The 72,089-nt window shown below is 37.6% G+C and overlaps 2 protein-coding genes across 2 annotated transcripts; both read right to left on the bottom strand.

Annotated features, from left to right (window-relative positions):
- Positions 1–2,557: 2,557 nt before the first annotated feature.
- On the bottom strand, positions 2,558–12,497 carry LOC121298007 (dual specificity protein phosphatase 7-like). Its single transcript, XM_041224691.1, has 3 exons — positions 11,687–12,497; positions 9,650–10,078; positions 2,558–5,087 (listed from the first exon to the last, which is right to left on the bottom strand). The coding sequence occupies exons 1-3, from the start codon at positions 12,087–12,089 to the stop codon at positions 4,780–4,782; spliced, it is 1,140 nt and encodes a 379-aa protein (XP_041080625.1). The 5' UTR covers positions 12,090–12,497; the 3' UTR covers positions 2,558–4,779.
- Positions 12,498–28,988: 16,491 nt separating this feature from the next.
- On the bottom strand, positions 28,989–70,208 carry LOC121297770 (POC1 centriolar protein homolog A-like). The gene is made up of 11 exons (XM_041224264.1): positions 69,807–70,208; positions 69,089–69,173; positions 68,611–68,782; positions 65,870–66,049; positions 64,722–64,829; positions 64,158–64,273; positions 63,476–63,609; positions 56,777–56,845; positions 54,434–54,586; positions 40,098–40,304; positions 28,989–29,603 (listed from the first exon to the last, which is right to left on the bottom strand). Exons 1-11 carry the CDS (start codon positions 69,819–69,821, stop codon positions 29,499–29,501), a joined length of 1,344 nt encoding a protein of 447 aa, XP_041080198.1. The 5' UTR covers positions 69,822–70,208; the 3' UTR covers positions 28,989–29,498.
- Between the last annotated feature and the right edge of the window lie 1,881 nt (positions 70,209–72,089).

Here is a 72,089-nt window from a genome sequence, read left to right as displayed (position 1 = left end):
GACACACGTCAAAACCACGTCTGCCGTCTACACCCAAATCCCAATGGTTCATCAGGCCTTTAGTGTCGCTACTATTTTTAATGTTAATGATATTAGCATTATAAGCAGTGCTTCTGTAGTTTGTTATGGGTGATGAATTTATACTTCGGTAACTGGATTGGGATGGAGTTTGAAAGTTGGCCCGTTTCCTTTGTGAATAACCTTTTTTCTCCTTCACACGTTATTGCCATAGCACATCAGCAGTCCAGTCTGTAGGCAATCACATCCAGATCAAACTCTATTTAAACTACTGTGTTGAAAGGAATTCTAGAATGACTTTAATGGACTTTGTGACTGCATTCAACAGCATTGGAGTTCCAGGCACGGGCCGCTGTTACTAGGATACCAAACAGCATTAGCAGAAACGTTACTCCGATCACCAGGAAGAGTGAATTACTTCCTATCCGGTCCGATAGTTATGGCTTGTGAACACTCACAACAATCCAGGCCATTCAATTGGCTGATACAGGATCGATCAGCGTGGAGCTTTACTGAGGAGTAACTAATAAAAGATAAACATAGCTATAAGGAATAAGAACCAAGGTGGATGTATGCTAGTTTAGAAATATACCATGCATATTATCTTACCAAGGTCACACTGTTGTTTGCTGGAAACATCACATAACCTTTGCTCCACTGAATTCTCTTAACCCACCCTGAGAAAGCCATTGTTTATCACCCACTGAGCTGCAGGTTACAGTGTTCGATATACCTGTCTCTAGATACAGCCACCATTGGACATTCAACACATATCTCAGAGGAAAGGAGCAAGTGGGTGTCAAAGTAAAAGCAACAGCTGAGCTCACAATAATAAGAGAAGTTCAAGAAAGGCTGGAGGACAAGTCGTGACAGAATTAGAGAAACGGGCTCAGATAGATCACATTTTATTCAAGACACAGCCGTCCATGCTTTGTACAGCTAATCAGCACATTCAACAAAAAGCTGTGTGTCATTTCTTGTCTCTTAAATAGTTCTGATCATAAAAGATCAGTTTAATATATTATTGCCAACAATCCTACAGCCCCCTGCCTCATTTGCTACCCTACTTCCTGTTACATTCAAGTAACTGGATTTAATAAGGGGATATAAGTTAGCTGCCCTGAAAACAAACATGTATTACATATCTGATTGAGTAAAGTATAGGCTGGTCTTTGTGTTGTTTTTAGAAATCCCGCTTACTGCCTTTTGGGTTTCCTGTAATAAGACAACAGATGTCTATGACCAGGTCACTCTTTTGGGTTGGTGTAACATTGAAACTAGTCAGTCAAAATGAAAACAACAATACTGTACAATGCTCTGTAAATGGTGAAGATAGCTTTAAAAAAAAAATGAAATCATTGAATTATACAAGATCATTTTAAAAGTGTCCTCCTATAGCCTGTATAGTTTTCAGAAGAATCTCCCAAGGAAAAGCTACTAAAGCATTGTATTGTGAAATTCAAGCTGTGAAAGGGAGGAAGCCTCTAAACCACCAGGTTTTTTTTTCTGAGTGTGGTACGCTGCTGCTAGCTAACAGGAAGCAGTTGTTCAGGGAAGGCAGGCAAGCCCAGGCAGGAATAGAGAAAAAAGACCAAACCGCTCACGGTATGACAAGACAAAATGGTTCCAACACAGAAATCTAAAACACAGTTGTCTCTATCAATCCTCTTTCATTGGCTCATAAACAGCCAGTAGGAACTGTTACTCAGAAGACCAGTTTCTTGAGACAGATTTATGAAGCTAATGGTAAGAATACAATTTTTTGTTCTGAACGAATACAAAAAAAAAAAAAACCTTTAAAAGCTACATTTAAAAAAGGATAGCAATATATTATATTCTTTTTTTTTTTTTTAAATATATCATCTCTCTTTTTTCTTCATATGTTTCACAAGGACATGGACCATTTCCAAGTCTGGTCTGTGTGTTTGGATTGTTTGGGATTATCAACTGCTGCCAGCTTCCATCTCCAACTGGGTGGGGGTGGGGGGCTGTCACAGGCTGTTATTACTAAAACTCTCACCTTCATTCTTAAATGTAATTGCATCTTACAAAATATTTCCATACATCTTACCCATTCTGCACTTCCATTTACCTAGGTCTGAAATGTGCGGTTTTTAAAGCAGCACATATAGCCGAGATGGATTTGTATTTTAAAAACAGACACCTGGAACTACACTATGTTAAGAAAGTACAGTTTGTCTGCCTTACTTTCCAGGATGTCTGTTACTGCTTTACTCCCTCTGTCATTTCCTCTGGGTAATGCTATAAGTTGAATGCATGTCAGTCAAAAAGTGGAAGCAACTGAAGCCAGTAAAGGGGTTGGGATAGCTGTACCCTCCAGGTGAAATAACACAGGAAGTGCAGTTTTCTGTAACCTAGTGTACTACCAGATATCATTTTTAAAAATTATTTATTTATTTATTTTACTTTTGAGACCTATATAATTAATGTTTATGACAGAAAATGTGTGGTACTGTTGTTAGCTTCAAATTACTTTAACAGGATTAGTTTGGACTAAGAATCACACATCGCAAAATTATAAAGAAAAAATAATTCAATATTTATTTGCAGTATAAACAAGTCTTGTGTTGGGTTCCGTATACTATACAATATATAGCGTCATTCTGTATATCCTTCATTAAATCAGAAAGTAGAACTACCCTACTACCAAGCCCATATTTACACACATATGTAGACTGCATCTTAAAAAAACGTGTACAGCACAAACAGTTATTTAACATTTTACACTGTAACACGATGCAGATCCAAAAAATCCCTGAAAATGTCCTGAGTGAGGTAAGAAATACTTTTTACACTCATTTCTGTCTCTATACTATTTTCTGTCTCACTCACTCTTGCTCTCCAAGCTACAATAAATTCCACAAAAACTTGCGTTCCTGTGCGCTGGCACTAAACAGAGAAACATGTTTAAGTTTCTCTTAACATTAATACAAAGACACAAACATTCCTCCACAAGAAAAGCGGCTGAAAAAAAAAAATGTACAAAAAGTGGTCTCCTCAAAGTAAATTTCAATTGTGGGGTCTACCATTTTCAGGATGGTTTGCCAACTGTACTCTTAGCCACCTTAGAGAGACAGGACCAGGCTTGTGTCCAACATGAGAAAAGGTGTGCTAGTCAGTTCAATCTTCTGTCAAAGAGCCATATTCATAAAAACTAACATTGGTTTAGCAATATGCAACATTTCTTTTTTTTTTTTTTGTTTTTAATTCAGGCCACTTTAATAACTTTCTTAGCAAGCTAACACATAATACAGCAAGTTTATGAATACAGCCTTCAAGATCGGAAGATGTAAATCCGCATTTGTCACCACAGGCTTGAAAACAACCTCAGCTTTGAAGACATTAAGCTGTATTTCTTGAAAATCTTCTATAAAAGTGGCTGAATTGAAAAAAAGAAAAAAAAAAAAAAGAGGCCTCTTGTTAATTAAAATTCAGCAAAACATGTGTTTTTCAGAGATTAAGAAAAACAGTTTCAGTCCCATTACAAACAAATTTGTGGGCACCGTTGACGTTAGTTATAAAACGTTCAAGCACAATGTTTATTATTATTATTATTATTAGTAGTAGTAGTATTTTTTTTTTAAGTGAAATACAAATATTATGTTGAATAGTCAGCAGAAGAACATTCTAAAATAGATAATAATAAGGCCAGCCTAAAGCAACAGTCCCTTCTTTGCAGAGAACCCTTTGATTGAACAGGCCCTGGTGTCTCCCAGTTCCTGGAAGAATCCCCTCTCTTTCTTTCTGTTGGCAGCTCGATTAAGGTCTTCCACTTCCTCACTGCAAAGTCTGGGTCTTGAAGTAGCAGGCAGCAACAGTGGCAAGCTGCATCATTCACCCACACCCTGCCCTTCATCCTTCTCTCAACCTCAAGTTTTGGACGCGAGCACAGGCGACTGAATGATATCCAATCAGAGCTCCATCATCTGTGTCCATGATGAGGCAACCCAGAACCATGCTTTCTTTAAGGAAGCAGGGGTTTGGAGCGGTCCATCTTTCCTAAGCAGTGAAGGAACAATGAGCTTTGAAGTAAGTGCATCCGCCTCTCCCAGTCCAGCCTGTCCTTGGACACTAGCTGCAAGGGGCGATCGCAGCCTTGGACTGGCAGGCAGGAGAATAAGCGAGTGTCTCTTTATCTTTGTGGAGTACCAGCTTAACTGTGCAAACTGCATTAGGTCAATACAAACATAGAAAATAAAAAAAGTTATTTATTTTTCTTTTCTTTAGTTACAATCTAAGATTTTGTTTTTCTTTTAAACAAACAGTCTACATTTGTGTTCGATCAAGTCCAGACTCTACATTGAGTAGAGTGCGATTACCTCAATAAGCAGTATGCTCCGACCGGACACTAATACGTTGGCACCATCCATTTCGTGAGGTCAAGTGCATAAGTCTCTCTAATAAGTTCACTTGCGCTGTGGCTCTCTCCACCTCTCCCTTTGAAACAGTCCACTGCTCTCAGGTAAGCAGTCTTTGAAGAAGCTTTGGATAGCATACTTCAGTTTAATATATGTATATATTTTTTTTTAACAATAACCCAGTCAAAAGGCAAGAGAAGCCATTTCTTAATCATCTCAAGTAGGGTCAGGGCATCTAGAGATGCAGGTAAAGCCCTCCTAGCAGCATGCAGAGGCATCTAGCTGCTCCAACCTGTAGTATATACCAAGATCACCTGGTAAGAGGTTTGAAATACTTAAGGAGACGAGAAAAACCTTCAGGCACCTAGCCAGCCCCCCACCTTCATGTGGACTCCAGAGTGTCCAGCTGGAATACGTTGTGATTGGTCGGTGTAGTGAAGTACAGCTGGTCACTGGGCGTCCGGTTGTCGCAGGGACTATTCAGCCCCAGAGTCCGCTCAAAGTCCAAGAGTTGGCCCATGAAATTGAAGTTGGGCGAGATGTTGGACTTTTTCCGCTTCACAAAGTCGTAGGCGTCGTTCAGGGAAAGGTTGAGCTTCTGCATCAAGTAGGCCACGGTGACAGTCACCGAGCGGCTGATCCCTGCAAGGCAGTGTACCAGGATCCCACACTTCTGTGTACGAGCCTCATCTGCAAATGGAAAAAATAAGCGTGGTTACAGTTTATCTATAACAAACCAATTTCCCTGTACTTTATGCAGCAGCCCTACTTTTAAAAGACTCTTCTGCAATAGAAAAAATAAATAAAAAGTTACTATCTGTGCTGGTCATATGGATCCTGCTCAAAAACAGTGCTCCATTTTCAACAGGAATGCTGAAGTTGACTACTTTTCATCCCTCCCACCCTATCCAGTGTGTTCTAGATGTACCAGGCAAGACCAGAGATATAACAATGTAGGAGTTAGTTATTTATTTTTTAGAAAGGGCTGTGGAACCTGATTCACTTCTGAGCTATCTGAGTCCATTTCATTACAGACATGCCTACCACAGCCAAAAACTTCTTGCTTTCCAAGTCATTTATAATGAGGGTGGATTGGACTGACCTACTTTCCATGCACAGAATGGCCAGTTTATGTGTGGTTTGTGTTTGCAATAGATCTCTTTTTAACAGGGACCAAATCTGGTCTCAGACTTCATTTATCAGAAGGACTTCAAGTATGAAGCAGGGTTTCCTCAAAGTCACATGCTCTGTGCAAGAGCTGGCTGCAAAAATACTTTACTCTCAACAGCTGAATTTTACATTCTACGACTACACAATAACATTCATCAATGCATAGCGTACATAGCAAATCCAGTGTCGGATCTGTAAACGTTTCTGTGCCCACTGTAAGGAAATCAAGTTCCGTTTCTGAGATCAATGGAGTGTTAAATAAACACCAAGCTGTGTAAAGACACTGGACAAAAACGCTGCCCATTGCTGCATCCAGCATACCTCTTCAATTTAAAAAAGACAGATAACCACTTGAAAAGTGCTTTGCAGGAGGATGGCTGGGATTTTAATGGAGAAGAGAGAAAAAAAGAGATATTCGTACTCGATTTAACCCTGAAATAGCACAGCAGGGACTCAATGTACCGACAGTAAAACAAAAACAAATAAACACACTATTCAGGTTAAAACAGGATGCTATCAGGCCACACTGCGTTTCCGTCACCCTGTTTCAGAATTCATTTTAAAAACACTTGTCTTTTGAAGCACCGTTCACGTTTTCCAAAAAATTGTTTTTACAGTATGTGGGCAAAGTAATTCTCCATTTCCTGTCATTTCAGCCAACTACATGAACGCACCCCCCCCAGTGAAGCAGAAAGCAGAAGAGGGAACGAAAGACAAGAATAAACAGGAAATTATATGAACAAACAATAAACAGAAAAAATGCACAGATTAGGATGACCGCTCGCCACTCAGACTAGACAGTTAAAATGCCAAGCTAAACTTTTGGTTAACCCTACAGGAGTCAAGAGTTCCTACAAGCTATCAAGATGCCAATAAGTGTCCCTTTTTTTGCCGGTGGACAACTTAACCGATCAATACCAGGGTTCAGCAGCAGTAGCATGTTTGAGCTGCTTTAGTTTAAATGGACTTCTGTTGTTAGTTGTGTCAGTTGAATACCCTGCAGAAAAACCCTGGGACTGCGTAGCTACTACTAATGCTACCGAAGCGGCTTTTTATGGACTTCATAGCTCTTCTTTACTATCAAGCCAGGTTTATGATCAACTATACCCGCTGCAGTCACCAAGCCAGCCCAGGGGACTAATTATGACTGGCCTGTCTTCCATTGCAGTGGGACTGAAGTCACACATCCCTAACCCACAGATGTCTATGTGGACAGTAGCAACCTGTTTCTCTGTACTACAACAATTACAAGCCATTCTTAAAGAGGATCTTGGCGTTCATTTTAAGTTTAACTAGCCATATAGTGCAGTACATGTTTCGCCTCAGTAGAAGAGCTTGTTTCTAAACCACTTATTCAATATGAAGTTAGTCTGAAATAGTCTAATGCTAGTAACGGTTTCCCCCTACTGACTTGACCTTTCAGCTTTCTTCAAAGTGGGTCATTTTCTGAAACAGTGGCTCTTTGTATAAATAAACATTGCTCTGAACAGCCTGAAAAGCTAGACAAACATTCATAATCTCTATGTACTTGTTTAAAAGGGTTGTTTGCCAATATGAACCACACTCACTGCTGAAAAAAAAAAAAAAAAGAATTTTAAAACCATATTCTATAACATCAATAAAAATAAAGGCACTGGAAAATGTTGACAGAAAAGATTAACTGTAATCTAATCTACTGCTGAACTCACTAACAGGAAGTACATTTCTACCCTGGGTAAAGATCACCATAGCTGTACATGCAGGGCTGCACTAGAGACATATAAAAAGAACCCATGTGCTTTCTGGATGACAGTACAGGTCACACAGAACATGCTACACATTGAAAGCACGAATGCCTACTGCAACAGGAAGCTTTCAAATCTGGGCTGAACACCCTGTTAAACTTTGTAGGGACATACAGTAAGCTGGGACAGCAGAAGATGTACAGTAACAAGAAAGATCTTTTTCATGTTTTTTTTTTTTTTTTTTTTTTTTTCAGGCAGTTAGAAATTCCCAGACAGTTGAGTTGTACAGCTCAGTGGCTATTAATCCACGCAAGCCATGGAAAACAGAAGGAACGTTTCCCTAAATGAAGTCAAGCAATACATCGCAACTGCTACTGTAACCGAATCTTCGAAAACAAAACACAATAAGATACATGTGTGCGAGAGCTTTACATATACTACCGGTCAGAACGTTATTTTTTCTTTTATAGTTTGGAGGTGTCTAGTGGACTTATAAAGGCAGCCCAAGCATAATTCAGAAAGATGGGCTCACTGCCCTGTGAAGGGCAGTCACAACAGGAGATAGCTTCAGCATTTGACACGGGCACCGAAAGGTTAAAGGAAACAAACACAAAAGAAAAAAAAAAAAAGGATGAAAGCAGCATCATCTCTGCTGACACATACTGCACAGGGATTCCCCCTTGGATGAAAAACAAAGGGGTGAGCCTTATTCTTCCATGGCCAGACCCATGGTGGAGATTTACCATACCGAGAGATACAATTCTAATTAGTTGCCTGGCCTAGAATTATATTTTTGTTTGTAATCACTTACAGTGGATTCTTGCAGTAATTCTTACAACCCCCATAACTCTGAACTTTCGGTCTGGAAAGCCATATATATATATATATATATATATATATATATATATATATATATATATATATATATATATATATATATATATATATATATATATATATATATATATATATATATCAGGTCAGTGTCAGTGTGTGTAGTTACAGTTAGCCGAGCTGTGTATCACTCAGATCTGTTGACATACACTCCAAAGTCGCTGCAATTAAGGCTTGATCACAAGATAGCCTACCCTCTAAATATCTTTTCTAAAAAAATATATTTAGTACAAGGCTTTTACACATTAACAAAACTGTAGTGTGTGTGTGTGTGTGCGAGTGACACTGTGGATGAAAGCAGTCTTTTTAAAGGTTTTTTGTGAACCTGTAAATTCTGCAGTTTGTGTAGACTGTGCAAACTTCCAATACAATTCAAAATAACATTAATGTGCCACAGAGGTGTATACTGTACTCTTTTTGAGTTGCGTTTTAATGCAAATCTGTAATAAAAATATGAATTAACCATGGAGCTGACACGTAACATGACTATTTAAATACCTCAAACTACCAACTTGTTACACAGTGCAAGGTGAACTTGACTTACTGAATGGCTTTGCTGAACAGTGCTTGAGGAGACAGCTGCCTGCCCTCCAAACAAAATCAAACTACATGGTATGCATGTATTATTCAATGCACAAGTATCTGCAGTCATTTGCAGGTTTTCATATGGAAATTGCCCATTCGTGTTCATGTGGAGTGTATAGACATGTATGTATATTCTGAACCCCGCCCCAGCATCTTAATGTCATTCAGATCATACAAGCGTTTGCTGGATCCTCATTTTAAACTTCCCCACACGTCACCTATGACAATCTCATCGTCATTCTTCAAGAAAACAGTCTGTTTGCCAGAGGTAAATCTCATCAGACTGCTGTGTAAGTGAAAAAGCAACAGTCAGACATATGCACCCCTGCTGCCTTAACCTGCAGTTTACAACTCGCATTACACTCTAAACGAGTCTGCAATCAGATAACACAACAGACAGCAGACACTAACATTCACCTCCTTGATACAAAAGTGATGAGTAATTTGAGTAAGTCGTCAACAGCGGAGGACAGATTGAACAAGATTTCGTTATGTAATTATTCATCTGTGTATTATTTAATCAGAGAAGTTAAGCATAACTTCTGTGTTTCTGCTAGCTCTCCTTAGCTCAGTAGTTCAGCATTTCAGAACCCTTGTAGTATTTTTAAGGCCTAGTTCAATCAATCAAATTTATTTTGTATAGCGCCATTCATGCCAAGGTATCCCAAAGCGCAGTTGCCAACCCAGGCAGAATAATTTAAATTGTTTTTTAAGACTGGATAGGGTTTTGTGCAGTACAACTGTGAGAAGCTTTCTGAAAACAAGCACAGATGTGAGGAAGGAAGTGAAAGAAAGAAGACAACCCAAAGTGTAAACACATCAAGACGGAAAAGAACTCACGATAAATGTATCGCTCAAGGAGTATGACTTGTCACTTACCAATGAAAGAGATGGCCTCTGGGAAGAACTGAGAAAGGTTTTGACTCCAGTGATCAGAGATGGGGATCTGTTTGTACTTGAATTCACCGTCGTGTTCAAACACGTTAGGCAGGTTGGGCGTCACATTCAGGATGTACTTTATGTCGTACTTGCCCAGCACGTCAAGGTTGGTGGAGTCTTTGGCACAGCCCAGGTAAAGGTACGGGAGGATCTGGACTGGGAAGGCCGGCTGGTTGCTGGGCAACGGGCTTCCCTCCGACTCAGTGGCACTGCTGGGCTCCCGATCTGACTCCCCATCGGAGCAATCGGAACTTATCCGCAGTCCTCCCAGACCCAGCACAGGCATGGGGGGAGAGCTGCTGGGACAAGAGGTGTCCAGACTGGTCTCACAGTGCTCAGAGTACTCTGTCTGAAACTTATTGAATCCACCTAAGAGAAATAAAACAACAAAATATTTCAAATTGTGTGTGTGTGTGAAGTTGTACACACACACACAAACACATTGAAAATGACTTGCAGCTTTATTTTTTCACATGTACTGTACAAAGACATACTAATTTAGGTTGACATTCAAATGTATCAATTTTATTATTTACTTTTTAAATAATAGCTGTCAACACACAAAGTTATATTCTGGGATTACTCAACTGAATTGCCCAGCATTTTAATAAACATCTACTGTACTTGAATGCCAGCAAATTAAACATAATAATAACCTTTTCCACAGTATAAAACAACAGATACAACACTGTACTGTACATGCTAAGATCGGTTGGGCTGTTTTGTTACGAAACCAGACAACATAGTTTATTCTTTTAAGAATATTATTTAGCCATTATGTGACATAAGTTAATAAGAGGGATTTAAAAGTCCAGAGGTATATTTCATTTAGTGTATCTTCACTCCGAGTACATTCTCCAGGTTGTATTAAAAAAAAAAAAAAACACTGTAGTAAAGCGTATTTCAATAAAGAACATTAAAAAAACAGCAATTTTGTGTATTAAAACATTCAGAATATATCAATAGTAACGTACACATTACAAAAAAAAAAGCATATAGGAAAGACTGTTTCGACTGTTTTAGAATTCTTCTGAATGAATCTTTTTGTGAATGACAAGGAAGTCTCAAAGAAAAAAAACGAAAATAAAACAAAACAAAAACCCAAAGGCTACAACAGCTTAAAAAAAACAAACCCACAAGGCGAACTTGTTATTAACGTGGTTTGCACTTTAAAAACCAGCAAGATTTCTGTTAAGGAGTGTATATGAGATCCCCGCTCCACCGCCCCCTCGGATTTCTAGCTGGCCATTCATGAAAAGCAGGGCTTTTTCCTCAAGGAAGACAACATGGCGAAGCCATTTTGGAATTTTAATTGAAAACATCTTTGTCTCTGGCACACTCTTTCACAAAGTTCCCTCTACAGATTCTTAACCTTTGCGTGTTTAAATGTTACGCAGTTATTACATTTGAAATGTCGATTAGCAACCACAAGTTAATACTTACTGGTTTTACTTTTGTGACTATGTTTGTGATATTTAATATTATATAGAATAGACTACAGACTGCATTGATTGACAATGTGTACATTTAAGAAACAAAATACTTTAGTAGTGATTCTAATGTCATTTGAAAGTATCGCCCCTAAAATTTCCAATGCATTTAATATTATTACAATGTCCTTTGAAAGTAACTTTTTTGTAATACTAAACTTCTGTTTTCTTCTTCTTTTTCTTCTTCTTCTTCTTCTTCTTGTGTTTGTATCTCTTTAAACTATATAAGTTTATTTTAAAATCTTTCAACACGTTTAAATTTAAACACCGGTTTTTTTTTTTTTTAACTTTTTGGAGGTAGAGGGTGTATGTGATTTATCCTAAAAAGCAACCCCCAAAAATGCATTACGTTTTAATTTTCACAAATCAAAAAAGCCTTGCATTGGTGCATGGCAAGTCCATTCACTAGTTCATTAAGGGTCACTGCAACGAACCGCTGAAACGCGGACTGCTTGATGCAATACACATTACATGCAGCTCTTCTTACCGTCCAGGTAATAAGCCTCGCACCCGTCATCGCGGAGTTTCTGCAGGAGAAGCCCCAGCACCGAGCTAGCCGCTCCATTCTCCTGCCAGTCAGAGGTGGCCTCGTCATACAGCACCACTGTATCAGTCTTGCACCGTTTCACAAACTTCTCCTTATCCTCGTTGTTGGGAATGATGGACCGGATAGGCAAGTTCCCCTTCTTCAGCCTCCTGAGCATGAGTCCCGGGATGGCCAGGTTGATGGCTGTCTCTATATGAGACGACTCAAAAAACTCGTGGCTCCGGCAATCCAGCAGGAGCAGCGAGCTCCCCCCGGACTCCAGTTCCTCCTGCAGCCATTCCACGCTTTTGCTCGGCATCATCATGGTCATGTCCCGGGAGCTGCTCCAAAGATTATTTTTCATGAGGAAAATATACGCAGGGTGTTTTTTTGTAATAAAGAAAAATATATTCAAGGGGATCCGACCACTAAAAAGGCACCCCTTCCAAAAAGCCAGATACGGTACCAAGTCCACCGATCTAGCTGCGTAACACACTATGTGGACTTTGCAATTAGGACGTTAAAAACATGAATACTATTTATTTTTATTCCTCTATCAATCGGGCGGATGCAATCCTTTTCGTCCTTTTTTTACGATTTGAAATGTTGAGGTCCTTGTGATGTGGACCGTGCAACCCTTCTCGTTGCTAGTTTAAGCACAACTGTACAGCTGCACGCGTTAATGCCGGTGTCAGTATTTTGGATTTACAGTGCAGATGATTATTTCAGCATGTTATAACCATTCAGCTCTGCTCCCTCCAGTTTGTCATTTCCTGCAACCACTCTCTGACAGTCCCAATTAAAGGGGTTTGCTGACAGCTGTTGCGTCATCGAGAAGGCGGAGTTTCACAGTGCAGGATTTAAAGACGCAGAACGTTTGTGTTTGTTTTCTTAAAAGTTATATTCACACCGGCATGTCAGTTATTGACAAACAATCTTTTAAGTTTCATCTACACCTTTCTTAGATTAAATGTTATCTCCTCTAACATCCTTTTTATACATTATCGGGAATAATCCAACTAAATGTGTAACTAAATGCAGTTATGATTACTTTCCCCCCCCCCCAATAGCTCTTCCTATAACGCCCACCACTTTTAGAAATATTGTTATTTTTATTATTTATTTGTATATCTCAACAAATGACAGTCGCACTGAGAATAGATTTGGGTTTAACAAGCGGTAGTAATCGGCTTATGTTGGGGGGGGGTTGTGGTATAGAACTTTGAACATTCATTAAATTTTGAATTGACAGTAACGGGTCATGTGACTCAGTTCGTCCACACAGGATGTATAAAAGGGATCAGTTTCTGTAGCTGTGATTTGTGCTAATGTGTATTACTGCGTAGGCTGTATAGGACACTGATGTACAAGAAGCAAGAAAAAAGAACCCGCTTTAGGACATTTCTAAACAGGGTACATTTCGAAGGATATTTTTACATTACATAAATCTTCCTTACAGAGAGTAAGGTGTAGGCTTCAGAGTGGGGGTTGGGAAAAAAGAACAGAGGATGTCCCATCACTAGCACGAGTATGAGGGAGGGATCTTTCAAGAGATCGGGAATTGCATTTGCTTTTTCAAAATTGCCAACATTCTTTGGACACTGAAATAAAGTTGTTTGATTCATGGTCTTTCGAGAAAACGTAAATAGCTTTTCAACAGTTGCCTAAGGTGAATGAACACAGAACAAATATACAGTGTTTATATCGATCAGATAAAAAAAAGAAAGAAAAAAAAAAACTGTCGTGTTCCACTTCAATTCATTATGAATTTGTGGCCATTAAAAAAGAAAAAAAAATCTTCAGGACTAGAAATCATTACAAGCAAACTTGATAGAGACAGTATATTTATTTTACGACGCAGTCCCATATAATTAAGGTAAAGTGCAAACCACATTACAAATGAAGTTACACTTTAAAAAAACAAACCAAAAAAAAAAAAAAAAAAAAAAAGCCCTGTCTCTTTAAAAGGCAGTAAGTGTCAAGCATGTGATTGACAGTTCAGTGGCTAACATTACTCCTACAGCACAGCATTCCTCACAGCGTGCAGTAGGTGGAGATAGAATGCCCCACGAGCCACACAGTGGGCGTGTGCATTCAACAACAGTGTATAAGAAAACGCGGGAAATTAAATATATAAAGTGGGACTGCATTATTTCAAAAGTTTGACAAAAAGTGTATTTGAATCATGTCTAGTATTAGAAATTGCATAGAGAGATGCTCATATTTAAGCACTGTTAATGTAATGCATAATGCAAAACAACAATAATGCACACACATTCTGATTCGGGTATCAAACACATTTTACACTGGAAAAGATGTTCTGATTTTGCATTTTTATTTTCTTCTTTCAGAACAAATACAATTTGCACAGCCAGACAAATCAGCAAGTGAAACCTGTGTGTTGTCGAAGCTATTTATCAGTAAGCTTACATAGCAGATGTAAAAGATGAAACATCAACAGTTGTCTTTTATTTAGGCTTGACTAAATAAACCAGTCTCTTACTGAGTTCCTCAAGTCTGACCCGAAGGAACTATTTGGGATTGTGGAAAATGGAACCAGATGGCCATGCAAATTATGTTTAGAGAATTCAAAACATATGAAAGCTCAAATTCTGCCCCTGAGAAGGCAAAGGAGAACACAAAATGCTGCAGTGTAGTCCTGGATATGAATGCAGGCTAGTATCTGTATGAAAAATCATAACTCAGATAAATCTGCAAGGATATGATTCATTTGACTTCATTATTTGATACGGTAATTGGGGGTCTGGTTATTTAGCAAGAGCAGAGGAATACGGGGGGTGGGGGGTGGGCTTTGTAGTCTCATGGTCCCCCAGGACACCTGACCACAACTCAAATGAATCAGTAGAAGCACATTCTGTTCTGCTTACAATCACCTGCTTTTGTTGCATAACTGTGCATTCTGTCAGAGCAGGGGTCTCCAACCCTGGTCCTGGAGACCCCCAATCCTGCAGCTGTTATAGGTATTTTTACATAATCAATGGCTAAAGATCTGCAGCACATGTTAATCTTGATTAATTAAGCCAATAATTGGTTCAATTAAGTAACTGAGAGCTCGGTTGAAAGGAAAACCAGAACCCCCTGTAGCTCCCCAGGACCGGGGTGAGAGACCCCTGTGTTAAAGGAGCTGACAAATCCCCACCAACCCCACCCACCAAGTTCGGTTTGGTCCAAACTACCAGGCTTCGCCTTGTTCTTGGAATGAGGCACTGCAGATTGTTAAAACCTTCCCTGAGATTTAGCTAAGGGTCCCTCCTGTCCCTGTTTTCCCTGGATCGTCCAGGAAAACCGTTTTTGAGGAAGGTGTCCCGGGAATTCAATATGCCTTCCCAGCACACTAAATCCCAGTACCATAAATTGAGCACAAGTTAGATCAGTCAGGATACAGTATTACTGCACTGGAAGCACAGTATTAATTGGCTGCCAATACTATAGCAGTATAATAATATTATCAATGTTTCCAATTGGATGAATAGAGGATTTCTAAAGAGAGTTTCAACTTTTAACAACTTAACTTTTTACTGGTTTAATTAATGATGCATTCCAGTGTACAAGACGATGGTTTGTAACCTGTTGCACAATACACTCCAAGAGGAAAAGTATTCAGGGAAGTAAAGTCACGTATCAGAGAACACTTCTGCTGTGGCTGAGGAAGTGTGTGTTTTTTTTCTTTTTGCTGCTCTATCTTGTAACCACACAGTACAGTAGATCCCAGTGTGGAACTCGTGTGAATACGTGAAGCATACTCCCTGAAAACGCCCAAACAAAACAGAACAAACAAAGCACAAGAATGCCAGGCGACATACATTTTACTGATGGAAGACATGTCATAGTCAGCACAATTAGCAGCTATCAAATTCAGCAAATAAATGGACAGAGCAAAATGGTCTGAAATGAATGGCACTGTACCGTATAAGAAAAAGAAAAATTCACAGTGTTCCATAAACAAGCTGCTGGGATAAACCAATTCATTTTTTTAAATGTCCACAGCTTTAGGTTCAAACATGCTCTAGTGTTTTGTAAGTGGGAAAAACATATCGGAGGCTAATAAGCTTCTTGTGTTGTTCACAGCTGAACGTTTAAATGAGGCACATAATGTGCGTAAAAATAGATAGAGCATAGAACATGTGAAGATCTGAGATGTTTCAGTGTTTAGAAAGGAGCATTGCTTACCTTATCTGCAGTAAACATGAGGAAGTAATTCACTGAGTGTGGTTTTCTGACGTCAATGAACACTTAAAAGTGAGAGCAAAGCCTATGCAGTTTAGATATGAGTGAACATTTTGGGGGGAATTACATTTCAGTCTGACAGTTTTAAATCTTGCAAATCACCCAAAACTCCCAAATCTGCTGTTACTGACCCCTCTCCACTGTCCATTTATTGTATTAAGGGATATTAATGAAAGTTTTTTTGAATTCCCCCTGGGAGTATTAATATAGAGGTAAAGGTGCTGGTTTTTAGACGCTATTTGAAGCATTAAAACAGACCCCTGTGTTGTTTTGAGACCCAGAAGCTGTGCAGGTTACTTACCTCTTTGTTTGCATTCACTTAATACTGCCTAAGAACAAACCAAAGGTCGACAGGAAAAGCTTGGTAATATTGCTCATTTGTAGTAATGTTCTGCTTCTATCAAGATTGATACACAACACTGGAAGTTACTGAAGTATTGCATAGAAACTTCACCGGATCCCTCAGTTCTAATTACCAGGCAACTGATCACATGGTGAGATTGAAATATATGTGTAGGGCTGCAGATCTGGCACAATTACTGGTATTGGTGAGGAAGCTCAATGGCAACGTGTGTTAACGCATTCATTACCGTTTACTTTTGGGGCTGGCTTAAAGTTTCTGGTTTAAATGTATCTCTCTGTGGGCAGCTGGCTGTGGGCAGAAAAAAGCAAACAAAGGATAGATGGGCATGGAGGCTAAAACTCTTCCTCACTGTCTAAGAGGGGGAACCTTGCAGAGGATTCCTATTGAAATATTTTATTTATGCTGAAAGCCTTCCCAAGCATTTTTCCTGTAAATGATTTATGAAATATTTTCTTAAATATAAAAGAGACTGCAAAGAAAGGGGGAAAGCCTGATGCAGTAGGACTATCTGCCTATTTTTCCCTGTTTCTCATATCCATGAAAATGATGAAATCCTTTCTGCTGCACTACATAATCAAAATGCATCTCTGTTAACTGTTTAGTGTTTTGGGTAATTCAGTGCGTTCCCAGTCCCTGCTGTAGGCTACTCCACAGATCAAAGGTTAAATAAAATAAAATAAAACTCTACTGAGACCCTGTGCGTTGAAATTTGAGCGTTCTGCCCTCTTATTGAGTGTGACTCATGAGTTGCACCCAGTCACTATAGAAAGAGGTTCCAGGGATACAAGAATTCGTCACAGCACCCACCCAGGAATATTAGTGGACAGGTCACTATAAACAACACAAGCAAACAGGATGCAATGATGGCAGCGGCTACCCTATGATTAAATATATCTCTTTTTGGAGTCTAGAGAATCTTCTAATGGAGTAGTTACAGAGTGCCCTAGGACCTGAAGCACTGTACTCCTAACTCTTAGATGAAAGAAAGCATTCAAAGTCATCCCTGATTACTATCCCTTCAAAACAGACAAACACAGAGTTGCTGGATGATCACTGTGACTCAAAGTTCCAACATTGACAATGTGAGTGTGGCTTCACAGCTGTACAGGTAGACTGTGAAGTCATTTGTATTTTGGGGTTACTGTTGTGGTAATACATAAAACACAGCAGCTGAACCCTGCTAATGAACCTATTTATCCTTGGTGATAGTCCTAGAATTTTGTTTGTCATTGTCTGATTCCTCCACCTGTCAAAGTCTATAGAAAGCGTATAGTTACTTCATTTTACATTTCCAATTTTAGAAAGCCTAAATTGCATTAACCGATCCCACCTTCCCACAGGCTACTTAGAAAACAAGTGATTAATGCTGGAGTACAGTAGAAAAGGATGGAGCAATCGGCTCTGACCAATGACTGTGGAGACTCTGCAGTTTGTGAAACAGTCTCTATGAAAATAAGAAGAGGAACATTTGATTTCATCACAGCTGTGCGCTCAGAGACAGAGGGATTTCTGTCAGGGGACAATGGGGCTTTATAAATCTGGCTTAGTTACAGTTACTTGAAACTGTCAGCTCTTGTGTTTCGAATCATCTCATCTCGGCTTCTCTTTGGACAATAAGTAACACGCTTTCCCGCTAGTCATGACTGCTTGGTGCTATTAAAAGTTACACTTGGAATGTTTTTCAACTTCATATCAGGGGAAATACAATACTATTGTTTTGTGTTTTTATGAAGCCTGTTTTAAAGGCAACCACCTGCTCCACTGCCACACCAATCAGTAATATCCAGAGACAGGCCCTTGGCAGACAACAAAAATCTATATCGAAACAGCCGGTCATCATACCAAGGGCCCAAGCCAATGAGGAACTCTTGTCTGCATCATGAAACAAAGCAGTAATGCAAAGAAAACATAGGAAACCTGCTCTGGAAAACACTGAGCTTACAGTACATGCCTACATTACTTAAGTTGCGTAGCCTGAACGTTGGTTACTTTAACTCTAAAGAGTCCCGAGCCAATGCAAGGATACAGTACTCCAGTGAGTAACAATACTGTCAATCCATCTGTGTCATCCCTACCCACCTTAGCCTTCAAAGCAATGTTGCGCGGAGGCAGGCAGGCAGTCAATCCCTGAGTCAGCACTGTGTCTCTTAATAGACACAGAGGCAAGGGGGATTGGCATTCTATAACACCTTAAGCCACACATCTACACACAGCCCCTCTTTCTGTGTTGACAGTCCTACTGTCCTGGATTAAACAAATCAAGAAAAAAAAACATGGCATTTTAAAGAAATATTGACCAGTAAAGGCAAGAAACTGATTGAGGTGAAATCTGGTTTGAATCCTATCTCCACAAGGGCAGAGGGGTAGTTTTTGTGCCAAAAAGCCAGGCCACTCGCTTCGACACTGCTCATGAATGTAGCGTTTGTGTGCAGAGCGCTAATGGGGTAAGTGATGAGAGAAGACATCATATTTGGCAGCGTTGGCTGGGCACCCTGACAGTTCTGCCTCTTGTTCACGAAACCCAATTCACTGCACACTTATAGAAGTTATTCTCCCTCTCGCTCTCTTTGTCTCTCTCTCTCTCTGTCTTTGTCGCCTGGTTCCCTGCCCTAGTGCTGACCACAGAGTATGAATACAATAGCCATGCTCTGTTCCTTCTCTGGCTCCCGGAGGTACCAGCAAACGATGCCGCTCTACTGACTGGCTCCCTCACTCCAACCCCCTTTTACTCTCACACACAATTTAACCCAACTTGCCCAATATATGCAGAGACTGTTATGCAATATTAGCTCTTACTGCATTTGGAAGTGGACTCATGTTAATTGCATCAAGACAAGAAACAAAGTACTCTTTTGATTTCCCAAGCATGTGACCTTTTTAACTTTTAGAGAAAACAAAACCAAAAATGAAAACCAGAAATTCCATCAATTCTAAATGGATTAAGGTGGTCCTGGATGGCACAGACAATTCCTTCAAGAGTAACAACAAAACTACTGGGTGTTTAATGGTTAGGAAAGAAGTGAGGGTGCTACCTTAAATCAGTATCTGCATGTGTGAAGGCTGTAGTAATTGTGCTAAATGCTTCTACGAGAAAGCGTTATCGAAACCAATACATGCCTTCAAGATCTATTTTCCAAACTCACTTTGTTTTTCAATAAATCACTACAAAACATATGACACAAGGGAGTAATTAAAAGATTACAATGTTCAGTATCAATTTAGCTGATCCTCTGCAGTTCAGGAGCTTCCCATCTGGTCCTAGATTTTGTGAATTCTGAAGCTGGAAGTTGATTGGAACACATGCAAGCTGGAGTTCCAGATGATGCTGAATATCTATTGGCTGTCAGTTTTTTCTGCTGCATTTTTGCAGTAAATTTGAACACAACTGCATTGTCTATTTTATTTCGTGGACAGATGATGTTTTATGACACTTTAAACTTGTTGCCTATTGCTATTGGTCTTTCCATTGAAAACCTTCTGAAACAAATCAGACAGGAACCGCAACCCTGTCCTCCTGACGAGAATTCATCCAGTACATTCCAGTGTGAATCTCTGGACTGCATTAGAGGAAGAGCCGCGAGACACTCTCCAACGTTAATGTAACACCGAAGGTTAAAGCTACAGTTTGCACCTCGTGGTGAAGTGCTATTTCGTGATTCTGTAGTGAAGATTATGACAAAGAGGGCGCCCGTTTTTTCCATAAAATGCACTCATGTGTTAATCCGCCTTCACAGAGTCAACTCCCACGCATCCACTGGTATTTCCTGTAAAGTTTAACAAGCCTGCAGCTAGATCACACAACCCAGTTTGAGGCTCACAAAGTCACTGCTGGAATAGGCATCATGTTTCATCATTTTTTCCTAATATATACTTCTTTCGCAGTACTTTTACACCAGCGATGTACCAGTATCTCAAAAACCTCAGTTGCTATTTGATAAATTACAAAGTATTTGAAGTTTTTTTTTTTTTTTTTTTTACATATACCTAATAAGTTTTACTTCTTTAATCCCTCCGTTCAAGTAAGGGAACTCAAGTGCTACCAATCAGTGCTACCAATAGAGCATTCCACTAAATCAGGCTTATTATATATAGGTATAGAGCTTTTGTTTCAATTTAGTGTGTATCCAGATCATGCTGCCTCTTGCACCAATGCTGGTGCTCACATTGAAAGGAGTGGGAGCAACTGGGGAACAGAACGAGCTGGATATGGTCTTTCTCATGGTCAACTACCTTGAGTAAAAGCAGAGAAATGTATTTCCAGATGAATTTGTATCCATGGTTTCTGAATAAAAATATCAAAGAAAATCAGGATTATGTTTAAAAAAATATATGAGATACAGAAAGCACAGGATATAGCAAAGGCAGAGTGTTTCTGTAACACTTTGACACCACAGATTACTTTTCTGCTATAGTGACAAATTAATTTAGATTTCAGTGCCATAGCTGAAGGTTCCTGAAATGTACAGTACAGCAAAAGAAAGATAGCCTTCCTTCTCTTGAAATGGCATGATGCATATTAGGGGTACTGACTGATTAAATGTTCGTTGATTCATTAACTGTCTGAGTTTACCGAAACAGTTGTTTTTGTACTACAATTCCATATGGGAATAATTATCTGAATAATCAATTCAAATACATCTTTTAAAACATCTGCAAGCTACCCATTTAAATGGACAACGTGCCCCTTAAAGTGTGACCAAATACCACTAAAAGTAAAAATGTAAAAAATAAATGATCACAGCTAACAGTCTCATTCTTTTGGGTCTTATGGTTATGTCATAGCTACTTGTACAGTGCTTTAAGGCCTATTGCAGGAGGGGAACGAGGCTTTGAGGTGAATTGATTTTAAAATCCTGCTGCTATCTTCTTAGATGATACATGCGAGCTCAGCCCCTGTGTGTTTCAATTAAAACATATTTGTTTAGCCTGGCTCATTTTTAATATCATTTCGAGGCATTGATGTAGAGCCATAGATCCTGACATAATCGGAGCGAACTCCCTTATGGTAATTTTTGTATAATTAGCATATAGTTCGTATAGAAACATTATATATATATATATATATATATATATATATATATATATATATATATATATATATATATATATATATATAAAGACACACACACACACACACACACACACTATAGTGTGCAAATTTACTAGAACATCCAATTGCTTCTGTAGTTTTAATTTGTTGTGCTTGTGAAATCAAACCACTGGAACTCTAAATCTTGGATGAGCGTCAAAATAGGCAAATTAGTGATTATCTAATTTAATTGATGACTTTTAAAGGCCACACATTGCATTTGTTTTAAATAGTAATTGAAAAGGAACACATAGCCACACATGGTAAACGTTGTTTAAGATGCCTAATTAAAGTACAAAGTGGTGAAAAAAACATTTTCACATAAGTGCCAATTGTTTCTATATCAATCATACTAACCAAAATTGAAATTCTCACACCTAGAGGTTTTCATCCAGGTTGGTATATATATCTTGAGGTGTTCTAATACATTTGCACACTATATATATATATATATATATATATATATATATATATATATATATATATATATATATATATATACACACCCCCATTGCTAACCTTAAATCAACACAGACTACAGTAGCAGTTTCATTCATACAATGCTACTAATCACCTACTCAAGCACTCTTAATTATTTTACCACAGAGTCTGGCACAGACACTAATATAATCATTATGTCATTACCATTATTGTTCACAATGAGTTATCTCTGGATTGCTAATATACAAACAAGAAGGTCAGAGTCATAGTTTAATGATTATTTGTGTACAAGCTTCATTTCCAGGAAAAGTTGCAAAAGAATAACACTAGAACATGTATTTATTCATAATGGAATCATTGTGCCACATACATTCAATGGAATTAATTAACAGCATCTTTGGTCACGATTATATCATATGTACCCAAAGTGAAGAACAAAGTCAACCGTGTATATACTGTATATACATTTTGATACAATTAAACTTCAATGCAAACACACAATTCAAACACACAGTTCTGTTCTGAATCTTGTTCTGACTTTAATTAAACTTTTTATGGATATTTATCAATATGGTTTACATGCAACTCAGTTTTATGAGATAAAAAGAGTGGCAAAGATTAGCTTTACATGTGGACAGTATTGGAGGGATGATCACAAAAGCAGTAAAAGAAATGTGTAGTTCATCACTGGATCTACACTTGAATCACGTGTAAAAAGTGTAGGGAGCTTCCAAATGCACTCACTGCAATCATCATGGGAGTAAGGCACAAACATGCAGTCTACACAGTAAAATATATCATATGGGGCAGCACAGATGACGTGATGACAGAACATCACAGATGAAAGAAAACCTCAGCCAGCTCCACAAAGGAGCTGCCCTAGGGCTTAGTGAATTGACTTTGACTGCTATTAAACATAATCATGTCTGCTTTCAGTAATCTGTGCTTCTCCTCTGAGACTCGGCAACAAAGGAACCTCGAAAAATATCATAATTGCACCCAAGAAGGCGCGTTCCTTCCAAACTGCCAACACTACAAAGCGAATCTCATTTACTCAGCGTTACAAACAGGCGTCCATTCATTGTGTTTGCTGGACAAGTAGCTTAGACCGTGTGGCTCCATAAGACCATCGTGGTAAAACAAAAAGCCTGGGCATGTATTTAAGCAATAATGTTCACATGTTGCATTTTCTTTTTTTTATCAGCCATGTTTCCGTATCGAAAGCTAAGTACTGACAACGTCAGACACTGATATCTTTTTGGGACTTCATAAGGCAAAAACAAACAAACAAACAAACAAAAAAAACCAGCGCGCACTCTCACAGGTTTTGTTTGAACTCTTAAAAGTGTGATAAGAACTAGTTTAGCATTAAAGGAAATCGCATTAAAGATGTAGATAACATTGAACCCACTGATACAATTATTCTTTCAACGTGACTGTGCAATGCAGCTGATTAAAATGATTGTAGAAAATAAATGTCTAATAGTACAATTTGATCTGCAAGGCTTTCTTCAGCAGATAGAGGATAGTGGGTAGAGATATTGAGATACCAGATGATGCATGAGTTATTAGACTCTGTTATTAATAAAGAATCAAGCACAGAGCGAGCCTGGGTCACTCAGTGGGGTTGGTGATTGATCATAAAGTGGGGGTGGTGTGAAATGAGTTTTGCTGGTCAAAGTTTAGTTCTTAGAGGAGAAGTGTCTGAAGCACAGAAAATAATTGGAGTCTCTCAGAGAGGTTGCCCTCTTACCCTGAGCACGCTGGATCCCTCAAGGTAAGAGATGTAGCACAAAGTACACAATGCACACCCTTTTACAAATACCGAGAATTTCTGACTGTAATATTCAGGCTGCATAATACGAAGTGAGCTGTACACCTGGGTAATAGCATTCTATACATTATTCAAGACATATGCATTATACAAGGTATGTAGCATACTGTAAGGCTGCTCGGTCATGTGCATTGTCATTCACAGGATATGCGTTAGAATCTAAAAGTGACCATAGAAAAGATGTTTTGTGAATTTGAAACAGTGCCATTGCAGAAAGGGGAAATAAGGTACATTAACCTTATTAGCATTATAACATAAAGTATACAAAAGGTGGGTGAGGGATTTAATTTATGCAGTTTACAGGTAGCTTTAGCACTCAGTAGGACATTATCAAAACACACTGACACAATTTGAAAGCAAAAGGGTTAAGAATGATACTGTACAAGCCAGAATCCTGGAAGGCAGGAAATAAAATACAGTGTGTTTAAAATCCTGGACAACATTGTGAATGGGGCTTCGTAAAAAAAGAAAAAATACAGAATGAATTGGGGAATAGAGCGTGTTTTGTTTGTCAATGCCTAAGGTGTTTTTTGTTTCAAAAGAATGTGCAGTTTCAGGTTGACTAGCTTCAGTAATTCTCTCAACTGTTAACATTTGATACAGAAAAGGAACGGTTCAGTCACAGGCACTTCATAACAACCTATTCTCCTTATCAGAACCTTGTTCTCTACTCATTTACTTGGTTGTTACCCTAAAGTCCAATGATGACTCACTAGTCAAGTCTAAGTAATCCTTAGCTATCTTAATGGCAACACAAGGCAAATAAAGCAGGGCATTTGTCTTTTGGACAAAGAGTCAAAGCTGATTCATATCGCGCATACTCTGGTTTGAGAGCAGTTCCACTACTGAAAGGCACAAAAGAAACTAGGTGGAGTCTGAAAATGAATGCTACGCATGTTCAATATTTATTTTATACCTTACAGTACTTGTATCCAGGAAACAAGGGTGCGTGAATCTGAGGTGTAAACAGAGATAACAATAGCTGCAGTAAAAAAGCAATTCACACCACGTCAGCAAGAGCTGTGTTTGTTTGTTGGATGAGCGACAGAACCAACCTGACCCCCAAAAAATGCAGTACAGACTTTCTGTGACATAGGTGTCAGCGACCCAATATTTTATGGAGGGTAGTGTATATGTATTATTGAGAGGATGCAGTAATATCTGTTACATACTATGTATTGAGATATATGCTCATGATACCGCACTTCGCAATCAAACATGAACCTTACCATCCTGAGTTTTTACTGCACTTCATTATCGATAAAGGTACCGTCGACGTCACCTGCCTGAAAACAATAATACCTGAGGTGCCACCTGAATTCCCTTCATGTGATATCACATACCTCAGCCACTTAAAAGAATTCCCTTCATCAACCTTTTCCCTCTTTGGAATGAAAGTGCAGACCAAAATATTTTCAGCACAAAGGTGAACCAATTACAATGCTTCCAATGCTATTAAGACGTAAACATATCCATTTCTAACCCTTGGTTACTACACCTTTACAGTGCTTGACATTTCAAAAGGGTCTTGTCCCATAAGATACAGGATGAACAGTAGTCAACAGCCTTTTTTTGAAAACTTTAAACACATGTACCAGAGGCGGCATCTAACAATGTTTTTAGGTACTAATGATTGGCTGAAGGATGGTAATGTAACATAAACCATCAGCCTGCAATAACACCGTACTGCTTTAAATCAACCTTGGATCAACAAGCTGTATGAAGTCACTAGGCATCTATTTCAGGGCAATTGAAAACATTGTCAAGTGGGGGCAAACTCCAGGAGATCTCTCGCTACTATAAGACATTGCTCAGTCGTTAGATCATGTGCACTGATTCCTAGCCCTGCCCAGTGTTAGTGTTTTTACAGTTATCGAGCTCCAGCGATGGAAACATTATTTTAGGCAGCTGCCTGAGTTTCAATTGAAGGCCCACGTAGGGGAAGACTGGCCCAGACTCTCCCAGACAAACACAAACTGAATACTCACCGAGGGAGTGTAAACGAGAAGTGAAGCAATGTAGCACTGAGCCAAGTCCATGTAATAATATTGTTCTGAGGGTCACAAGAGGTCTTTGTTAGAATTCAATCAGCCTTACCGCTGAGGTTATATCGACTGAAGACCAGACAGTGAAAGGTAAATCTCATTTAAGTAAGACTGGTCTAATTGTTTTTGGAAAGCTTTTTGTTCCTATGAATCAGTTTTTTTTTTTTTTTATAGTGGCAAAGTACAGAGATATAGGGCCTGCAATCACTTCCAGATCATTTTTGTGTGTTGCTGGACAGAAAGAACCATGACATAGTGCTATCCCGAAACAAAGACTCTACCACAAGCAAACTAAATGCAGATGTACTGTCGTCCACAACAGAGGGTGGAAATTCTGGATCGAGACTTCTCCCAGTGATTCTTTGGCTGCACGTGCCGTAAACACTCAAACATATCTTAAACAAGAAGGGCTGCCAGGAAAAAAAAAAAAAAGCAGTTACCCAAAACACATTTCATGGTATATTTATTGAAACCAGTTTTTGTAATTCCCTCTCAAGCGCTCTCTCATAACTGTGCCAAACGAGTGTTTGCTCAGTGGGTAAAGCGGGGCCCAGTTCAATGCCAGCTCCCCAGACAGGAAGGAACAGTGGGCCTTGCTTGAGGATTTTTTTTTTTTTTCCATGGACCATGGTTGTGTTTAACACACTCTACAGAGAGCAGTTGAAAATTCATTTTCTGCAGCCTCAGGCATATGCAGCCCCCCACGGGATCAATCAACCAATCAGGACACAACAGAGCCTCTTGCAGAAACTCCAATGAGGTCATCTGTCTGGCAACTTTAATGACAACAAAGTTTTTTTTTTTTTAAATAAGAACTTGGCTGAAAGCTTCATTTAGGGATTAAAAAAAAATATTAACCCATTCCCACCAGCCTTTAAACTGAATACAAAGTTCTCATTTTGTCTCTACAAGTACAGTATATAAATATTATCTCTCCTATAGTACATAGCATCACCTTGTGACACCTCAATTGCTAATATTAATTAAAAAGTAGCACACTGCACACACCCAATGCCCTAATCAATGATACTAAAAATCAAAAACAAATTGAGGGATGTGCCATACCAGCATATTTAATTTGTTAGACTGCAGGGCAAAAACAGAATTATTTAACACTAAAGGGGACTTTTAAGCAATATAAAAGTACCAGACAGGGGTGAAGATATTAATTAAAAAAAAAAAAAAAAACCCTCAACATTAATAAAAATATATTTGTGATAAAATTGCTGTTTTCCTACTGTTAGGTTTCATGTTGAAGTTTCAATCCTAGGTCACCCCTAGGGAAAGTTCAATTGGTCTTATGAGTTTTATACGAGGGCAGCTGCAAGTTCTGTGGCTGCCTGTTTTATAATTACTCTTCATTACCATGCAGTCACGCTATAGACACCTCCATATCTGTACAGGTTATAACAATACCTGTAAGATGAATTGGACCTTGCGGTGCTGTTTTGTATTTTCCTGGATCACTTGTAATAACTTTCAATACTTTTTTGGCATGATGTACTGCTTCAGGCAGCTTGGTGGGATGTTTACATTTGTGGCTGTAGTCCCGGAATCAGCTCAGTGACAACACACCTTATAATATACAAACTTGCAAATGTTTATAACAAAGTGATCTGAAGAATTCACAGACCGTCACTTTATTTTAGAAAAACCTAAGCAGTGTCGCTGTCCTCCACCGACAGGATGGCAGCGTTTGAATGACCGGCTACTTGTACTGCAGTGGGCAGGTAAAACGTGATTCCTGCAGTCTTACGAACACAAGTCAGTCTTATTTCAAGTAGCACTTTGATGGCTGGAGTTTGGTGTCCCACAAAATGAGGCCAGCAGAGCAGACTATGCAGTTTCAGCTGGCAAATCCAATCACAACATTGCTTGTACACCCCCTAGTGTCAGTCATAAAATTGACAGAAACGGGATGCCAAAAAGCTAAACCCAGTTGTGAGTAAAGTCGTAACCAATTCTGGAAGACCTAGTTGTGGGTCTAAATAATTTGTTTGCGATAACCACTTTAAAAGAAAATGTACCCTTTATATACAAAAAGTTTTCAATTATAGCGTTTTAGTCTTTTTGAACTGCCTTTCATAATAAATTATACAGCTCCCACGTCACTTGTATATATGTCTAATTTTAGTTTTATTTAAGCTTTGAAACAGAGGAGTCTCGGACTCTGTGCTGTCAGGTGATCTCCTAGTTCAGCTGACATCTGGGCCATGCTGAAGTGTGACACTGCTTTTATGAATAACCTTTTCAGACCAGGATTGCAGATTTTGCTGAAATGAATAGTTGTTTGTTCCAGTACTGAAGCAGAGGAAATAAGATAATGTAAAATAATTAACGACCAGTCACTGTTTTGTGGTTTAGAGAAGTCTTTTTTTTTTTTTTTTTTGTTATCAAATAGATACCCATGAATCAAGTATTTTTCAAAGATATGTAGGCTTATTCATTGGAATAAGGGGGGAATTAACAAATAACCCCATAACCTTAAGTTAAACCAACTTTAAAAAGCATGACATTCTGTGGAGTATCTTAAGACAGCCATGGCCCACAACAGCCTGGTTTGACCAAGTCTACCCTTTGGGGAACCCACTGTACTTTTAACTCTATGTAGTAAAGCAATGTATTTCATTTGCTCCCATTACTGGTTAATTAAAACCTGAAATGTAGCAGCCTAATTGGCTAATACAGGGTCACATGCCCACACCACATAAGTCTTTCACCACTCTTGCAGTCAACAGTGCCCTCTGTCACATCCCAGCTCAGTGTAGCATTTTAATATCTGAACCTCTCCTCTTATTAAATACAGAAGACAAACTACTTGGCTCATTTTTTTTTTTTTTTTTAATTACCAGAAATGATACTAAAACACATGCTATCTATTCCCTTTCTATCACACTACAGGTAATGGCTTGGTTTTCACCATAGAGCACTGCAGAGCATTATGCATAAGACATGCTGCCTGGGGAGTCTCATCTCCACTTCTTCTGTTCAATTTATTCTATGAAAGTGATCACATGGCAGAATACAAAGAAAGCATCAGTAACTTCAAAAAATACATTTTTTTATATTATCTTTAACAATGAAACTAACTGAAAATAGCTCACAGAAGTACAAGCACAGTGGGCATCATGAGGTGCTTTATAACCAATAGATATACACCACTTTCACATGTTCTGCTAACAAGAAAAAAAAAAAAACAAGACCACGTTCTCATTTTCTTTTCTTTATTTGATGTCATGAGTATTAATTTTTGTAAGCTACAAAATTGTACAAATGGTAACATGTTAAAAGAAAAAAAAATCTCAAAACACAGTTTTGTACAAAAATACAGAATATTTACAGTTTAGTTTAATACGACACAATGTCGAACACAGCACTTCAATTAAGGAACAGAAAACAAACATTCACCTGCTAGATCTCTACTGGGCTCACACATACTAAACTGGATTAAGGCATAGCGCTATTTATACTTTCTTTTGTAAAATTCCATCATGCTTTGATGTGGCCAAGTAACAACAATTAATTCTAATTTATGGAAAGATAGTTGTAATTATCTTTAAATGAGCTCAGGAATAAATCTATTCCATTATTCACCTAAAACAACTGTTAATGTCTAATGATTGGTTTTTATAAGAAGTCTCTAAAGGGATATTTAAAATTGTACAAATAACTTTAAATCAAGACACGTAAAAAAAAAAAAAATCAGACCTGTCTTTCAGTAAAGTAAATGATATACTCAGGATCCTGGATGTTTATTTACTAGTACGAAGCTGTAGTGTGATCATCTGCTGGCTGTCAATGCACTCTCTGAGCTTGTCTTCAGTCAAAGTCAGTCTCTGTTCAAGTATAGCCACTGTCTGGGGGTGGGTGAGGAATAAGAAAATAAAATGTATTTTAGTCCACGTTACAGATCTCCAGTTATCACATAAAGAGATCAAACGAAACATGATTAATGTTTCATACACATACATACATACACACGACAAGCCCACAGCTGGTTACAAACCCAGCCCATATGCAGTATATACTATGCTATTGTATTTGTTTCTGGCTGCACACGCAGATTCAGAAGCAGACAGAAAAGTCAGCTGTATCTGCTTTACATCCCGAATGAGTCCTTGAAATACAATTCCATACAAGATTTTGTATTTTTTAAATTTTTTTTTAGCTCACTCCACCATGAATAAGCATCATTGTCCTGAATCAAGCTATACATGGAATGTAGTATACATATCAAACTGAGCTAGTTTTGAACTCATTAATCGTTCATGTTTTAAGTGCTTTTGTGGACTATCAAAAAGAATGCACTGGCAATAGGACAATCTTTATAGCGATATACTTTTTTGTTCAGTCTTCAGCAGATGGATGGTTAATTTTTTTTAAGGAGAATCATCTAAAACAGAAGGGGTTTCTAAAGCAAAATATATCAATATCATGGTATACCTGTCCCTGACCCCATGGGAGCACTGAAGTGGTTGGAGTTACCTTGTCTGCAGACTTGCCTTACATATATTGTCCAGATTATTGACTGACAGGCTGAGCTCTACAGACTCAAAGTGCTTCAGAGAGCCCCTTAGTTAATTAAAATGAAACTGCAATTTAATGTCACTGCAGTTTGGACTGTGCTTCCTTCATCTTGTACAGACGAGTACTTGGGAGTTGAAAGGCAGGAGATATAAACAGCATTCTGTTGCGGATGTACAAAATAAGGGTAATAGGTAAAAATGGGAGAGGAAATAAATTAGGGTTTGCCAACAAATGTTTTGATTTAAAGCTTTAGAAAGTAACTGAAGATGTCTGATTTTTTTCATTTCATCCATCACTACTTTCCATTATGAGAAAAAAAATAAAAATAAAAAAATGTTTAAAAAATAGACCAACAGTTTACACACATACTCAATTTTATATTGTTCATTTAATGAGCAGGGCTAAAAAGAAAACAAACAAAAAAAAAAAACCAAATACGCTATTACTGGGTTTCAAGTTCACATATATTGTGAACTTACTTTCAAATGCCCCAAAACCATATATAAGGATTTTTCTTGTATAAAAGAGACCTAAATAATGAATAAAACCTTAATATTAAGGGTTAGATGAGGGACTGAAATGAAGTAGTCTAGGAGTGAGTAAAGCTACCACAACCAACATAAAATTATGTTTAACCTTCAGGTCATCCCAGCTAGCATGCTTTGAACTACTACACAGGTACTTGCCATAGTTTGCAAAAAACAGTTTGGTGTCCCACAAAATGAGGCCAGCAGAGCAGACTATGCAGTTTCAGCTGGCAAATCCAATCACAACATCGCTTGTACACGGCTGTCTTTTTTCTGTGAAATTGCAGAGCTGTGCTGGCATCAGAGGCAAGTGTAGAATCTTTTGACAGAGACAAGAGACTATAGAGGCTTGATTCTAGGTATTTGCACACGAATGCATAAAAACCTTGACTCAAGGACTAAAATCAACAGAACTCCATTATACAACAGTGTTATGCACAAGAACAGTTAAATATAGCAATGTCAATTGAAGTAAAGCTAGCTAAATTAAAAAGAGGGAATAGGTTATTTTAATACTGATCAGACAAAGGGGATCCATGCAGCAATTTTTAGCTCAACAGCCTCCATACACAAAATACACCAGACATAAAATCAGTCTTACTTGCATGGGTAGTGATTTCTATTTTTAGCTTGGCAATTTCATTTATTCTCTGTGAATACTTAAAAAAGCAAACTTCTTTTTGCATGTTCTAGTCACAGTTACGGTGGCCCTGGGGTTTCTCAAACAGCGACTGCACTGTTCCAGCAGAGGGTTTGGGGTCATCACAGCTCGGGAATGGCTCAGTTTTGTGCACTCCAACATGCGGCTGAGTCTGAGAATCGAGAGTCAACAGGCTTCCTGAATAAGTCTCCCGGGGCCAAGGAGCCATAACAAGATAAAGTCTGCTGGTATTTCATGCTACAGGGAAAGGGTTTTGCATTTCCTTCCCTTTCTTCACCACCAGCCAGAACCAGTGTGCTTTTCCAGATCAATACAGTGCGCTTATCACACCATCATGAGCTTGCAAGCTGTGCTGCCAGCGATATCATTCATCCTGTATGGCAGAGGACAAACCAGTTTTATCAAATCATCAGGGTTTTTCTTTTTTTTTGCTTATTGTTTAACATGCACAATAACATTTATCCTCCTGCAAATACAAAAGTGGAGCCATCAGTGTCACAACCCCAACGACTGTGTACAAAATGTAAGCATGGCATACATACAGCACAGCCATACAGTTTCTCCATGCATCCTAGGTTCTGCTACTCTCTATAACATGTCTTACAGCATGCTGTAGCTAATCACAATTGGCCAGTGGTTACTGCACGTCCATAAAGACACACAACGACAGGCAACTAATTTTGTCTGTAAAACGACATCAGGAATACTACACTTTTGTCCTTGGCAGAAGCTTCTACATCCACAGCCTTTAAAGTTCTGGTAAAGTGTAACTTTTTATCTCTTTTCTCTGAAGATCTGCTGTATAGTTTGTTGTTCAGCAAGATGAGAAGAGAGTACTAAATATAACATTAACACCATTAGTCATTATGTATTTACTTTTATTTAGCTTAATATGTTATGAAACTCCAGAGGATAAGAGGCACACTAATGGTTAAGCTAGTATACAAATATAAACTGCTACTGCATGTTATTTAAACTGATCCATGATACTGTGTTACAATTCTGAACTATTATATATTGAATGATAGTTTACAGGAACAATTTTAAAGCATACTGGCTGAAGTCCAATAAACTGTGTTTTCCTAGCTCAAAACCTTTACACACATTTCTAAATACTAACATTTCTCATTACCGTTTGGAAAGTCTGCATCTTGTATGCCTTTCACATTGCCTCACACTTTGAAATTTCTGTCTGTGATACAACAGTACCAAACATTACTAAAATAAAATTAAAGCACACAGGAGCTTGTAACTTCAACAGTTATAATTAGGCCTGCCACTTTTTGATATTAAATCGGTAAAGCTCTTTAAAACGTCGAAATCTCCAAAAATATGAGTTTGAAATAAATTTCTATAGGATAAACATCAGTAAAACCCCACTCTCTATTTTTTTTTATTTTCTTACCAAAAATAATCATTTAGAAATCATCTCTAGTTTGTGTAGTTTTTATACTCATTTCTGCTCTGAATGGCTAGGGGTTCTTGTCAATCATCTCAGTGGTCTGTTAGTACAGTAGTTTCACTGTCACTGTCATTTCAAACTGTTGTGACAGATCTCTTTGACTGAAGCAGTGCTACTATGCTCTCATTTGCTGAAATGACTGTCAATCGTCAAGACCGGCACCGACTGTGCACTTTCATTTGCCAGCTACAGCGCCTGTCATTCAAAGTGCCTACTTTGAAATTAGCAGGTTAAGGTGTAGGTAGGCTTTTGACAGTGACAGTTACTAGTTTGATTTGAAAATGGGCTGCAAGAGAAAAACACTTAATGAATATTGTGCACAACACCCTGACTGAAGGCTCAAGTTTCGTCTGCATTACCTTCCAGTGACTCAGAGTCTGACTGTGCTGAAGCAGGGGAGGGGGAGCTCAGACTCCAAATAATATGTGCAAGTTAGTTCTGTTCAACTATCTAATGTTTCGTTCTGTGCATATTATTTTTACTCATAAAATGTAAAATACACTTTTATATGCTGCGTTTTCTACGGTTTATTTGAGACAATTTTTTAATTTGTGTAGGATCTACCGTATATCTATACAAGGTATAGCTCTGCTGTGACCAAACGTTATTTCAGTTAGAATGTTGGTAACCATGGTTTTGTTGCATGTTGAATATGATAAAGGGGTTTTGCTAAATAAGACATTTCTCAAATGGCATAGTCTGTTTTTTTTTTTTTTTTTTTTAAGCATAACGGTCTATTTCACCCATTCTCTGCTTGAATGGAAAAATAAATCGCATTAATCGTGGATTTTGAAAAAAAAAAAAACTAATAGTAGCAAGCTTACTTATAATATATTTAATTTCTGCTAGCAAAAAACTGACTTCTAAACTGGTGGGGTAAAGTGTTAGTCCAGCAAACATCACAAAGTACTCAATCCACAAAGATGAAGAATGAGGCCATAGTTTCTTGAAGGTTACAGTACTTGATTTAGTGTGTATTTAAACCTTACGCGATGTCAAGAGGCACCATTAGCCCTTTGTTGTCCTATGTCAGACCAGGTCAAACATCATCCAAAAGACATCATTCACAGGTCCCCAGTCGTTCTTTCCGAAAAAAGCAGAGAAAGGCTTTCAATGGCCAAGACAAGCCAAAAAAGAGGCGGATCTGAGCAATACGCATAGTCCCTACACCACAGACAACACAGGCATAAGCAACCAAGATAGCTGCTTCTCCATCCAGCACTCAAACAAAATCAGAGATCTGTTAAGCTTTTTGAGATGTTCTAGTAATAAAATAATGAGTTGGATAGCATTATTGAGGAGTTTGTGATAAATCAAGTGATCAGGAGATGATTTATCAGTAGAAGACGTATGTGATAAATACAGTGAACAAGGGCTAAAAGCCCCTCCATCCCCTTGCCTGGTCTTGAGGTTAGGCATGGTGCACGGTGGGTTTGCTTATTTAGGTTGTTGCTTTCACTACTAATAAGGAAAGTGTCAAGAAGATAAAGGGAGTCACTTCATAAGACTTTGAGGAAGTTGCCAAAGTGTGACTGAGAAGAGAAGACCTGCCTGATAGGTCAGAGGGAGCTGCTCCCTGTGAATGGCTGAAGGCCTGGAATGTCAATAAATGGACCCATGTGCATGGTCGCCTCTTCACCCCTGTCTTCGTGAAGACCAGACTTATTTATCACATGCTATTGGAGGTGCAGTGGCACAAACCCACTTCCACTCATAATGGAAATCATCTGCTGCACTGCTCCCCTCCTGCCCACCCCCCCAGGTAACATACAAATACCAGCATCCAGGTCAAGCAATAAAAACACATGGAAACATTCAACAGCAAAGGGAGCACACTGGCATGGTTTAATTTGTGAAGATCACCACAGAGCAAACATCAAAATACTGGCCCTGAGCAAACAAAGGCTATAGCTAAACTAATCACAGCTGGAATGAATTAGGCTTCTTGTTGCACAGCATAACAAGGCACTTTTTCAAAAGACATTTTAAATGCAGAAATGAATAATTATCTTCATCCTTCCGAAAAAAGATAAGATGGATCAAAAGTTCAGTGGAGTGCCGTTTTCTGAATGGGTTATGTTTGAATGTAATTTTACATCAGTGCTTATTTATGGCTCCGGCATAGGGATGCACTCAGTTATTGATATCAAAGGCTAAAAGATAATCCCTGCCCTAAGAAAGTTTCATTCTTTCTGTTTTTTTTTTTTTTTTTTATCTTGCCAGCTGAAAGAGAAACCCGTTAGGAGTTTTGAATACGTTATCAGATGTAATGTCTGTTTATTATAGCTTTTTCCACAGTCATTGTGGATTAATTGAGGTACAAACCCCAAGCCCCCCCACCCCAACTTATTATTCCAGACCACCTTTGTAGTCCTTAGTACATTATAATGGTTTTAACTTACCATAAACCTAAACACAACCAAATTTGCCATTGCATCCTACCATGCAAAGAGATATACTAAGTCAGGTCAGTACAGTTTCTTAGTAATGCAAAAGAAATTAAAGAAAATATATCAGAAGTTACCCTAAAAATCTGTACCAGTTTTAAATATTGTGTATTGAGTAGACTGTCAAATTGGCTTCTGATTACTTTTAGACAATTATAAATAACTGGTATAACAAGCAGAGCCACATTTACTTTACAGCAGAGCCCAGGGAGAATGGGTTAAAGCAATCACTTTTCTTCTGACCGAATTTACTAAATAAATATCATGCAATGCTGAGTTTAACTGCCTTTCCTTAATCAATGACTGCCCTAATGTTTAAGATTAGACCAGCAACCGCTGTGCTCGTTTACAGTAATGATGCACTTTCCTTATAGGCAATTTCTTTTATGTTCCACTGACTAATACTGTGAGTCAGCCTGTGGTAACAATATAAAAAAAAGGATTTCATATTTACAAATCTAAAGCTTATGAACAGCTCTGGCTCCAACTGAATTGCCATCATTACACTCCACAAGCCTGAGAAATCATCAGTGGCACATGCATTAAAAATACATATTTTATTTCTTTGTTTCAAACACTTGGAACTCTGCCAGTGGCTTTGTCTATTTAAAAATCCGCACCCTAAACGGTCTTTACTCATTTGCTAGCCTCAGACTGACAGTCATCCAGTTTTTTAGAGAGGGCAAAACAATCTAGACTTCTAATATTCTTTGTCAGTAAAATACAGCTTTTTTGTTGAATAGTGGATCACCCCCATGGGTTTATAGCAAGCTAAAAGGTATTTCACTTGACATTCACCAGTTTACACAGCATACAATTTACCATTTTGCTGTTAAGTGGCAATGATTTTGAAATATATCAACATGTGTCTATGGCAATGGCAGGGATTTTATATATAATATAATGTATATATAGTGTATACTTTATGTGCCGTTTTTGCCTGAAATAAATATTGTAACTACTGTATGGCATCCCATGTTTATAGTTAATTGACTAGGGTGAAGTAAGGCTTTTAAACGTATTCTTACTTGTGGGATATTTTTCTACTATAATAAAGTGTTAGATATATTGGTTTTGATAACGTTTAGAAAATTAACACATATTCAAATACTTCTGAATCTTGAATGAAAACTGTATTTTCAGATAAAAACAAATCATTTACTTACTACGATAGTGGTTTGGGAATGCTATATAAGTGACCTTGAGTGAAGGCCTAATCACAGTGCAGTATTTTGTATGATTGAACTGAGCTGCAAAGTGAGCAGAAACAGAAGCAATAAAGCCTCAAGAGTTTTGAGTTTCCCATTGCAGCAGCTTATTTGAGGCCAAAGGATCTAGGTTTCTGAGTATTCAATTTCCCAATAAATGGAGACTAGATATCCCATGAAACAAGAATGTGAAAGAGTCTTTAAGAGTCATAAAGGCTGAAATAAAATGCTCCCAATGTTATCTGCCAGTCAGCGAGTGTCTGTGTTATCTTACAGTCAAGGGCTATAAATAAAAACACAGTACAGACCAACCGATATTCAGACACAAGCCGACATGTCTACCCCGCCTTTATCAGAATACAGTGCATCCATTTCCTCAAGAAAGAAGAGAGATGCTTTTCTAATGCTTTTCCCCCCTCCCATGGAGCACAAGTTTATGGAATTAAAAGGTCCATGTAAACGTTTGAACTAACACTCCAAACTGGGCGATCACCTCTTAGAAATTAGGACAGAGCTGTTTTCCATACAGCACTGGTCTTGAGCTTGAATTCCACTAGATTTCTTCATGGCTTTTTTCACAGCCAAAGTTTTTAGGTCTGTGGCCATTTCCTTTTTCATTTCGCGATTATAACTAGACCAGCTTTTGTCTGCATAGTCCTCATACTCGACAACAGCTATGCAGTTACAGTACCAGCAAAGGCAAGGCACACTTAACTGCAGCTTTCAGCTCCTTAAACCAATGAGGTCTTTTATGGTTACAAGCCTCAGAAATAACAAGCCACCTGCCCCGGGCTCCTCTGTAGTTTATAAATTAAAGAAAATACTCAAAGTTGAAAATGTCCTACAGTGCTGACTGACAGAAGAAGAAAAAACACATTCCCTGCCCTTTACTTTCACTGGCTGAAGTCTGCCAGGAAAAGAGGCCTCTTCAGTTATCAAACAAAATCATGCTGTCTCCATCCACATCATACAGTGCCTATAGAAAGTCTACACCCCCTTGAACTTTTTTCACATTTTGTTGTGTCAGTGCCTCAGAGTTTTATGTGTTTAAATGAGGATTTTTTTTTCCCCCACTTATCTACATACCATACTCCACACTGCTAACAGGAAAAAAAGTTTTTATTAAGAAAAAAAGTTATATATTAAAAATATAAAACTGAAAGATCATAATTGGATAATTCTCCACCCCCCTGAGTTAATATTTGGTGGAAGCACCTTTGGCAGAAATTACAGCTGTGAGTCTGTTGGGATACGTCTCTACCAACTTTACACACCTAGATTTGGCAATATTTGACCATTGTTCTTTATAAAACTGTTCAAACTCTGTCAATTTCCTTGGGCAGCGTTGATGGACAGCAATCTTCAAGTCATGCCACAAATTTTTCGATTAGATTTAGGTCTGGGCTCTGACTGGGCCGCTCAAGGACATTTACCTTTTTGCTCCTTAGTCACTCCAGTGTAGCTTTGGCTGGGTGCTTCGAGTTGATATCATGCTGAAAGGCGAACTTTCGTTCCAGTTTCAGCTTTCTTGCAGAGGGCAGCAGGTTTTCCTCAAGGACTTCTCTGTACTTTGCTCCATTCATTTTCCCTTCTATCCTGACAAGTGCCCCAGTCCCTGCCGATGAGAAACATCCCCATAACATGATGCTACCACCACCATGCTTCACAGTAGGGATGGTGTTCTTTGGGTGATGCGCTATGTTGGGTTTGCGCCAAACATAAGGCTTTGCATTTAGACCAAAAAGTTCCATTTCAGTTTCGTCAGACCACAAAACTTTTGGCCACATGGCTACAGAATCTCCTTTTTTTGCATACCTCAAAACGGGATTCAAGGTGAGCTTTTTTGAGTTCCTTCCTGTCACCCTACCATACAGGCCAGATTTGTGGAGTGCTTGGTATATTGTTGTCACATGCACACTTTGACCAGTATTGGCCATAAAAGCCTGCAGCTCTTGCAAAGTTGCCATTGGCCTCTTGGTAGCCTCTCTGATCAGTTTCCTTCTTGATCAGTCATCCAGTTTGGAAGAACAGCCTGATCTAGGCAGGGTCATGGTGGTGCCATACACATTCCACTTCTTAATAATCGTCTTGATCCAAGAGATATTCAAGGCCTTTGATATTTTTTTATATCCTTCTCCTGATTTGTGCCTTTCAACAACTTTGTCCTGGAGTTCTTTTGAAAGTGCCTTGGTGCTCATGGTTGGAGTCTTTGCTTTGAAATACACCACCCAGCAGAGGGAACATACAGGAACTGCTGAATTTATCCTGTGAATCACTACAATTTAACACAGGTGGAGGCCACTTAACTTGGTGTGTGATTTTGAAGGCATTTTGGTAATTTAGGATTGCTATTACAAGGGGGGTGGACAGTTATCCAACCAAGCTATTTCAGTTTTTATTTTTAATTAATTTTCTACAAATTTCTAGAATATTTTTTTTACTTGGAAGTTGTGGGGTAGGATGTGTAGATAAATGAAAAAAACAATTTTAATGCATTTTAATTCCAGCATATAAGGCAACAAAAGGTAAACATTTTAAAAAGGGGGTGTAGACTTTCTATAGGCTCTGTACCGTTTCCAGTGTAAACTGAAGCAGTCTTGCCTGATATACTGCCCACACTATTAGTACAATAATTAACAGAATGATGAAGCCCATTAGGCAAGAACGCATTAGCCCATCCTGAGGTGTCTACCCTTATAAGTGCAGTGACCCACTTAGTGACAATTCAAGCCACTGCAGAGGGCCCTTGATGCACACAGTCAGATTGTAATATTAATAAATGCCCATGAAACTTAATGCAGATAATATCACAATTGTCACTTGGGTTATTATATAGATGCACGTATTTAAAAAAATTATTACTAATGACATTAACCAGTCTTCAAAGCTGTGGATTAGGCTTAGTTGGTACTCACATAGACAAATCAACTAGTTTTAAGAGCACTAGGATAGGAAATGTTCTGTTGTATAATAACTGGGACGTGGTGGGGTTATTCTAACAGTACAAACTCAAAGGGAAATTAAACTGGACTTTACGATATACACCCCCATATCAGAGCCTTTTATAAATACAAGTGAATGATGTAAAAATAAAATAATTAAACAGAGTTTTTAATCCCTCAAACTTAAGAATTTTTTTTTTTTTTAAATGAAACTAGAGTTACTGCAAAAGAAAAACCTGGCAAGGCAGTGAACAATCCCTAAATAACATAACAGTAGAAAAGGGACACGCAACCAGCATGCTAGCAAACTTCAATATTTTAAAACACAGTAAACTTTGTGGTAGAGGCAATTATACACTGCCTTCTTCAGTGCTGAAAGAGACATTCAATTAAGAGGCAGCTATAAGGAGGGTGCATTAGTTCAAATCAGGGCTATATGTTAAACAAGTACCTCAGTAGCATACATCCCAAACCATACCAGTAGAGACAAATCTAGAACCAAGCATAAGAACGTCTGACAGGCTGAAGAAAGAAAGAAAGAAAGAAACTAAAAGCACCATCAAATGGTTCTAATTACCTGGGTAAGGACATCCAGCTGGCACACTATATGTTCCAGGGTGCTAGCCAGGGCTGCTGGAACCCCATTGTCCAGAGGCTGCTGCTGTCGGGAGGTTGGAGATGAGACAGGGGTATCTTTGGGACCCTGTGAGGGACAGGTCTGGCTCAGACTCCTTTTCTCAACATGGGAAAGAGGAATGTATGAGAAGTCAACTCCTTCTGAGGACTGTGACGAGAAAAAGGACAAAGAATTGGAAAAAAAAAAAAGTGTAGATAAGTTAGATTTAGAAAACATAATCAAGCATGGGGTCATTCATAAAAATAACAGTAAACGTCACTGATCCTTGACCTTGTGCTTTGCAAACACTGTGTGAAACGAGGAGGCTTGCATTTTCACTGACTGACTTGTTTAATAAACTTACCTACTAAAATGGATAAATAACACAGTAGAAATGAGTCGTTCACTTTAAGAAACATCCACATCTACCAGTATGTCCATAATCCTCTGGTATGTGAAACTTCGTAAAATCTGCGCACTCAAGCAAACAAAACACATCTTTTATATATTAAGCAAGTGTCTCCAATAACAAAACCGGCAACATTTCAAGAGCAGTAATTCCTGCTTTAAACCGTTTCACCTTGAGCTATCCTTACAGGCAACATCTGTTCAACAGGTGCTGTAAAGGCAGATTACTGATCCAAGGTACAGTGAATAAATATGTATTGTATGATGCTGGTGACAGGGAGGCAAACAAAAGACAACAAAAGGTTGGCAGGGCAGTCTCCCACAAGCTCTCACAAGATCCCCAAAGATCATTATAAAAGCAACACATGGGTATGGCATGTATTCAGATGCTTTTTGAAAAAATACCCTATTACACACTCACATTTTGTATTTTACTATTTTTTTTTTTTTACATTAGACCCTGTAGTTGGGGGGAGCCGTAGTGGAGACCATTCTATTCATTTTCTGCCTCATAACAAGAATACAAGTGATTGTGGTTGGGAATTATAAGGCAAACGAGAGGCCTGACCATACTGGGTATTGTCTAAAAGTCTGCCACATCATAGGGAGCAAGTTATGAAAAGGTAACAAAGTTCTTCCTTTATGGTCCAAAGTTTACAGCTAGTCTGCAACGACCAAAACTTAAAATCCCTGTCTTGCAAATTAAAAATGTCAAAGTGGTAGACACCATGCCACCTAGGCTCAACGACTTGATCTCTATTGGAGATTTCTCCTGGTGGTCCTTCTTTCTGCGTATATCGCACTGCTTGTCTTATATTTTTACATTTTCCATGTTAAAATTAAAATTCAAAAGCTAGTTTTGGATTTCCCCAGGATTGATGAAGCATAAAATCTTGTGTTTTGTTTGTCCACAGTTATTCACACCTGTACCTGTCGTAGCACACTCTTAATCACGACTCCATACCCACCCTCCCTTTTTTTATTTGTTCCCAGAAAAAAAGAGTTTATTATGGCAAAAAGAAGAGAAAGAACTAAATTGTATTTTTTTTTTTTTTTAATAAAAGGGTGGTTTACACAAGCACTCAAACCATGTGGAAATCTGGCTTGAAGGTAACAGGAAGCTGCTACATCTGAAGCCTATTTAGTGTTCTTTTGTGTGCAGTTATCCAGCAGGTATGCTCTGTGTGAGGCTGGATTCACAAAATTAAATTACATTCTTAGATAGGTAAGGGAATATAAGGAAGGTAGAAGTACATACTGTACAATATAGAGAGCAAACCTGGAGCAATATTTATTTGTAGTTCATAGTAGTTTTTAGAAATAAGATACTGTGTTAGAAGAGAAAAGTACTAAGTACCTTCTGGCATATTAAATTGACATTATATAAAATCAGAGGAAACCGACCAATCCTGAAAAAAATAATATTAAAAGTTGGATTTTTCTTCAAACACATGGAATAATAGGTTTGCTTTATCTGGAAATTAAGAAACATCTGGTCATCAAGTGATTTGTTAAAAGATAATTAACTGGGAGTGTGCAGAATTAAACAAATTAGTGACTTCCCTAGATTTACCACCTCTCGATGTATCAAAGAGTTACAGACCCCTTGCAGTGTTCAAGAAACACATCATTTTACCTATGCTGTATCCTGTGTTGTTCACATCACAGCAATTGTTTTCAACACATTCCCGACAGTTTTTAGATTTTTTTCATCAATATGTTTCAAAATGTAATGCTGCTATACAGACAATACAGGACACAGCAAAGGTACTTTCCAAGGTGTTCTGTAACATTTGAATACATCTCAGTCATGCACTTTACATAAAAGGTTTTTTTATTGGTTCTTAGAAATGGCCTGATCTCCATCAGGAGTATCTCTTGATTGCTTGCAAAACCTTGCAGTTCAAATATTTGTATACATAGTATATACTTTATATAAACCCAGACTGGTTATTGGAGCACACACTGCATGGCTAGATTGAACAGTTTACCAAGCAATATGGATCTGGTCCAGAATACACAGATTGCAGCACAGATAGTTTTTTTTTCTGTTTTAAACAATAGAGCACTGTTGGTCTCATACAGGCATCACAATGTCAACACAGATAATTACTGTATGACCTACAAAATATCAGGCAGTACCTGTATATTTAAAAGAAAAAAAAGTAAAAGCAGAATACAATAAGTAGAAGTGACAAGTTGTGAACGATGTGCTGCATGTGTTAAATGCTGTTCTGACATGATTCCAAAACCCCTTAATCATCTGAAATTGCTTTTGGATTGTATAAAAGTACTTTTGTTAGATTAGTTTACTTCTCTTACTGTTTCCCTTTTATCCTACTTCACCACCAGCTCATGATGGACAAAATGACCCTTTTGTGCCTTTATAGGAATGGCGATTAACAAAGCATGTAGAAATTCAAAGACTAATTTCTGACGACGAAACGGATAGTGGACTGCAGATATACTCAAATGTTTTTTTTGTTTTTTTTTACTCTGCAGTTTGTTTTCCCAATGCCACTCATATTATTGATTTCACACCAGTCTTCTCTAGTAAAGTCAATGTCAAAGTAAATCTCTCTCTCGGGCAAAAAATGTTTTGTTGTAATTACCCCTTATCGGCTTGCAATTGTGTGTGTGTTCCGTTCACACTGGCAGCTGAAAAGGCAGGGGGACATCTTTATTTACCCTCATTTCCTGCTAGAGGGAGACAACCATTCCTCCCCCCCCCCCTCCAAAGGAAATTAGATTTTCAGTTTTTACTGCATCCAATTCCAAACTGGTTGAGATGCCATAAATCTGGTGAAAAAAAACTGAAAAGCCCCCAAGCAAACAGTAGCAAGGTAAAATTAACGATTGGTGAAGAAAATAGCTGTTGGCAACAGCCTCATAATACATCTGCTGCAGCTGCTTACACATATGTCCATTTACAGCATGTGATTCACAATGACTTATGATACAGCAGATGTAATGAATCACCTGGACTGGAAAAACTAACAGTGGAAAAGTTTCCTCAGGACATCTGACATGTATCTTTAGACAAGAAAGACAAAGCCATTATTGCCATATAGTTAACTTTTACCATGGCAAAAAATATTTTGTGTCATTCTTTTCCTGCTCCTTATATTTGCTAAAATTATGAAAAAAATTCTACTTTGAATTCAAATGTATTTTGCTTAATGAATGAAAATAAATAAAGCAAAGAAGTATCAAAGAGTGTATTGATGCACAATGCAAAAACATTGATCATTGGTGTCAGAAGTTTACTGTTTTAGTAGCTTGGGCATTAGAAATCAAACAAGTCTATCCTGGACTCTCAAAGGTATTCAGTGGAATGTATATGTTTGATCTCTAAACCTGCTACCATGTGTTCTGGGGAATGAAGATGTCCACAGACCTGATAACAGAAGACAGACTCCTTCTATGCTGCCTGGTTGCTTATCTGAGCTGGAGTGCAAGGGAGGTTTTGTTACAGGCCCAGTGCCTAGCAGAACGGCTCCTCCTGCTTTGAAGTAAGAGTCAGCAACCTTTTTTTTTTTTTTTTTCCTTTCAACGCTCAGCTACCATCAATCCGACTTTAAGCACGGTTATTGTATGTCTGCACAGGGTTATAAAAGAAAGGAACAGCAGAAGAGGACACAAACCAGAAGGAAATAAGGGCTTACAATGCATGTTACTGTACTCTGTCCAGTTCACTCTTGGCAAATCCTTACAAGCTCCTAAAATACTCCCTTCATTCAGCACAGTTTAATTTTCTAGAGAAAAAAAAAAAAAACAACATCAATTCTTGATGGTCTACGCAAGTGCCTCTATCAGTTAGCTTCATTTATAAATGTAGCCGGCCCCACCCCCCCACATTTCTCACCACAGAGAGGGTTAATCTAACCTCATATTATTATCTTTGGGCGCCTTCTGATTCCACTTTCGTAATTTGAAAAAAGACAAAGCTAATGTTATATCTATGATACAGATCCAGGATAAAAAGGCTTACTACATAGGCAATGGTCAATTCTGTATTCCAAAAAAAGATAAAAAAAAACAAAAAACAATTAGAGCAATTACTGAATGTACCAATTATTTGATGTTGTAAAACCTGTGGTGGTGTTCTGTAAAAAAAATTGTTATTTTGTGTTGGATGGTCAAACTGATCGAGTTTGTAATCTCCAGGAACCCACACAATTACAAAAAGACACTAAAACTACCTCCAGATGCTTAGGGTTAATGAACGCTATCATCCAAAAGTATCTAAAATGTTCCATAGTGACGATTACTGGGTTGTATATTTGTTTACTGTTTTGAAAAACAGTTTGCTTAAATGTTTCAACATGGTTTTTAAAATGAAATGAGCAATGGAGCACATAATGCTGACACAATGTTATCCCTCAAAGCATTGCTTCGGACAGATGGGAGCAATTTATTTATACTGTAGCTACTGTGGCAAACTGGGGTAAGCTTGCCACTTTCAGGACCTCTTCACACTTGCCTTCTTGTGTAAAATGAACACTCAAAAAGCACAGGTAGGTATCAACAGGGCATGGCCTGTACACTTATTAACACAAAACAAATCAACACAAAACAAAAGCCTGACTCCTCCAAGGAGTACTAACTAAACTGTTTCCAAGTTTTAACTAGAACCGGACGGCTAAGCTGTTTATAGGTAACCATAACGAAAACCAAAACGGTCCCCATCCCCATCCCCATCCTCATCCTCATCCTCATCCCTGACCACACAGGCCTCTCCTCTGGCCTTAACATTAACACAGACACAGACCAACATTTTGACCTGCTTATATACACCTGCCTACTAATTACACAGTGGTGTACCTAATTAAATTAATAAAACAATTAACACAGTAGTTTAAACCTGTGGATGTGTTACAACAGGCACAAAACAAACATTCCCCAGTGAGCAGGGCTTTGGCCCTGTCACACTATTTATTTGGGATGTCCTTTTTTTTTTATTATTATTTTATTTAGTGTGCCCAATTCTTTTACCCCAATTTTTGCCCCCAATTTGGAATGTCCAATTATTTTTTCTACTCACCACAACAATTCCCCACAAAGATCAGGAGATCCAAAGATTAAATGGGCGTCCTCCGATCTCACAACCAAGCCAGCTTCCTCTTCTACACCCAGAAACTCAAGACCAGATGTCAGCGAGCTACCACCTCTGCAGGACAAAGGCCAACCCTGCAGGTCTCTGCTCTGAGCTCACTGGACGTCTGGCCGGCAGTCAGGAGTCAAGGGTGAGAAGAAGCAGTCCCTGCCAGTTTTGCCTCCCTAACCCACAGTAGTGCCAGAGCCAATGAGATGCTCCCTTCGGAATCACAGTGAAAGACTCAGCACAGCCAGGACGCGAGCCTGCGCTATATGACTCACCCTGCACACCACTACGCTACACTTTTACCAGGTGAGCCACTCGGGGGACCCCTTCTTTATTATCTTTAAATGAAAGTTTAGGTATTGGAACAAAAAACAAACTCAGATGAAAGTCTCATTAATACTGCAACTGCTGCGGGAACCTGCGCACCCAGCCTTTTACAGTTACACTAATAAAGAGGGGGGTTCTTCAGGGTGAAATCCCCATTTGTCAGTGAAAAACTGACGATACTGACAGCTACTGTCTGGATATAAATACTTTCTATTACAACACCCAGAGCATGTACTGTATGTAGTGATCTTTTAAAAGGACGTCAATGCAATTTACTTGTAATAAAAAACCCACAGCTTTATTCAATCCACTGTTATTTAACATATTGAATTACATACTGATTCATACTTTTCCATATACTTAAACAAAAAACTAACCTAACATGAAATAGTATACTACTATTATGGCTTCCAGTAGTATTTTGCCTTATCATTTCGTAGTTTCTTTGATTACAAGATGGTAAATAAAATATCTAAACTATGTTCCTACTTTATTTATTTTTTAAATGATGTCTAAAAGTCTAGGTGTTGTAAAACGTTTGGCCATAGCTGTAGGACCGTACTACTTGAGTGCTAGAGTTCTGTCTCTGTTACACATGACTCCTATATGTGTTCTCAAAAGAATCTCATTCATTCTTGAAGATGATCTGAAACTTCAACAGGGCTGCTTTACCAGAGGTCACTCGAACAGGAAATGGAACAGGTGTGGAGTGCATCTAATTGGAGCCGGACAAAGAGACTCACTGAAGTGGTGACTTGAAAGCTAGGTTCACAGATTTTATTTAAAGAATCACCTGCAGCAGCCATCTCTCTCTCGATCGCCTGATGTGACGTTTGAGTTTTCTCCAGATGGCGTTCCCAACCTTCTGTGCACAGAGAACTGACGTCAAACTAATGGAGACAAGCAGCACACTATAATATGCTTTGTCTACTTTGTGTACCATTTATAAACTGCCCAGAGAAAAGGCTCAAGACGGGGGGTGATGGAATAAATCCAGTTTGTGGATGAGATAAACAGAGATTATTACAGTGAAGCAGTTTTGTAATAACCAAAAAAATACACACGTTTCATATTTTCCTTTTAAATGTAATAGTTTCATACTGAATGTCCCTTAAAAAGTGGAATTCATAACTACTTCCACTAGATCTAAATCTAATCTAAAATAGAAAATCCAACCCAATTTTTCCTGGAGAAATATGTATTTGATCATATCAAAAGGCAATCAACAGGTTGTTGCTATATATCTTTAGTAACCTTGCAACTGTTGAGGAGGACTGATGGAGAACTGTGTGACACAGGACACAGTGTCATAAATAAATAACAATGACAACAAGAGAAAGTTAAATGCTGCCCTATGTTACTTCATTTAACATATTTAGACTATTTCCAAATCACTAAAAGCTGGCGTAGTCTATTATTCCCAATGTCTTGGATTCTTTATTAAACTAGACTACCATGTGTTTTTTTTCTTGTTTTTTTTCCCCTAACTGTGAGAAATAAAAGGCCAAACATTAGCTTTTGACATTTTAATACCAAATAAGGCCCGTCAGACTAATTTACAACAGCCAGCATGAGGTTCTAGAATTACATTACATTCATTTCCTGCATGTGCTGAAATAAAAAGTGTTGTGCACATACTAAATTGCATTACATGTTTAAAGCCTTACTTGCACAGCTGGAATTCTGTGTGTTCAGGGATTGCAATCGCTTTGGGGCACTTACTGCACACTCATTTCTACTGTTTCTAAATATTTCATTATTATCACATAGATTCTGGCAATCACTCTGCTAAAAGATACCTGGAAATTCAGAATGTTGTTGAATGTCACTGTCTCAGAAGATCGGGTGGGAAAGCATTAGAATTGTAGTTCTTCAGTAAAGTTTGACTTTCAGGTGTGTTTTGAATCAGAGAACTAGAAGTAGCACATACAGTCATTATAAAGTATTAAGGTGTAACATGACCATGACGTTTTAGGAAGACTTACATTTCCTTTAATACCGGTTTTATTCTATGTCAATCAGATATAAATCACACACGATTATTACATTATAGCCTACCACTACAACTAAGTTTCCAAACAAAAAAATTACATATGGTCAAATGAATTCCTAGTGTTTAGACACTGCCTTTCCAGAAACATCCAGCTATAGGATATAATGCTATACCATACTTGACAACAACAATGCCCACTGAACTTTGTTAAAGACAGGCATAGGACACATAATAACATCTTAATAGAAGAGAAACATCATGACTTCAAGAACCCCAAGGGAATAATACGATACATTAAAACAGTGTCACAGCTGTGATACTCCTCTATAGCGATATATCTGTAACACCTTTACATTACACCTTCACAAAAACCTGCGTTCTATTGACTATTCATCAAATAGTCACTTACTGTATGTCACTAAACCATTTCACACTTCCCTTAAGGTGTTCACAGACAATGTATTATCCCAGCTGCAATGTGTGGAACCTGCACATCTTCATTTCAAGCACAGAGCAGCATTTATAATCCTCTACCAGCTGATTGATTTGAGCCAATCATTGCAGGCCTTGGATGATCAAACTAAAGAATGGTAGTGGCAAGGTAAAATTCTGTGGTTCCAAACATTTCTGAATCCTCATCTGCAAATGTCAAGCTCTCATACTAATTCTCACTATGCTATTGCATTTTAGAGCCCCATAACAAACAAGTTGTTTTACCAGTGTATTCCTATCCATATGTCAATGCACACCTATAAGCAGCTGGATTTGGCAATTACGTTCCAGCTGCAGTCCACTGTCGTATTCTAACACAGCCTTCCCTTACTGAAGAAGAGAAAAGGCCATATCACAAATGCATGCCTGCCTCTTCAAGCCTGATGCAAGGACAATTAATCTACTTACTGTAAGTAAAGCGTCAATTTGAACAAGCCTGTGTATGTGTGTGTGTGTGTGTATATATAAACTATTTAGCATCTGATAAATTGAGTGAATAAATAAACCCTGAACCTACTGTATAACGAATTCCAAGAAACGGCCAAAATGGGGCATAATTAAAAGCTGCCGTCAAACAGAAGAGATGTGTCTGTCCTGTAACAGCCTAAACCTACATAAGAGATTATTGTAATTAAACCATAGAACTGTAAGGACTCCCTTTTAATGACTTTATGGTATATATGAAATCAGAGGCGCACAGCTGTGAAATAAAGAATAATGGACAATGACTCACTCATCATCATCTCCTGGTGCCCACAAACCATTTAAAGGTGCACTTCTGGAGGATTGACATGCATTACACATGTCAAATACATTAGACATATTCAATGTACAACCTCTTGATAACCCTGCTCCAAGATAACGGTTATATGATTGAACTATTCGTATGCAAACCCTAAATTCTATGTCATGTTAGACAGACGGTGCATATAAATAAATAAAATAATGAGATGCAATCTAATAATCCTTCTCCCTGCCTAGCTCTAGGGTCTGTTAATACAGCATCACACTCTCTTTGTTTATTGTTCCATCTGATTATCCAGCAGGGGGACACTTTAAATGAAGGACACAGGAAATTGTCTGGCAAATACTACTGCAACAAAATTTGTATTTATGGCATAGCAGGTGAAGAAAGCGAAGCGCTGTAAGAGAGCAGAGGCTGCAGTGAATTGCTCAGTAACGGATGTTCATTGTTAACGAAGCACGCTCACCTCCACAGCCCTAATGAACCAAGCCTGCTGCGCAGACAGATGGTTTCTATGTTCGCAGAAGCGGGGCTGCCCTCAGGCGCTTCATGCGTCTCCAATTAGACAGGTTTTCAGGTGACCTCTGGAGGTAAACCCTGTACCGTCACTTGGAAGAGACACACCTAGAACAGACAACTGAGACAAAACCTCTCTGGAGGATGTGAATTGAAAGGATATCCGTTCAACAAAACAATTTCATGTCAATTAGGCAGTGCCCTGCAGTACGAATACAGAAGTCATAGGCTGAATCAAACCAGAACAAGGAGAAAGATTCAGAGAATAAATTAATTGTTAGACAGATGGCTCAGTTTCTCAAGATGCTACCTTGCTTCACTGCTACAGTATTTACATTTTTGTGGTTGGAGGGTGTGCAAAAAAAAAAAAAAAAATATATATATATATATATATATATATACACACACACACACACACACACACATTTTTTACACATTTTCGCACTCGATGAGATATATATATATATTATATATATATATAATATATTATAATATATATATATATATATATATATATATATATATATATATATCATCGGACTGCAAACACGTAGGTGAAGATTGACTTGAGATAGAAGCAGTGAGTCTGTCAGTCAGTGACACCTGATAAAACCATGTTGTTCTGTCAGATTTAAGAGCTTGCCTGTCTGAATAAAAAAGGAGGAGGAAAAGGCAATCTAGACATAATGAATGAAAATGAGTGTGTTTATAGTGTAGTTACAAGGCTTTAATCTTCAGAGGAGAAAGAGGAAACTGGCTTGCAGGAAGGATGTGTGTGCACTTCCATACTCTACACCATTGATGTATGACCGATGTATTCAAAGAGCAACAGAAAAGAGTAACATTTAATTAGCGTACCCAAATGCCCTCTTGGTTGCCTGTTTAAGAGGGCAGATCATTTTTGTTTATTGAAAATCTCTTGATTTTCTACCAGTGCAATTAGGCACATGTCCAAGTCGTTTAACGTGACAGACCACAACCCGGTGTTACTGAGACCCAGGAGAAGGAGCACATAGGGTTAGACAGGATGGAAACAAGAAAAAGGAAAGCATTACATATTGAACTGGTTAACTGATTACAGTCTCAACTGATTACAGTCACTTAAAATCATATTCAACTGTATTATCCTTTGCCATTAACCAAACAGATTGCAATCCAAGTCTTTTGGCCACTGATTAAAATTACTGCAACGTGCAATAAGACCACAAGTCACTTTCCAGACCTCTGTGATCCCAATGAATGTCACTTCTAGTTTCTAAAATAGACGTGTCTTTAATTAGCTCATGAACTAATGGTGTGCTATTATTCTTTAATAACACATCTATTTTAAAAGATAATTATTTTAGAAAAAAAATGAACCATTAAAAGGTGGCAATGAAAAACTGTCCAATTTCTTTAGACAGAAAAAGATATACATTAGAGAAACATACTGACAAAAACAACAGCTTCATTCAAAAAGTATTCCAAGCTCACAAACACTATCAATACAGAAGAACTTAAACCTTAGGTAACCCATCACGACATGCTGCCAGATAAAATGTATGGAAGGCCGAAAGGTTTCAAATCCAAACTCATCATCGTGCGGCAAACATCAAACTTTAACGTGTATACCATGGTTAAGTTTAGTAGGACTAGTCTAGAATTGTCTACTTAATATTTTGGAAATCTATTAATTATCCAATTTCTGACATTAAGAATTACATACACAGTGCACAAATGAAGTGTCTTTGACCACAGCAGTTTAAGACACATGATGGCAAAAAACGTGAAGCAATTGACTGTCACCTGTGCTATAACTCTGAAATGCGGGTGAACTGTATTCTTGTTGACATGTTGTCCCCGCTGTTGCCACCACTGGCCTCCTGTTTAACAAGTAGAGTGTCTTAACACAATACATTCCTACTCTCCCATACAGAGAGCAAAACTTTTAACTGTCTCCTGAGCAGTCATGCAGGGATAAATTAGTTAAATGAGGTTCTTTTATTTTAGTCTCCAGAAGGACGCCAGCGTCAGACAATAAAGGTTTTGGGTTGGTGGTCCCGGTGAATTAAAACATTGTTGCCCTGGCATGCAGCACACGTCACAAACCAGGCTGATAGAAATCTGCACATTCAGCCTGTTTCTTCACTGAACTCTGCCTTGTCGGCTGGATCATCTTGAAGAACACGGACAGCAAGCATTTAAAAGATAAAAAAGAAAATAAATTGTGTTTGGAATTGAAATGAGGTGTATTTATTCCTTGAAAGAGCCTTGGTCTTTCATCCCAAAAGGACATTGTTTTGGGATGCGTTGAGCAATCACTACTCCTATCTGATATCTGATGTCTGTTCAGGGTACAAAGAAAACAAATTCTATTGGCTCTGGCTTGGTTCACAGCAGCTGCATCCAAATGTGCAAATTATTTAACAAGTCAGTGGCCTGAGCAAGCGTAACAGGTGATAGCACTAGTCAAACACCACAATTAGGACAATAAAATATTATGGTATATGGATAAAGGAATAATAAATGAAGCCTAGTTTTAAACAAGACCATATCCTCAAGACCACTAGCATTACATCAAGATTTGCATGTCAGATGACATTCCTTTTAAAAACTATTTTTAAATTAGACAAACAAGCAGTCCTTAGTACGTGATCAACACAATTATTTAGTGTATTTTCTCAGTCCTCTAATAACCTGAGAAATGTGCATTACTAAATTAATTACATTTTCCTGGAATATCAACTCAATTCAAAGGAGGGGGGAGGCATTTTAATATAATAAGAGTACTGTTCTGTACAGCCACATTGTTTCATTTACTTTTAGCTCAATGATAATGTTTTTAAAAGGGCATTATCACACAGACCACATAAAAAAATGCAGGCCCTTTTAGCAAGCTAAAAGCCCTTTCAAGTCTACCCCATTTCAGTGCGTATGTGCTTTGAAACTAGTTGCTAACGGAATTTGTTGCAACATTTTAAATTGTATGGATTACTACAGAAGCCAGAGGACTGCAGAGGTACATTACCTAAGATAAAGACATACCACTTAAAACGTGCACAAGATTAGTTAATTACTTCAGAAATAACTGACCTGATTTCTTTAAATCTTGAAGTTTTCAGTCTTTAGCTGGTTAATAAAACAGAAGGGAATTGATAATAACATTATCTAAAATCCCTTTATCTGAGCTTCTGCCAAAAGTTCATGTGCTTTTGTTGATATAAAGTCGTAAAAAGATCACCAAAACCAAACATTCAGCCAAAGATCCCATTCAATATTTATGTAAATAATCTATATCAGAAGACTGATTTTCTAGCTTTCTAACTGTAGTTCCAAAAGGTTAAGTTCATCCTGTACAATTACATTTCAATATCAGTAACGAAACTGAGGTTCACAAATCAGACATTTCAAAAAGGAATTATGTGTACTGCAACTCCAGCGTAATGAAGTAGGGTACCTCAACTTGCAATCTTTAATGACTTCTGTAGTTATAGGATTTTCAGGAAAGCCTTAAATCTGTAACCTTGGATACAGGAAAATGGGTTCCATTTTTAAAACCAGATCTATCTATTAATTATGCTTTTATATAGCAATCCAAGATAAATATCAATTGCGGGAATATAGAAATAGTTTTTTCATATTAAAGTTTCTGTGCTGTCTCTCACTCACAATGCAAACATCTTTCAAATCTCCATTTTCAACACAATCAGTTTCAGTCAGAGGAATAAGACCCACTCCAACTAGCAATATTAGTTAATTATCAGTGCAATGTAGACTGCACAGCTTCGTGACATAACATCCTTGCTACTTTACAATGCTGGAATGCACGGCAATACACACACGGCATGTTTTACACTGTTCAAGTGCTATGTTTCTTTCATTATTAATGTTATGATATTTCAGAGTTTGAGACCACCGCTAACAATCCAAGAGAGTTAACCCTAACCCCATCGCCAGGGTTGCATTTCCTTTTGTTTTGAATTCCAGAGAGTACGGGGAGCTGAAAGATATGGTCGGAGGAGCATTGTGTTAAAATTGCTGGCCTTCCCTACTGTATATCTGCTTTCAATGTTTTGAGGAATTCAAATAAAGCACTTTGTTACACACATTCCTTTCAACTTCACGCCAGTCCAGGTGTACAAGGCAGAAAAAACAAAGCCATCGTTCCTGATTTTGCAATGGTGCTTCAACAAAACCTGATAAAGCATACAGTACACTTAAAACGTTAGAAACACAAGCCACTAAAATTATTGAGCAGGTTGTTTATTTTATTTTATTACTAGAACAAATAATTTAGAAATGCTTAAACAAACGTAATAAATTCAATGACAAACGTTTCAACTAGAAATCTTTCAATGTCTCCGATCATTAAAAAAATACATACTATGTACCGTTTATTAGCTTGCACTCTGCTTGTGCTCTGTTTGGAAATATACTTTTCAAGGGAGGATGACACTTCATTGAGGCTTTATCTGGTAAAAAAGTGGGACAGACTCGCAACATTCAAAGTATTAGAAGCACTACTTTATCAAAACCATGAATGAGCAATACCAAATATCACAAAGTAAAGGAAACCTTGAAATACTTTGAGATCAGGTTTCTTTTGATTATTGAAACTTGCATCACTGTTCCTGAAAATAAAGTTACAACCCTGACCACTGTGTACAGATATACATGGCGAATCAGTTCTTTAGAGGAAACTGGATGTTTCCTAACACAGCTGAAGTTCTTACCTCCACTCCACGTGACCTTGAAGAGGCCCGCTGCGATGACTTTGACTGTCTTTCCCCTGACTGGACCGCACCGTTCACACTGGTGGCTCTTTGTTGGGATCTCAGCACTTCTTCATAATCTGCAGCGTCAAAGTTAGTTTTCCACACCATCACCTGAGGAAAAAACAGGGTTATCAATATCTTTCAGATACTGTACCGAATATGCCTTTAAAGTCTGCATGCAATATAAATTAGAATGTTTCCTTATAAATACAATGCTTCCAGGTCCAAGGCATGGTGATTGAATGGAATAAGATATAAAATAAGCACACGCAGGAAGGTCTAGTGTTTTAAAGCTTTGATAAATAAACCATTAGGAAATTATCAGCTGTGGCTTTATGCTGCAGGAGTACAATATGAGGCTGTTCAGCACAATTAACCTGCTTAATTTATTGAACAATAAAGAGAGCTTGGCCTAATAAAACATTAACTGGCACATTAAAAGAAAGTACAGATTAGGAATATTGCCTGATAAAGTATGGGATTGCAAAATAAAGTAAATTCACACAGACACAGACACACACACATACATATTTTCTTTTCTTTTTCAAAAAACAGAAACAACTCTGCTTACAAAGCTTGCTGGACAGAGACTACGTAGCACACTACTTTAATTGTTTTATTTGTGATACTAGGGCAAGTCTGTTTTATTAATGTTTATTTCAAAATAAGTTGCTCACAAGCAAAGATAAGCTGGCTACGATGTGATAAAATGCTATTGATTACATATAATATATATATATATATATATATATATATATATATATATATATATATATATATATATATATATATAATATATATTATATATATATATATATAATTAACAAATACATGCATCTAATTTCACTTAGGTTTAGTAAAATGTTATTTTCAGTGGTTTATAAGGTGCGCCATTCCTAGCTGTTTTCCTGCCGACCACAGAAAAAAAAGGAAACCCTCTCTTTCAGACAGCTGTCCCCTCACTAAATCAGAAAAGCTGATTAGCATTGATGCCAGAAAATTAAGAAGCTGAACCCTGTTTATCTTTCAACAAGAAAAGTACTGTTTAGTGCAAACAGATCCTGCAGGTACTCAACTGAGACATTTCACTCAACATCCACCAGCCTGTGGTTTGCTCTGTGTTTTAATCTATGGAACAAATTCTTTCATCATGATGCACTCCGAGGCCTCAAATGACCCGTTTACTTAAAACACAGTGCTCACTGCTGGGGCTTTGGACATAGGGTAAACTGCTGGCTCAGAGCTTAGGAATGCGGGAATTAAGAATCAGGGATGAGATCCTGTTTTTATTTTTAAAAGGTTTGTCCTTGTTTTAACAAGCAGGGCAATGTGAATCTGGAGGCTCCGAGGTTTCATCCCAGCACAGGGACAACTTAGACCTGACTTAGTAATATGTACAGCATAACAGTGCCATAATTATGCTTTAATTGGTCAAAGTCTGAAAAGACTATATTACAAGTCATGTTTCCATTAGAAATAACTGAGGTAAGGAGCCTTTATTTTTATCTGTAAATTAAGGACATCTGCTAAAGATGCTGACTGGTGAAGTTAATTCAATAGAATGAAACCATGCAGCAAGAGATCAATCGTTTCAGTAAGTTGTGACTTACACTAAGACCTCACAGGGTTGTCAAGAGTGCTAGCTATAGCTTCCTATAAATATTCATAAGATGCATGAGGCATGTTGTTCTAAACGGTGCCCACAATCCATTCCAGTAGCTTTTTTTTACCCAGTTCTAATAGTACAAGGACAGGACTGTATTGACTGACCTCTGAATACACAGGCTTCACATTATTTTGAAATGGTCAGGGGCTAAAACCTGACAAAGCAAGGGGATCAGAACTGGACAGACTGCATTTAGTGAGGACAGCAGTATTATCATGTACAATTTATAAGAAACCAAGTCAAGCAGATAAAAGTTTTGGCTCGTGTCTTCATCAGTGCACCGATTAAAATGGACCGCGGTGGTATTATTGCAGTAGCTCAGTTAGAAGGGGGAAGGTCCCGGTTTACTGTGAGAGCGATGAAAAATGGAATTAAAGAAAAGGAAAGGAGAGAAAGGAGGAAAAAGGGAATATAAACTGAAGCTGCATCACATTGTGTTTTAAAGGACTGCATTTATTTTAAACATGAATGAGAGAATGAGAGCTGGCTTGAACTGCCATTACCAGCAGGGGCCTAACATTGCCCTCGATGCTCATTTGGGCAGTGGCTCGTAACAGCATTAAGCATGCAATGGTAGCTATCTCCAAGAGACTGAACTTTTAATGTAGTCTTTTTGAAAAAGGAAAGATAGTCACCTGTTCATCGGAACCACCCGAAGCAAAGTAATCCCCAGCCCTGGAGAAGGCCACACAGGTAGCTGGACCCTGCAAGATACACAAAGCATACCAGCCAAATGGAAACTAGTGTACAATACAAGAGTACATGCAATAGTAACATTTCAAAGAACATACTGTTGAGTCTATTATTGCAAATGTACACAATGCTAGTAAAGTATACAGCATATCTATATATCTATATACACACATATACATACAAAGAATGCACTTGTTAGTTCAGAATATGAAATTTATTAAATTATATCCCATTGATGCCAAATGTTAATATAAAATGTACTTAAGACTTGTTTTTCACTCTCAGAATCAGAGCACCTGGCACTTCTCAAACTGAACAGTCTGTGAAGCCTTAAGACCTGCGTTCCCCTTCATGTACAGGCAACCAATTTGGGTTATTCTCAAGGTGCACAGAACTGATTTCCTGTGTTACACAGCCCCCCCCTCCCAGCCCCACCACTGTTTCAAGGATTATTATTTATAAAATCCTTATTCCAAATACTTCATGGCATATTAAAAAGAAAATTCATAGTTCCTGCTTATGTATGGCTGGATAAATCTAGGAGCATGCGTCACTGTATATAGGAAATATACTTGAAATCGTGGTATTGTTAAAACAAGCATGTAATCTAAGAATGAAGGTGGATATAGTTTGTATTTTACAATGACTGTACTGGTGTCCTGGATCTGTAGCATATTATTTAAACCAGCATGTTGTATCCAGGGATCTGAACACAAATAATGGCGGGTCCTTCCGATCACGGGAATGCTACGAGAAGATAAATCGGGCTCGTGAGAGCTTGATTACTGGCTATTAGTTTCTTCCAAGTTGGTGAGTCACCCATAATTACATGCATTACAATCCCCTTTGGGACAATATTAGCTTCCAATGTGGGAATCCGAGAAAGAAAGCAAGAATGCAACTCATAGTCCATTCATTCCCTCTAGGCATTCCATTCGTCTTCATATCAAATGTGTTCCAGGATTACAAAATACATATGTGCCAAACATTTGTGGAATTGTCCACAGTGTTTATTTTCAGGCATGGTAACAAAGAACAGGATGCTCTATTTTTATAGTTGCTATGGTTACTTCTCCAGCTAATTTTCAATGAAGTACATAATTTTGACAATGTGAACAAAGGCTGAACTGTGAAACTTTTTTTTTTAAGTCAATAATCCTGAAAAGATGGGCTCCACCATTCACTGTGGGGTCATACTTTCTTTTTTAAAATATGTATTTCATGAAGGTGGGTGGTATGAGCTGCAACTTCTTGAATGCAAAACTTGAAGCATAAATATGGTATATGCAATTTGTTTTACAACAGATATTTCCACCACCCTAAAGACTCTTTTCAAACAAAGAAACCCCAACTAAACAGCAAATTCACCTTAAAAATGCAAGGAAAGTCACCTTTCAAATTCCACTTTTATATTGCTAGTGATTTCACAAAGGGTTTTATGCTTCTTAAGCATATGAGGAACATCTCATTTCAGAAAATAATTTTATGCTAATTACAGGGAAGAAATTAATTAGCAATGGTCTACTTCTTCCATGCTAATCAATTATTTAATTTATGAGGATTATGCTGCTACATTTCCACGGGGAAAACATGTTGACTGAATCTTTTATATATAGAAGACTGAGATCAGACCTTTTTAAGGTGACTTAAAACACATTTTATTGGATTAGGGAACAGCAATGCTCACTTTTGTAAATTGTCTAGTTGCTAAATATTAATCATTGCTACATGTGAGAGTTTTACATTCTTTATAAGGCACCCCCTCACATTTAAAGGCTTGATAAGTATACTTTCAGATTCTGTACATTCATAGTCTTTCTGAATCAGCACAGAGAAAAACATTGCAGTCTCCAGTGTTTGCTGTGCTTCGTGACTAGAAGTGATATCTTTAAATTAAATCTCATCATGATATATATATATATATATATATATATATATATATATATATATATATATATATATTTTTTTTTTTTTTTTTCACCCCATTTAGAAAAATCAGGCTGCTTATCCAATCACACTTGCAAAACACTAACGGGCGATAACCATGGCTTTAAATTCTACGTTCTTGCCTTTTCATAAGCACTAGGAAAATTCTCTCTGACGCATATTTTCTTTTGCTTCTTTGACTGTTTACTTTATTTCATATCTGATTTTTCTTGCAATACAGCACAGCATATTAAAAGCTGCCACTTACTTCCAGGTACCCAATCACTTCTGTGTTGTAGATTCTCAGACTTTAACGATAATCAGACCATGTGATCTACAGTGCAACATCTGAAGGGATTTTGTACCAGAAAGCAGCAGTTTAAACTTTTAAGAAAGCATTGGTCGGCGCTTCTTTAAAAACAAGCATCCACTGCAGACATCTGGGTTAAACATGCACAATTTAAACAAGGAATTCATTTCTGTTCATCAGCCACACTTCTGGAAACACAGCAAGAGAAGAGTTAAAGTAAAAGGCACGGATGAATTCTGTACAATTTCCAAGAAACAGAAAGTGTTTTAATTATACATTTGTGGTGTCTGGAGTCGATGTCAAACATGAGTAATTCTGAATCACTCCTCTGACAGTTCTAACAGACTGAGGCTCTTGGGCTATTGAAGCACCCAAAAGAGGCACACTGATTGAGAACAAATGTAGAACAAGGTTTTTTAAATCCCATACTATAACAGTATTTGAGCAAAGGTGGTAAGGAAGTGTCCGTGATAAAAGCGGTAAGGATTTGCGGGTAAAGTCAAACCTGCAAATGCGCATTCAGGAAATAGTATATACACTTTGCAATTACTGTAAGCGTGTTTCGAAGCTGGTTGGGTAATATATTGTGGTACAACATTACTGTAATTCAGATAATCCACCAGCCAGTTACTTTAACCTGGTCACCACAAAGTCACAGAGTAAATCTTGTCATTGGTCCAGTCTGCCCCTAAGATGGCCAAGCCTAAGGTTCTGTGCTCAAGCTGCAATGCCAGCACCCAGGCTGTTATTTCCACTGAACTCCATGACCTGCACTACGATGACAGCAGCTTGAGCCAGAACGAGTATTCTCATAGGGCTTCTTTAGAAAGTCTTTCAGTTTGTTTCCTTCTTGAGATTACATTAATTTGCTGATTTACATAACCACCGTACACTCGGCAGGCAACAGCAGACTTCCTGTTGGAATAATGAAGTCAATTAAACTGTCTGCATGTTTAGTCGTGTGCATGCTTGTATGGACTGGGAATAGTTTGTTCTTACATGTTTCTTCTTTCAGGCCCTGACAGACGCCCATAGGGTGTTTTTCCCCAGTCTGAGATACAGTGGGAAAGCACGTACCCCAGCCAGTCCCTTTTGCACTGGACAGACAGGCCATTTCCTGTTTATTGCAGCCGTAAGTACAGTACAATTCAGTCACAGTTTACACAGGCTAAAGGAAACACTTAGCCTCAACGTGCTGCAGATCAAAGTTATTTTTTGGTGGGGAACGAAGCTTGCCTAGATAAGGTTGCATTCATAAACTCTTTCTTTTTTTTCTGTATTTAAACAGTAACTGTGAAATTCAGCCAAATTAAGATCACGCTTTTATAGAGTTAGTTTATTTGTTTATTCAAGTGCAACACTAGCACTAATTAGTTATTGTTTTCACATCAAAAAGGTTAGTGCTTGTTAAGTGGAATGTGAGTACATAACACATGCTGGTACTATGCTAATGTACAATGCACAGTTTAAACCACTTAAAAAGCCCAAAGGTTCATTAATTTGCTTTGCACTATGTTGGTCACTTATCATGGTTTACTAGAGATTTGTAAACATTAAGGAAGTACTGTATGCCGAACCAGACAGTGCTGTCACTGACAGAAGAGGTAATGGGAGTGATCTGGTAGTTCAGCCTATTTTGTTGAAATACAACTTCATATCCACACGTTTTTCTGGTTAGAAAAATATGGTTATGAAACCACATTTAAATCTGCACTATAAAAACGCTCCATAAAAGTAGATCTGGTGCAATATACCATATAATCCAATCTACAACTGAAAATTACACAAAATCGACTGTATACGTATCATGTTTGTGACAGTAAATGTTACTATTAATGAAACACTACAGTCATCCTTTCTGCCTTTGTTTTGTTGTACAATCCAAGAGCAATTATAGGGACCAATTTCTGCCCACAAACCAATAAATCCATAACAAATTTATTAATGTGCTTTTTAATTGTCTTAGTGAGGACAAAATACACAATAAATTTGAAGAACACTTTGGATTTGAATAGCTGCAGTAAGCCAGCAGTATCAGGACATTTGCCCGCAGTTGAGAACAGCTGTCTCCACAGTAACCCTCACCTGGAAAGGACCAGCATCACTCCAAGTAAATGCAGGAATGTAAACCTGGCACCCACTCTAGTGTAAACTACAATCCATCAGCTGGTAAGTTGCATTCCAAGTGCCTCAAACCGACGTGCAAGTACGTCAAACCGGGCCTGAGGGATCCTACCTCTTCCCAGGATCCATGAGGAAATATTAAGCAAGGTGCTTGTGGGTGTTCCAGTAAGGGGAAAAAAGAAATGTCACACACATAAAACAATGTCTTGTCCCTGCATATTTACAATAAAACGCAGTAATTACACCCCCTCTTTGATATGGTAATGAAAATTAGGTATCTAATCCTCTCCTCACAGAAATGTGGCCAGGATATTACTGGGGTCAACACATGTGCTTATCTTGGTGAGAAAAAAAAAAAAGGAACATGTGGAACATGATTCGGACATTGACATATACTGTACAACAGCCTTTTCAAAGCTTGGTGCCAGCAGGATGTCTTTTCTGTCTCTCAATTAGCAGACCACAGCTGGGTGCCCATTGTTAGGCAGTGGTATCGTACAGGCACAGGACCTATGCTTCAGTGTTAGGGTGCAAGTGCAAATTATTATTATTTTTACTTACACATCAAATGGTTTCTATGGGTTAGTTCTGTTCCCTTAACAGCTTCCTGGATTTGATAGTATTACTGCTAAGCATTCACAGGTGTTGCCATGTGGAATTCCTCAGATTAAGACCCTTCATATACACAGTGTAAATCTAAAGCAAGACAGATACACCCAAAACAACGACTGGCACTGAAATCTGCACTAGCTTCCATTTTCTAGGACACATCTGTACAGTTTTAATTTTGTCACTAATTTACTGCCAGTTGCCTAAAGGATCGTGTAAGAATTCCAAGCATTTCAATAAATTATTACTCCATCTGACACCCTTGGTATAAACATGCTTCTGCACTATTTTAGACCCCACCCCACACCCCTAGAATTTTTGTAACCTCAAATCAATCATAATAATCTCCTGGTAGTGGTAAACCTGACCATTAGCTGCAAGTGCAGGTCTTGCTGGAGGCTATATAGGTCACTTTCAGAACACTGCATTCCTGTGTTAAATCTGAAAGGAAAGTCTAACCATAAAGCTCTTATGAGTGAGATTTTCTGCAAGAATCTATAAGACTAACAAAGCTGGACATCTTGACATTGTCTGCAGATACCCACAGTGTACTGGGACTGAATTACAATTCATGCAATACAAAAATGGTAACATCCTGCAGTCTTCAATTACATAAGCAAACAGCCAGCATATTGATTGAACTTAAACAGGACTGAATATTTAATAGTTACTTGGCATTGACAGCCTTTGAAATCTCTATGTACCTGCACTCAAGAAACACATTTCATTTTTACATTATCAATTTTTCTGAAACTAACAGGTTTCTTCAATTATGTTCAAAAAACAATGTAATGACATGTATTGTCAATTTAATGACTCTGGACATTATTGTGCACTGGCTTGCACAGGCAGTTGAGAAAGCTTACAGTAAGCATCTGGTGTACAGCTAACCCTGATTTAATGACTTACAATTTAATTCAGACAGTGCGTGTGATACTGCTATATCACTGAAGAGCAATTCCATTCATGAATCCTTATTGTACCAACAATGTTCCACAGTACAGTGTGTTCCCAATATAGCAGTTCAATTTTGTCCACCGAGGTACAGCATGTAGTTTACATTTTGCACGCAAATAAATTAAAAATGGCTTTGAGATTTCTAGAATAATGGGTAAACCAAAAATATTACATGCATTTATTAAATTGACTTATCGCTGTACCTTTTGGTTTAAAGCAGAAATGTAGACCCAGCTATATACATGAAGATCCAGAACACAATGGAAATAATAATTACTTACAGGAGGTACTTGTGACGAATGCCCACAATACCAGAGCAGATCAGTATGCAAAATATTGTTCCTTTCCAAGTCTTGTATAAAACTTACAGACAAAAGCTACAATAATAGTTGCAATTAGAGTATGTTGTTTGCGTCTAAATCTAATTTCAGAGACACTCATTATAAAGTACCTGTCACACTGCAACTGAAATTACTCCTTGTTCTAAATGTGTAGATAGTTTCTCACTGGAAGCTACACCTTCAGAAACTGGCAGCTGGGTGCACAGTGGTCTGGACTCTGGTCTTCTGCTCCAGGGATGGCTCCTTCACGCAACAAAGTCTGTGGATTTTTCATTTGTTTCTAAATATCACCGTAGTTTGAATTCTGTACTAATGCGAGCAATGAACATTGTATATTCTTATGTCCATACAAATCTCTTTAGCAGTAAACTCACCTGATGGCCATGGAGTGTGTACAGTAACCTTCCCTCCAACAAATCCAAGATTTTCAGTGTGGAGTCATTCGACGCTGTGATGAGATAGTTTCCAGACGGATGGAACGACAGCCCATTTACCACAGCAGTGTGCACTGCAATCAAATAACAGCATATTGTTACTCTCTCTCTTTACCACATAGCTATTTCTTATTAGGCAAAATGAGTACAACATACAAGTTATGCCACTGTCATTTACATGTAACAACAGAACTGATTTCCAAAAAGGAGTACAAATAAAATAAATAAGATATTCTGTACATATGTTTTAAGTAAATTAAAGGGTAGCCTATTTTGTATTTTTTAATCTGGAATTGTAAAGTACTGTTACAAAATGGTCTTCCCATGTTAAATGACCAATTATTGAACTTAAAGAATGTTGCTGAACTGTACTTTTTTGTATGCATGTGATGCCCTCTTTTGGAACTCTGCTACAATTACAATCAGTCTACATGTGCTGCTGTTCAGTTTTACAAACATATTTTGTTATACATATATTCTATGAAGAGAGTCTTTTAATACTAGACTACTATATATATATATATATATATATATATATATATATATATATATATATATATATATATATATATATATATACAAAAGAAAAAGCAGTACTCTTTAATGTTGTACCTATATCTACCTTGGTAATGTTGCAGCAGCTTGTTCATTCGAATATCCCACACTTTCACTGTGTTATCTGAACCGGCAGCAGCTATGCACGTACCGCTAGGGTGGAAATCTACATAACTGACATAGCTGTTGAAAAACAAAACATATTATTCATTTTGAATAATAAATGCAGCTTTCACCTTACAACATATTTCTAAACATTACAAAAGCAAAGGTAAAATGGCTCCTAGTCTTATAATTTTTCAAGTGTTACCCTTGTGTATTAAAGCTATAAAAACCAGCATCTTACACTGACAGATTAAAAGTATATTTGTCTTTAAAAGTAAATTGCCAATGAGGAGCATGTTTCAATGTCTTTACAGGCAGTATTATTAGGAAGCCATCGTTTAGATCAATAAACCCAACTGTGTGCATCTATCACAAACGTTGGGACATTTTTGTTTTAACAATGAAAGCAGAATTAGCAATGTGAGAATGTAACTAAAATAAGACTGTCTGAGTACACCATCTTCAAAGGCTTCTGTGGGCTGTGCAGGACAATATAAAAGTTCTCCTCAACATGAAATGCACTTACCCTCCATGCTCATAAAACGAGTGAATACAATCGCGGCTAGTTTTATCCCAGATTTTAATGGTCTTGTCATCACCTGCTGAGACGATCAGTCGCCCGTCAGGAGAAAACCTAAAGATAAAATATTGATCAAATATAAAAACTCAGTATTACAAAAAAAAAAGAACTATGCTTGTGCTGAATATTCAAATGTACAGCTGACATGCAAAGATTCCACATAGTAAAGAATGTTGGAACTGACTTTCATCACAATTTGAGAGGCGTTTCTGTAGATTATTTTAAACGAAGTGTGACATACTTACATGTGGGTGCCTCCACTATTTTTACCTGTCATGAAGGTTTAACTACAGCTTAAATACTAGGTAAGCAAACTAAAAGGTGCCTGTGATTATGAAATAGTGTCCCTCAGTAAGACACATATTTGAAATGTAAACTTACATCAGTTCAAGATTGATAAGCCGTACACTTCAGTATTAAAAAAACAAAAAGGGAACGAATTATAACATCTCTACTGAAAATGGCAATATTTGTATTTTTTTTTTAATTCTAAATGATAGTATAAAATGTTACAGTATGTATTAGGGGCTTGCAGTCTGAAGATTACATGGACCTTGTTAACCTGCATGTTCTTTATTAGCTCTGTGACTCATCCTACTTCATTAAATGTACAATTAAAGGATTTACAAAAGCAGCAGTTAGTCATAGGATGTAAAAAAAATATACAGCAAAAGATAATTTCCAAAAAGCATAATTTTTAACTCCTTGTAGGCTATTATTATTATTATTATTATTATTAATCCTTGTCATGTCTGAGATATGTTCTCAGCCTGTCTGAGCAAAAATATGTTCTCAGCCTGCTAACAACTTTATAATTATGAAGCAAAAATATGTAACAAGCTGAGCAGTAATTAAAACAGCACACTAGCCTTATAAGGGAAACTCAGATCAGTACACGCCTCAAACACTACAGCTGAAGATCTACTTACTTGAGAACCTCAGATCAGTACACGCCTCAAACACTACAGCTGAAGATCTACTTACTTGAGAACCTCAGATCAGTACACACCTCAAACACTACAGCTGAAGATCTACTTACTTGAGAACCTCAGATCAGTACACACCTCAAACACTACAGCTGAAGATCTACTTACTTGGCACAGCGAACCCAATTAATGTGTTGATTGAGTGAGAAGAGAAACTTTTGCCGGTGTACTGCCCATACTTTGACAGTTTTATCATCTGATGCTGTGACTAAAGATTGCCCATCACTGGAGAAATTGACACTTCGTACTGTTCCTGTGTGAGCTTTAAATACCGTGGACTCTCCTTTGCTGAAAAAATAAACACACACAAACAAAAAGATGAATAGCAAATTAAGAACCACATTCTACATAAAATAACATTCTTAAAACATGACAGCAGATCAGGGGTTAATTAAAATTTACACAGTCTACTGCATGTCAATTCGAGCCACTCAAAGCTTTACTGTGAGCTAAATTCATGAGCTTAGACTCGTAGTAAAACCCAAATGGCTGCTAATCAAACTGCTTTGCAAGATGGGAGTCTTACGCGAGATAGTGAAACAGCAATAGGAGCTCTTTACCAGAATTAAATGCACGGTATAAAAGATCAATTAAGCATGTCAAGTGCATCATTGCTATTGTAAGTTTATGTATGTTTATTTGTGTTTCTTGCTGGCTACCTTTTCAATACACAATACAATACAACCCTGTACTGTCATACTGAAAATATTCTTTAGGGAACTGTCTGCCACTTTTATAGCAGTGGGTTGAAAAAAAAACCAAAAAAAGAAAAAAAAACATTTTTATCAAGCTAATAGAAAGTGTCTTAATACCTTACACCTACAGAGAGCCCACTTCCAGGAACACTTTTTCAGCTAGGAGAGCTTGCGTCACTCTTCTTTACAATGCATCCAGTGGAATCTCAGGGTTATAACACAAGCTATTATTCTGCCCAGGTAATGACAGTGCCACCCTATGTCTATAAAGTCTGACTTGATATTTCAGGAGGCAGCACCTTGTAGAAAATGTGATTATTGCTATACCAATTACCCACTGAAACTGCAATTGTACCAATTAGCAAATGTTACTGCAAAGCTTTTGGTTTACAACGGTTTTGGTTATTTCCTACTATTGTTACCAGTTATGATGTACATGTCTTCACATTACTAATAGATATATATAAAATAAGTTATTAAATAAATTCACTACTAACAAATACATATATTAAATGATAGATATTATAAATAGTATATATATATATATATTAGATATATATATATATAATATATAGAACAAAACTAGTGAGAATAAACATAAAACATAAGAGTATTTCAATTGTCTTGTTTTCTTTATGGCAGAAATTACTTTTAAAGCACTGGCCTGAAAATAGCATATAGCCTCTCTACTGTGGTCACAGCAAAAAGCAGGAGCAACATCTATTTGTACATTCCTGGTTGCTCAGCAGCATATCTTAAGCGTCCTTGTGTTTCATTTTAATTGCCTCACCATAGTTTACAGGTTTTGTTGTATTTTTAGAAATTTGTTTTCATAAGGTAAACTTTTAACCTGTGCCATTTATTCCATCCAATCCCCTTAACAAGCATTTTCTATGACATAAAGAGCACTGTATACAAAAACAGGTAATATGCTATAACTAGGCTACTTGTACAGTGTGAGTAGATTAACAGTGGGTTATTTATAGACTGCCTGTTGTCTCTTCTAGGAAAAAAAAAAGAACTTAAGAGGTATTTTTGCAGGAGCACTCTTTGATTTGCCTTTACTTTTTAAAGACAAATGACATATTAGTTCAAAATAAATATCAGGACTTATTTTTATGAACAATTGCAGGTATTCCAAAATGACATTCACAACATAGCCACCTGTAATGTTTACATTCTAGCTTCCAAGACAATAAATTGAGAAACCACATCTGGAAACATTCAGCAATCTGTTTATTTTCTGCACTGGAAATGACTGGCAATACTGCAAACCTGTTCTGTGATTTAAGCATAAATGTATATCTTGAATAGGTATTTAAATGTTATTCACTAAATTTAGCTCCACCCCAGTCTCGCTGGGATATTCAAGAAATGCTTCAAGCATTCTGTTTATAATCCCACCCCAATGGAAAATGATGAATAGACCCCAATATCAATTATCTATTTTGAATTTAGCACAGTCTCCGGAATATATGCTGATAGATGGATTTTCTGTGCAATTGAATACTGTCATAACCCCTGTAATGATAACATGCCTGCAGGACATTAGTGCAATTGTATTAACTATAAAGTGTCTATTTGATTAATTCATCAATATCTTTCCACTGTGCAGCCCCTGGGAAATCTGACACAAGCAAAGCAATTACAAAAGAGGATCCTCTGTTATACTACAGGCTCATGTCATGTGCTATTTACTAATTACATGCACAGTGTATTATTCAGTCTGTAACCAAATGCTACGCTAATTGTTTTATACAGAAGACAAATTGGTTGACCACTTAGAAGTACAAGGCATTACATTAAAAGGCAATAGTTGCAACAGTGCCACCTAGTGACAGTTTAGCAGCCTGTTCAGCTCAATTGTAGTATTTTTTGTATTTGGGATTTTCCTTGAGACACTCAACATTCAAACAAGAACAAAATCAATAACAAAAAGCTCATGCCCCATCTAACTCAGGTCTCAGCTTAGACCCCAGTGCACATTAGTCCATACCAAAAATAAATAAATAAATTAAAAAATCACTCCACAATCTGTTTAGCACAGGACTGAAAGACTGCCAGCACTGTACCACAGTGTACATGTCTAAGCCATGCCCATTGTACTTGTACTAATTTCACAAAATTATAAATATATCAAACTAAAAGCCTTACACGCTGGGTACCCAGAGGCGGACCGTTTTGTCCCTGGATGCCGATGCTACAAGGTGTCCTGAGGGAGAGAACTGCACCGACATCACTGCGTCTTTGTGACCCACGAACCTGTAGGCTCTCATCTGAGCTTTCATATTCCACACCATCAGGCAGGAATCCATAGAGCCAGTGGCTGCAAATAACCATGTTCATGAATGAATAAAAAGTAAAGAAAGAAGAAGAAAAAAATGGAACTATTATCATGTTAGATCCAACCTCTCCATTCTGCCTGGCAGTAAAGTGAATGCGCATTCATTCATGAACAATATGCCAACTTAGTAAAGGAAAACGTGATAACATTTTGTAAAGTTTGATACAGGTTGGGACATTTCATTTCTATCAGATTAGAACAAAAACAAGTGACAATGCGCTGACAGTCAAAACTGTGTAGCAGCTTCTTTTTAAAAAAAAAAAAAAAAAAAAACAAGAAATACTTTACCAATCTGTTTCATGTTGGGGTTCAAGTCAACACTGGTAATGGTGTCTCGGTGGCCCTTAAAATGCCTTTCTAAAGTAGGATCCTCCTGAAGTAAAGAAAGAAAGAAAGAACCCACATCCTGAGAAACGTAATAATAATAATTTAAAAAAAAAAAAAAAAAAACTGTGCCTCATCATTTTATATAAAACAAATATCTAAATATTGATTTCCATGCGTCTGATTTTTATATACTGTATCGATTGTGAACTTAATTGGTTTGCAGTTTTCAAAATAACATCTCTTTGGACTTGTTGAATTATTTCAGGCATGCAACATTTTCATAATTTTTCAATTTATCATCCAATCACTGGCTAGAATCATTTTTCCATTCGCAGAAAATAAACTGTGACCAAGCAAGAGTGCGGAATGACTTATAACTAAAATCACTAATATTCTTTCTTATCTCTCTACGAAAAACTAGTGTATAGTAAATATATATTTACGCCACTATTTATGTAAAGCATTTTCCAATTAAAATTACAGTAAATTTAATACAACTATTAACTGCAGGGTTTTTTTTTTTTTTCTTTTTTTGTTTTAATTCTTGTAAATACTGCATTCGATGAACTAAAACAGAAGGGCAATATAAACTGGATATTTCAGAGCATGTACATTATCTCAGTACATTCAACTTTACATAGCGAAACTGCAATTTAAAATGCAAAATGTATTTACTTACCAATGCGGAACTCATTTTCTTAGAAATGGTTTAAAACGTACTACAATTTGGATGTTTTTTTTTTTTTTTTTTATCGACTAAGCAGTTGTCAAACAGTAAAGTGCTTTCTTCGGTAACTCTTAACTACTCGGCTTGTGTTTACATGTGTATATACATATTACTTGATTAATAAGTCATGAAAACTCTAGTTTCTTAAGGTCTTGTTAATATCTGCCGATGCACGAAGGATTGAGAGCTATGGTTTTAGTAAACCAGACAGGTTGTTGTTGTTTTTCTCAGTTATATTCAGAAAGGTAACTGTCAGCTCTAGTACAATAGTTTAGTTTCCGCGCCGCAATCGGCGCCTAGATAGCGACAACGGATCTTAAAGGGGAGGACACACCAAATAAGATCGGCTGATAAGTAAAATCTTCATGATGTGTACGTATTTGCATTTGAATGCAGTTGTACTCAACGGTCATTAGTAATGCTGTATATTCCTGTTAATATTTACTTTTTTTTATTTTTTTTTATTACGTACACGGTACAATTTTATTGTAATCTAAAGTTGTAAGAAGCCCTTAATCAGGATATGTCCCTTTAAGAAAGCAGCGTGTCATCATTTCCTGAACTCCATGGCAACAATGTACTAATTGAAAAAATAAGGGAAAAAAAAAAACCTTTACATTGTAAAATTCTAAAGTACATTGAACATTCGTTCACTAGTGAAAATTCACATTAACACAGATGATGCAACCCTTTGCAAAACAAAGTGAGAAGTTTCAATTACATACAAGGTGTAGTTCCACAAGCTAAACACTAGAGGTCCATCGTGCATTGTATTGAAATATCCCCTGTTCCAGAAACCTCACAAAATGTTCTTCCTTTTTTTTTTTTTTTTTTTTAATTCTGTCTTTATGCCATATCTTTAAAAACAGTACATATCGAGGCTTGCTAAATGTGTGCTTAACCACATTTAAAACGGAGAGTAGAATTAGATCAAGTTATCGCAATATTCTAATATTTTCTGCTAAAATATTGGTATTGTATTAATGCAGTGTCTAAAGTTTTTTTTTTTTTTTTTTAAACATGCTTTTACAGCTGTTCCCAGTTATCCCGTAGAATTATGAGCAAGATCAATTAGGTACATGTAGACATTGGGTCTTTGCTGTCAGTTTGAGTCTCCTCATTTGTCTTTACTGATCTAAAGCATAAACCTAGAAGAACACACGTGTTTGAATGAGTTGCAATGGAAATAATTGCTAGTGAATGTTTCATTACATCAACTGTAATGCAACAGGATATGCCTTGCGGTGCGTGGTATGTCTATATAATTGTGTATATTGCTTGGTTATCTTGCTCATGTTGTTTTGTATTATGCTAATACTGTAGCTATGTATTGATCAGGTCTTGATCAAGCATGACTTTTGTCCTGCGATACTTGACATTGAATTTCGGTGACAATAAAGTGTAGATGATAACACAGTTACGTAAGGATTTGATCAAGGACAAAAGATTCATAGGAATGATATGAAGTGATGACTTCAGTTGCGTTAACGCTGTTGCATCTGAATTGAACATCAGTGACCTCACTGAAAATTAAATCACTATCCATACACACACATGCTGACAATGTTGCTTCAGCCCTGTCTTCCGCTCAGACGGACAGTTTCAGGTGTTTTTGGGGAGTTTTCTATCCTGCATGAACTCTGTAAGTGTCCTTTCTCTTTGTATAGGGGTTGGGTATACCAGGCTGTTATAATCCTGTTACTAGATCAGGATTTAATCACGTTTGTTGGATCACTCTGATAACTAATTCATAACTAATGGACTGAACACGTCTCTTGATATTTACTGTACCAAAACGCAAAGACAGCTATATAAAAATGTCATGCTATTTCATGTTGTGCATTTTTCTAGAATGCGTCTCCTTACTGTGTTCATGTTAAGAGGTTGTTTTAGTTAAAAGGAAATGCTTTGTCTTTGCCTTAAACTAGAGGAAAATAAACCTTTTGTTTACTTGGGAAATCACGCAACCCAGTGATTAAATGAAACGTCAGCCAACACTGTGAACTCAGGTGAACCTCTTCAGCATCCAATGAAATTCTTTCTATCTGGCAGGCAGCCTATTGTGAGTGGGTACCCCGCCTCGTTCTTGCGTGTTCAGTTGTTTTGTCAGGCAGTTATGTGAGTCTGTAAAGTGGTTATAAGTTCATGAAAGGACCTTGCGTAACTTGAGTGTTCTCTTACCGCATTGGCTTTATTGTCTTTGTCAGTTTTTGGTACTTATGTATTTAGAATGCT

Source organism: Polyodon spathula, chromosome 23, assembly GCF_017654505.1.
Source record: "Polyodon spathula isolate WHYD16114869_AA chromosome 23, ASM1765450v1, whole genome shotgun sequence".
NCBI lineage: Eukaryota > Metazoa > Chordata > Actinopteri > Acipenseriformes > Polyodontidae > Polyodon > Polyodon spathula.
The sequence above is the reverse complement of the archived record's forward strand: the minus strand, read 5'-3'. Positions and strand labels throughout refer to the sequence as shown.

Bases quoted from the DNA above. Each gene is read 5' to 3' on its own strand.
- LOC121298007 (XM_041224691.1), bottom strand. From the start codon at position 12,089: ATGAAAAATAATCTTTGGAGCAGCTCCCGGGACATGACCATGATGATG. The intron at 10,079-11,686 runs GTAAGAAGAGCT...TATTTCTCTTAG, and splicing joins CGAGGCTTATTACCTGGACG to GTGGATTCAATAAGTTTCAG. The intron at 5,088-9,649 runs GTAAGTGACAAG...TTCCATTTGCAG, and splicing joins AGAGGCCATCTCTTTCATTG to ATGAGGCTCGTACACAGAAG.
- LOC121297770 (XM_041224264.1), bottom strand. The intron at 56,846-63,475 runs GTGAGTTTACTG...TGTATCTTGCAG, and splicing joins ACACACTCCATGGCCATCAG to GGTCCAGCTACCTGTGTGGC. The intron at 54,587-56,776 runs GTGACTATCTTT...TTTTTTCCTCAG, and splicing joins CGGGTGGTTCCGATGAACAG to GTGATGGTGTGGAAAACTAA.